Source organism: Nicotiana tabacum, chromosome 22, assembly GCF_000715075.1.
Source record: "Nicotiana tabacum cultivar K326 chromosome 22, ASM71507v2, whole genome shotgun sequence".
In the NCBI taxonomy this organism is placed as follows: domain Eukaryota; kingdom Viridiplantae; phylum Streptophyta; class Magnoliopsida; order Solanales; family Solanaceae; genus Nicotiana; species Nicotiana tabacum.
In genome coordinates this window covers 157,135,452-157,207,540 of record NC_134101.1, presented here as the reverse complement: position 1 = coordinate 157,207,540, position 72,089 = coordinate 157,135,452, and the positions used below count along the sequence as shown (strand labels likewise).

Genomic DNA, 72,089 nt, shown 5'->3' with positions numbered 1-72,089 from the left:
TGAAGCTATATCATTTGACCTCAACTTTCGAGCCTGACGACCCAAAATAGCTACTGGCTCCACATCATAAGTCAAATCATCATCCAACTGAACCGTGCTGAAATCCAAAACATGAGACGGATCCCCACTATACTTCCGGAGCATAGAAACATGAAATATCGAATGCACACTCGACAAGCTGGGTCGCAAAGCAAGCTCATAAGCCATCTCCCCAATCCTCCGAAGAACCTCAAAAGGCCCAATGAACCGAGGACTCAATTTCCCTTTTTTCCCAAATCTCATAACACCCTTCATGGGCGAAACCTTCAATAGAACCTTCTCGCCAACCATGTAGGACACATCTCGAACCTTCCTATCAGCATAACTCTTTTGCCTCGAACAAAGACTCTCCTAAATCACCTTCATCTTTTGCACCAAGTCTGTCCCCAGTAGCCTAGCCTCACCCGGATCAAACCAACCAACTGGAGATCTACACCATCTCCCATACAAAGCCTCATATGGAGCCATCTGAATACTCGACTGGTAGCTGTTGTTATAAGCAAACTCTGCAAGTGGTAGAAACCGATCCCATGACCCTCTGAAATCAATGACACAAACACGTAACATGTCCTCCAATATCTTAATAGTGTGCTCGGACTGCCCGTCTGTCTGAGAGTGAAAGGTTGTGCTCAACTCAACCTGAGTACCCAACTCTCGCTGCACCGACCTCCAAAATTGCGATATAAACTGAGTGCCCCTATCTGAAATGATAGAAACAGGGATACCATGCAAATGAACAATTTCCCGGATATAGATCTCTGCCAACCACTCTGAAAAATAGGTAGTACACATGGGAATGAAGTGCGCGGACTTGTCAGCTGATCCACAATCATCCAATAACATCGAACTTCTTCAAAGTCCGTGGAAGTCCAAATACAAAGTCCATAGTGATCCGCTCCCACTTCCACTTTAGAATATCTATCCGCTGAAGCAAGCCGCCCGGTCTTTGATGCTCATATTTCACCTGCTGACAATTGAGATACCGAGCTACAAATCCTATAATGTCTTTCTTCATTCTTCTCCACTAATAATGCTATCTCAAATCCTGATACATCTTCGCGGAACTCGGATGAATGGAATACCGCAAGCTATGGGCCTCCTCCAGAATCAACTCCCGAAGCCCATCCACATTGGGCACACATATCCGGCCCTGCATCCTCAACACCCCATCATCACCAATGGTCACATCTTTGGAATCATCATGATGAACTCTATCCTTAAGGACAAGCAAATGCGGATCATCATACTGGCGCTCTCTGATGTGATCATATAAGAAAGACCAAGAAACCACACAAGCCAATACCCGACTAGGCTCCGAAATATCTAACCTCACGAACCGATTGGCGAGGGCTTGAATATCAACCGCAAGAGCTCTCTCCCCAACTGGGATATATGCCAAACTCCCCATACTCACTGCCTTTCGGCTCAAAGCATCGGCCACCATATTGGCCTTCCTCGGATGGTACACTATAATGATATCATAATCCTTTAGCAACTCCAACCATCTCCGCTGCCTCAAATTAAGATCCTTCTGCTTGAACAAGTGCTGGAGACTATGATGATCAGTAAACACCTCACAACACACACCATACAAGTAATGCCTCCAAATCTTCAACGCGTGAACTATGGCAGCCAACTCCAAATCATGAACTAGGTAGTTCTTCTCATGGGGCTTCAACTGACGAGAAGCATAAGCAATAACTCTGCCCTCCTGCATCAATACACAACCAATATCAACTCTCAAAGTATCACAATACATGGTATATGAACTTGAAGCTGATGGCAAAACTAACACTGGAGCTGTGGTCAAAACTGTCTTGAGCTTCTGAAAGCTCTCTTCACACTCGTCCAACCATACAAATGAAGCAACCTTCTGGGTCAACTTGGTTAAGGGCGATGCGATCGATGAGAATCCCTGAACAAACCGGCGATAATAACCCGCCAAACCAAGAAAGCTGTGAATCTCTGGCAGAGGACGGTCTGGGCCAACTCTGAACTGCCTCTATCTTCTTCGGATCAACCTGAATACACTCCCTGGATACCACGTGCCCCAAGAAAGCCACTGAACTGAGCCAAAACTCACACTTGGAGAATTTTGCATAAAGCTTCTCCTCCCTCAAACTCTACAACACAACTCTCAGATGCTCCGCATGCTCCTCTTGACTACGCGAATACACCAGAATATCATCAATGAAGACTATGACAAACGAGTCGAGATAAGGCCAGAACACGCTGTTTATCAGATGCATGAACATGCTGGGGCATTGGTCAGCCCAAAAGACATCACCAAGAACTCATAATGACCATATCGGGTCCTGAAAGCTATCTTAAGAATATTCGAGTCCCTGATCTTCAACTGGTGATAACCTGAATGGAGATCAATCTTGGAGAACACTCTCGCTCCCTGAAGCTGGTCGAATAAATCATCAATGCGAGGCAAAGGATACTTGTTCTTAATTGTTACCTTGTTCAATTGCCTATAATCAATGCACATCCTCATAGTGCCATCCTTCTTCTTCACAAATAGAACTGGTGCACCCCAAGTTGACACACTAGGCCGAATGAACCCCTTATCAAGGAGTTCCTAAAGATGCTCCTTTAACTCCTTCAATTCCGCTGGTGCCACATGATACGACAGAATAGAAATGAGCTGAGTGCCCGACACCAGGTCAATACCAAAATCAATATCTCTGTCCGGTGGCATGCCCGACAGGTCTGCAGGAAACACATCGGGAAAATCCCTCACAACTGGAACAAAATCAATACTGGGAGTATCAACACCGACATCCCTCACAAAGGCTAGATACGAAAGACAACCCTTCCCAACCATAAACTGGGCTTTTAAGAATGAGATCACTCTACTGGGAACATAATCAGTCACACCTTGCCACTCAATCCATGGCACACCCGGCATAGCCAATGTGACTGTCTTAGCATGACAGTTCAGAATAGCACGACACGGAGATAGCCAATACATGCCCAAAATGACATCGAAATCCACCATACACAATAATAAAAGATCCACATGGGTGTCCAAACGCCCAATAGTCACCACACACGACCGGTACATACGGTCTACAACAACAATATCACCCACCGGGGTGGATACATAAACAGCTGAAGCAAGAAACTCACGGGGTGTACCCAAATAACGAGCAAAATATGATGACACATAAGAAAAGGTGGAACCGGGATCAAATAATACAAAGGCATCTCTGTGGCAGACTGAAACAATGCCTGTAATAACAGCATCTGAAGCAATAGCATCAGGTCTGCCTGGAAGTGCATAGAAATGGGCCTGACCGCCACCTGATTGACTTCCCCCTCTGGGGCAACCCCTAGCTGGCTGGGCGGGTGGTGGTGAAGTAACTGGCGCTGAAGCCAATGACGAACCCCTCTGCTAAGATGAACTCGCAAGATGATGAGGGTACTGCCTCCACATGTGACCTATCTCACCACACTCATAACAACTCCAGGTGCTGGAGAAGGGGACTGAAGGGAACCCCTCGCACCGGAGTGACTAGCAGATGCACCTGGCATAGAAGAGCCCTGAACTGATAGAGCACGGGATGAACTCTGAGTTGGAAGAGCACTAAGTGATGACTGGCCCTGATGAGAACTATGAGAACCATGACCCGATGACGCCCCACGATAACCTGGGCGAGCTGGCTGAGCATGCCTGAATGGACGGCCTCTGCTGTGCTGAAACTGTCCTCTCAAAGGAGTACCACTATAACTACCAGATCCTCGAGGCCTCTTGGTCTCCCTCTCCTCGCGCTCCTAGCGATGAACAGACTCAATCTTACGAGCAATGTCTACAACCTCCTCAAAAGTAGCACCAATCACCCTCTCCCTGGTCATGAGAATACGAAGCTGATAAGTGAGGCCATCAACAAACCTCCTAATCCTCTCTTTATCTATCGGAACCAACCAAATAGCATGACGAGATAACTAGGAGAAGCTCATCTCATACTGCGTCACGGTCATCTCTCCCTGACGCAACCACTCAAACTCCCTACGCAGCTCCTCTCTGCGGGACTGTGGAACATACTTCTCCAGAAAGAGAACGGAGAACTGCTTCTAGGTAAGGGGTGTTGCACCAACAGGCCTACGCCTCTCAAAAGCCTCTCACAAAGTGAAGGCAGCTCCAGAAAACTAACAAGTAGTGAAAGCGACCTCGCTGGTCTCCAGAATACCCATTGTACGAAGCATCATCTAACACTTATCCAAGAAGCCCTGGGCATCCTCGCCCCCTGCACCACTGAAGGTCGGAGGCTGAAGTCTACCAAACCTCTCCAACCTATGCTGCTCGTCCTCTGGCATGGTAGGAACTACATAGTCTTGAGCAGCTACAACTGGCTGGGCTGGATGTGCCCCCAACATTTGAAGTCCCTGCACGACCTGCTCAGGTGTGCGAGCGGCGGAAGTCTGATTGCATCCCCTGGCCTGAGAAGTAGCTGCGGCTGTAGTGGCTGAAACTGCCTGAGCTAGGCCAGTGCAAACTGATAGAATCTGAGCCAATGCCTCTTGAAAACCCGGAATCATAATGGGGACAGTTGGTGCCTGAGCTGGTGCTACTGGAGCATCCATAACTGGGACTTGACCCTGAACTAGGGCGGCTAGTAGATCTGCAGGTGCTGCCCTAGTTTCTATGCGAGCCACACCTCTGCCCCTATCGCGACCACGACTGCGTCCTCGGCCTCTAGTGGCCACAGCTAGTGGTACTAGTGGTCATCCATCCTAGCTGGTAGCGCGTGTCCTCAGCACCTATGAGAGAATAGAACAATAGAAGTTTAGTACTCAGATCAACAAAGTCCCACGACAAGAATTTCAAGAATATGAAGTTTTTCCTAAAGGTTCTACAGCCTCTCGAAGATAAATACAGACGTCTCCATACCGATCCACGAGACTCTACTAAACCTGCTCATGACTCGTGAGACCTATGTAACCTAGGCTCTGATACTAACTTGTCACGACCCCAAACCAGACCCGGTCGTGATGGCGCCTCTTGTGAAGACAAGGTCCAGCCAACACTTCCCATTTTAGTATTTAACAATTTAACATTAAGAAATAGTCTAAAGCATGATAAAATAATCCACAGTTTAAGCAGATGATAGTATAATATGCAGAATACAACCCAACACAGCCCGATACCGGGGTGTCACTAGTCATGGGCATCTAAACAATCCGGAATACTCAGAGAAAACTACAAGGTTTAATACAGAAACTAAGAACATGAATATATAAGATAGGGAAGAGCTCCGGGCTGCGAATGCCGACAGCTACCTAGAGACTCCTCGGATCCGCCTGAGCTGAAACTGATCAGCACTCGGGAGCGGGACCAGATGCGCCTGAATCTGCACTCAGGGTGCAGGAAGTAAAGATAGTACTCCAACTCAATGAGTAATAATCATAAATAAGGACTGAAAGCAGGAAATCACGTAAAGCACATTTGTAAACTATAATGAAGCAGTAAAATCAATGAAAGATAAGTGAAAGTCATTTAACTCAAATTAAACTTCACAAAAAACTTTTTCAACAATTTAAGCAGGTAAATGACAGACAATCAAGGAAAAATAAACACATAAAAGTTTGTCTCTCGAGCACAGTATCCACAAATCCGCCCCTCGGGCAATATCTCAGAACAATACCAGCCCTTCGGGCTATATCTCACATCACAATGGGTACCCGCGCTCACTAGGGGTGTGTAGATTCCTGGAGGGGCCTCTTACGGCCCAAGCACAATGTCAAGCCATCTCATGGCATCATCACTAGGCCCTCGACCTCATATCAACAAGCCACCTCATGGCGTACATATCTCAGGCCCTCGCCCTCAAAATCAATATCAAATGTTTCCTCATAAGAGAGGCCCTCGACCTTACTTAGTCAAAATCCTCACAAGCCATCGGGCAATAGTAAAAACATGATTCTCATCCCAAAATATCATTTAGAAGATCATTTAAGTGTTAAAACAGAGTAAACATGGCTGAGTACAAAAATAGTGAAATATAACATGACTGAGTTCAAGTATAAAGTCAAAACAGTGAGGAAATATCAATAAAAGTCCCCTAAGGGTTCAAATAGTTGGCATGAAGCCCAAATATGGAATTCAGCCCAAATAATGATGATAACAAATAGATTTCAGTCAAATACACGGTAAAATAGTCATTCGGGACGGACTAAGTCACAATTCGCAATAGTGCACGACCCCAAGCTCGTCATCTACCTTGTGCGTCACATCAATATAGCACAACGATGTGCAAATCCGGGGTTTCATACCCTCAAAACATCATTTACAATCATTACTCACCTCAATCCAGTCAAATCTCTAGCTCGCGACACCTTTGACCCCTCAAATTCTCATTTTAAAGTCTCTTAATCTCAAGCCCTAATTCCTTAATTTTTGGCTTAGATTCCATGATTTATTAGGTAGATTTCACAATAGAATCAAGTTTTAAGTCCAAAATTCTTACCTTCAAGTGATTTACCTTGAATCCCTCTTCAATCCCCTTCAATAAGCTCCAAAAACGACTAACAATGGAAGAAATAAACCCCAAATTCGCGGACAAGATGACTATTTAAACCTTCTGCCCAGGTCTGAAATCCTTCTTCGCGAACGCGGTCAAAGCCTCGCATTCGCGAAACACAAAAATACCTTGACAAAAATTCCTGTTTCACGATCCCGACCACCCCATCATGAACGCGATGCTTTACTTAGACAGACCTTCGCGATCACATTCTCCCTATCGCGAACGCGATGAATTAAATTCCCCTGAAGCTCAGCTGCCCATTCATTCTACGCGAACGCAACAACACCCCCGCGAACGTGATGCACAGATACCCAGCCCTTTGCGAACGCAGAGCCTTCCTCGCGAACGTGAAGGCTAAATTTCCAGCTTCCTCAACTGACCCTTCGTGAATGCGAGGACCCTCTCGCGAACGCGAAGGTCATTTTTCTGCAGCACTAACCTGCAATTTTCTGCAACTTCAAACTTCATGGAATGGTCTGATTGACCACCCGAGGCCCCAGGGACCTCAAGCAAAGGCTCTAACATATCCTAAAACCTTATTCAAACTTGTACCAATCTTCAAAACAACATCAAATCAACCAAAACACATCGGATTCAAGCCTAAGTTTCCAAAATCTTCTGAATTATGCTTTTGATAAAAAACCCAACCAAACCACGTTCGAATGACCTGAAATTTTGCACACACATCCCAAATGACACAACAGAACTAATGCAACTCTCGGAATTCCATTCTGACCCCCATATCAAAATCTCACCTACCAACCAAAAATCGCCAAAAATTCACTTTCGCCAATTCAAGCCTAAATCTACTCCGGACCTCCAAAACTCATTCTGATCACGCTCCTAAGTCCCAAATCACCTCCCGAAGCTAACTGCACCATTGGAATTCACATTCGAGCCCTCTAACATATAAGTCAATATCCAGTTGACTTTTCTAACTTAAGCTTCCTCAAAAGAGACTAAGTGTCTCAGACATTACCAAATCCTTTCCGAACCTGAGCCAACCAACCCGATCGCATCTAGAACCAATTGACAAAGCAATAAGAATCAGAAATGGGGGAAACGAAGCGGTAACTCATGAGACGACTGGCCGGGTCGTCATAGTTCCCTAATGCTTCGAAGTTAAAAAAAAAAGAGAAAAAAAAACAACAAGTCAGAAGGGAAGGTCCTATAGAGGCAAAATAAAGTCGAAAAGGTTGAGTCCCATCAATCAATAGTCATGGCAAAGCCTAGAAAAGCCAGAGTTTCTCCAGGGTCAGAAATGCGATCGGTATTCAGGAAACAACCAGTTGCAGATGAAAGGGGCTGAGATCAAGTTGTTGAAATAATCAAGGTCACAAAACCAATTACCATTTTAAACTGACAAATTGTTCTTTGTTTGAAAAATAGGAAACATGTGCAATGCACAAGCAACCTTGCAAGAAGTAGGTGCTACCAAAAAGAAACTGCATAAGAGCTAAAAACAGCTTTGCAGCAACAACTCCAAAAAGGGAAGTCTCCTCCAAAATTCTTTCCCGCATTTACTCATTCTATGAAATTGAAAAATAATAGAAAAAGAGAAAAAATGATGATGAAAATGTAAAAAAAGAGAAAGAAGAAGAATAATTCAAAATCATGGTAGTATAGGGTCTCCAATCCCTACCTGCGTCTTTCCAAACATAGGGTCCCACTCCCTAGTTGATTCCGGCATAACCCGATGACTTTTCCGGCATAACCCGATGACTCTTCCGGCATAACTCGATGACTCTTCCGGCATAACCGGATAACTTTTCCTGCATAACCCGATGACTTTTCCAGCATAACCCGACGACTCTTCTGGCATAACCCGACGACTTTTCCGACATAACCCGACGACTTTTCCGGCATAACCCGGTGACTCTTCTGGCATAATCCAATGACTCATCCGGCATAACTCGATGACTCTTTCGGCATAACCCAATAATTTTTCTGGCATAACCCGATGACTTTTTCGGCATAACTCGATGATTAGTCTGATGAACTTCCAACATAGGATGCCAGTATAACCTGGTAATCTTTTCCAGCATAGGGTCCCACTCCCTAGTTGATGCCAGCATAACCTGGTAATCTTTTCCTAACATAGGGTCTCACTCCTTAGTTGATGCCAGCATAACCTAGTAATCTTTCAAACTTAGGGCCTCCAATCTCCAGTTGATTTCATTTTAGATATATGGTATCTGCTCCCTAATCTCTTTTTCTCAAGGATACACAAACCTGATTTTATTTCTTTCAATAAAGAAGTAATTTAGAATTTGGTTACAATAACTCACAAAATTTTACTAGTGAAAACTGGGGCATAAAAATTTCATTCGTTTGTTTGTTTTGGTGCCTAAGCAGGTTTTTATCTTGAGGCACAAATGTCGAGACGACCAAAAGAAGAAGTCTCAATCCAGAATAAAAGAAAAAGAACAAAAGAAAAGAAGTGAAATCAAAGTGTAGAAGCGGAGAAAAGATGGGGACTGCTCAAGATATGATTGAAGTCATAAGCTTTGCATGCCCGCCTTGATACGAAAAGCTGAAGAAAAATGAATCAGCGGTTGCAGCTAACGAGCATCAAGATTCAGATCAGAGTCTGCATGAAGAACCAGCCAAGACTAAGGATCAAGCTTCAGAAGGTTTATAGATATGAATCTTGTAACTCGTAGTTGATAGGCTTAGTTAGCTAGTTTTTTATTTTTTATTTTGGTGTAATAAAGAGCTCAGCAAGCAGAAACAACAGTGAAATCACAGTTTCTCGGTAGTCCCAGCTACCAAAACTTCCAGAACTACACTGACATGATTCCTTTATAGCCAAGGATATGTAGGAAACCTCCGAAGCAAGATCCAGCCAGATTTTGTTTTCCAAAAAATGCTTCCCAAGGAGTATCCAGACGGGCAAAAATCGCTCGTAATTGCTCATTTTATCTTTGCCCGAAAACTCTTCGTGTTTCCGAGTAAAGAGGGGCAGCTATGAGCATGTGATTTTTGACCTATTAGAATTACTCCTACAAAATTAAAAAAATAGATTTTTTCCAAATTGGTTTTAATTTATAGGATTTTTGTAGGATTTTATTAATTGTTTGCATTTTTGTGCACGTTTAATTTTGTTAAAATCATGAAAATGCCCCAAAAATGTCAAATGTTTCATGCATTGCATATTAGGTTTTGTGTTCATATTTTAGGATTAATTAGTTAATTAATTTCTTTATTAAATAAAAATCACAAAATATTATTAATTTTTACATTTTAGCTTTTAATATTAGATAAGTGATTTCCTCTTCATTAATTTAGGATTAACTAATTTTGTAATTATTACAAATAGATAATTAGTTTGATTTTATTGGTGATATTAATTTAGGATTTAATTTAGGACTTTAATTAATTAAAGGAAAGAAAAAGGAAAAAAACAAAGAAAAGGAAAATAGGAAGAATATATTTTTTGTCTTGTTTCTTTTAAAATTGGGCCAATTCCTAAAATTGCCCAAATTAGTTGTAAAACCCAGCCCAATTCCCATAACCCCTGCTCGATGCGGTCCCAAGCCCCACCACCCAAACAATGTTGGTTTCCCCGTTTTAATCCCAGCCGTTGATCTTCCATGATCCAACGGCTGGGAACTAACGTCCCCCCATTTAAAACTGTTCGAAGAACCCCCCAACCCTAGAGATCAGATCTCACTTCAACCATCTCCCTCTCATCTCTCTCAAGCCCCAAACCCTAGCCGCCCACATACCCTAAACCACCTCTACCGGCGACCACCACCCTAAATTACACCAAATTTTCACTCCACAATCCCCACCTCCTCCTCATCCCATATCCTCTTTTAATTTCCTTCAAAACACCCTAGAATCGCCCAATTTTCAAATCTAAAAATGGTCATTAACTAGCCAAAGTCCCAAACTGGTCTTCCAGCTTTCCTTAAAATCAAACCTTCAATTCCTCATGGGTTTCTGACTTGCGAGGTGTTTGCCGGACTAATCATCTGAAAAATACTCGTTGGCCAGAAATGCTTGGCGATTTGAAGAAGAAAATTCGAGCAGCTTCTTATCTCCATTTCTTTTTTGTTGTTGGCCGTCCTCTCCTCTTTTGGCATGACTGGTTCCTGTAGGTAATTTTTCTTCTTTTCTTCTTTTCTTTTCATCTTCTTTTTTTTTTTCTCCGTGTTTTTTTTTCTTTCAGCCAAACAAACTTTCTGTTCCTTCTTGAATTCCTCTTCAATTTGTTTGCCCTAATGATTAAGAGGCTTAATTATTCATTAGTTTAAAACATATAATAGTTAGTTTATCGATTTTAGTTTACTTGGTAAATTAGGCATTGGTCTTGTTTTGTTTCTAGTTTTGCATGATTTACTTGCCATTTAATTGCATGATTGATTTTTTAGTTTAATTGCATGTTCAATTTAATTGATTCAACCTTAATTAGTTCAGTAATCTAGTTTGGGTGAATTAGTCGATTATTTTTGTTTCATTATGATCTGTGATAGCTTGGTTGTCAATTGGAATTATACGGGTTGAAAGGGTAATACTGAAAACATTAAAGGGTTAATTGGATAATAAATCGGAGAAACAAAGGCTAGAATGGCCTAGATGGTTCTAGGAGGTTCTAGAAGGGGTTAATAGGTAATCAAACAATTAGAATTTAGGTCTGATTGGTCAAAATTGCAATAAGCAGAATTTAGAAGGGTAAAATTAGGAGTTTAAAATGAGAAAATATCATAATGTTCTAGTATGGGACAACTGCCCCATTCTTAGCATGCAAATGCTGAAATTGGGTGGGAAAAAGGACATACAGCTGTCAAAAAAATATTGTACTATGTGACATTTCAGAAATTAGATTAGAATATTTCATTTTTTATGCTATCTTTGTGTATTCTATATAAAGAATAGGCATTCACTCATTCTGGGGGGAGGGATAAGCATATTCATTCTAAGAGGAAGCCCCCTAAATCCTGATTTTTAATTCTCTCCTCAGTTCTTCCTTTAGCCATATATAGAAACAGAAAACAAAAAAAAAGAGAAAAAGTTCTTAAGGCTGTTTGATTTTCTTCCATTTCTCTAGTACTCTACTCCATCATGTTGGGATTTTGTGTCTGATTCCGGATTCCTGCTTCATGCTGGTTGCTGTTGCTGTTTTTTCTGCTACTCATTACTAGAGATTTATTTTCTATTCTGGTCCATTATGCTGTAATCAGGTATTCACCTTAAATTTAAGATTCAGTTTTGTCATGAATAAGTTGATTGCTTTATTGTTTCTATGAAGTCTTGATCCTCTCACATCATGTATTGATTTCCTTACATTTGAATTAGTAAATCTTGGTTCATTTAAACTCATGAGTGTTTCTTCTGTTATTTGATATTTTGATATGAAAAGAGCAAGAATCCATTACTCTACTATGTGATTATTTGAACTGGTGTATTTATTTTGCAACTATGAGTCTATTTTTGAGTTAAAATGTCATGTTGTTAAAAAATTGATTATAAGATGGGAGCTAATCGAGTTTGTTTAACTCTAAACATTAGTTAAAGTAGCTGTTAACAATATCTGGAGCATGTAAATAGCAGTTATTAGTTTTTTTGAGTTTAAATACTGTTTCAGCCTTGCTTTAGACCATGCAGAATCAGTTCAAAGTTGTTACTATAGAGTTGGTTTATGTGGATTTTTGTCTTAAGTTTTGGAACGAAAAGAGATGTTTTTTTTTACTGGATAGATGACTCTGGTTTGCTGATCTGACCACCAGTTGGGTCATATTGGTGAATTCTAAAGCTGAAGGAATGGATTCAGAGTCATCTATGGATGGAGATTAAGTAGAAGGCTTACCATTTGATCATATTTTGTTCATATAATGAATCAGTCATGTATGTATTGAAAGTTATATTTGTTACTATTATTGAGGACTGTATTGTAAATTACCAGATCTGTAAATATTAGAATATATTTAGCTTTTTGTGTCAACTAAAAGGGACCAGTTGCCCATTTTCATTGACTTTTAGTGATTTTGAATCTGGAAGTTTGAATGGGTTACTACCGATTTTGTTTTTCCTAGCTCTCTATTGTTTTGGTCCATCGACTGGTTCAAAGAGTATGCCATTGTTAGTAAGCTTAAGAACTTAAATATTTATTGATTTCACATCTTCTATTAAGTTATCCAAATATTTATATATCGTGTCGTTACTGAGCTGGTAATTTTCAATTACGACCTTTAACTTATGGTTGATGGATCTTAATTAGCTATTTAGGATTAATATAAACGTATGAATTATTATTTGGGCCATAGGACTTTAAATCTAATACGGGCTGTGGTAGTTTGGGTTTAGCTAAAATCCTTTAGGCCGTTATTTTTATTAGCTCTTGGCTTTAATCTCAAACCTTAGAAAAAATGATCATATGAATATTGTAGTTTGCTTTAGGCGCGTAATTAAATCATCGTGACTATGGGTACGGTTCCCATAGCATAGTCATGGTACATAATCTCGAATTCGAGTGTGCATTTCATGTGACCCGATCATATCAACTTCGAATAATACTAAAATAAATATATCGCGAATCGCGGGTGCATTTCATGTAGCGTGATTTGCGGTGTGTTCCAAAACGGCAAGTGTACGACAATCGTAACTTTTTCAAGAAATAATTCCATAAGTCCTAAAAAGCGATTAAAATAATTAAAAGTGGTTACAAAGTTAAAAATGCATAATAGGTTTAAACATGTAGTAAATCAGATAATTAAGCTAATTATTAATAGTTAAGTGACCGTGCTCGAACCACGAAACCCGGGAATGCCTAATACTTTCTCCCAGGTTAACAAAATTCCTTACATAGTTTTTCTGGTTTCACAGACTTTTAAATAAAGTCAAATTTTCTCGATTTGAGATTTAAAATAAATCGGCGACTTGGGACACCATAATAAATTATTCCAAGTGGCGACTTTGAAATAAATAAAATAATCCCATTTCGATTTATGTCACTTTAATTGGAAAACTCCCTTAGATCCCTTTCGGGTAAAAAAAAGAGGTGTGACAGAGTTATTGCAAATGGCTTATAAGAGAGTTATTGTAAGGGGTTAGGGATTAAGAGTTTAATTCCTAGATTGCAATAGGTTGTGATATGAAGTTTGCTCAGTTTAGTGGAGTTGAAATTTTACCGGGGTATGTCATGATTTTTAATCCTTTGAGCATGGATTTTTCTACGTAAGTATCGCGTATTTTCTATTTACTGCTTGTTTACTGTAGGAACTGATAAAGAACATGGTCTTCTATACTGTTTGGTGGACCCTTAGTTCTATCAATTGGCATCAGAGCATGTTCTTTCTATAAAGTTAACACCTAGAACGAATCATATCATGACTGCTCCACCAAACCTCGAGGAAGGACAATCGACCAAAAGATCCCCAAGATTCAAAGGCAAGTACTATGGATGGTGGAAAATAAGGATGCATGACTACATCATGGTTGAGGACTCAGAGTTGTGGGATATGATTTGTGATGGTCCATTCGTTCCCATGAAGGCTGTTACAGAAGGTTCTAGACCTGTTCCAAAAACAAGAAAAGAGTATAATGATGCTGATAGAAAGACCATTGAAAGGAACTTTAGGGAAAAGAAAATTATAGTGTGTGGCGTTGGATCAGATGAATACAATTGAATCTCAGCATGTGAGTCTGCCAAGGAGATCTAGGAAGCCCTTAAAACTGCCCATGAGGGAACTACTCAAGTTAAGCAATCAAAAATTGATATGTTTACTACTGAGTATTAACTTTTCAAGATGAAGGAGGATGAGTCCATTCAGGATATGCAGACACATTTCACATCCATTATCAATGAGCTTCACTCCCTTGGAGAACTTATCCCAACAAACAAGTTGGTCATAAAAATACTTAGCGTTCTACCAGGTTCCTAGGAAAGTAAAGTAAATGCCATTACTGAAGCTAAGGACCTGCAGAAGCTAACCATTGATGAACTCATTGGAAATCACAAAACCTATGAGATGAAGATGATGAAAGATCTTGAAAGAAGAGAGCCCAAGAAAAAGAAGAGCCTGGTCCTAAAGGTTGTCAACATTGACTCAATTAGTGATGGGTCAGAAATGGCTTCTCTTACTCGAAGATTCCAAAAGATGGTTCGAAAAAATGGAGGAATTCCCAAGAGAGGAAGTTCTAGCAGAAACTCCAAAGAAAATGATTGTTGTCATAAGTGTGGAAAGTCAAGACATTTTATTAGGTACTGTCCTCTTCACAAGCAGGACCACTATAAAAACAATGCTGACAAGGTGGCCAAGAGGAACCGGGTCCCCTGGCCGGAGGTTCAAGAGAAGAGATACTGCTGACAAAGTTGTAAATCAAGCTTTAGCTGTCAGCGGAGATTCCTCCAATGAATCTGAAGGTGAGGATGACCAAGGAGACATATCCATGATGAGTGTTGAAAGTGGATCATCAGAGTATGACTCTATATTTGTGCTCATGGCGAAATCTATTGATAATGATGACAAGGAGAAAGATGAGATAAACTTTCTTGATGTTCAAAGAAACTTGAAAACTTACTCTCAAAGGAAACTAATTTCATTAACAAATATTTTGATTGATGCTTATCATAACCTTATTAATGAGAAAAATGCATTAGCTTAAGAAAATGGTGAGGTAGAAAAAAAGGGAGATGATATAATGGTAGTGATTGTAGATCTAAAGGAACAAGTGGAAGAAATAATAAGAGAAAACACCTTGATAAAAAATCAAATGAAAAAAATGGATAAACACCTCTAAGGGAAAAGAAGTGGCCAGTGAGGCTCAACTTGAGCTTGAAAGTGAGCTCAAGAAAATTAAAACAAGTCTTGCTGCTGAGCTTAAAAAGAATAGACTACTTCAGGAGGAAATAAAAAGGGTCAAAACTGATCTTGATAAGTTGCTTAAATGGACCTGGTCCTCTAATTTTTATAACATTTATGTACAAAAATAATGGTGGAAACATATAGAGAATCGGGTTCCAAAAGGCCAAATCCCCTTATAATCATCATAGCAAGTATGTAACTATGACTGATACTTGGCTTTGTACTCATTCTGGTCAACCTGTTCATTACAAGGATTCTTGTAAAGCTAAAATTTAGTCTCAACAGGAAAATAAAGTTTTTGTTAAAAAGAAGTCTACTGTCAGGGAACCTGGTCCTTTGAAAAAGATATATGTGTTGCTTGCATGGACAAAAAGAAGTTTAATTCACTCATTCTATCATTACAAGGGACCAAAATGGCTTAAGCTCCTAAGTCTAATCAGTGATTTTGTGTGCAGGTTGGAGTGAGAGGTAGTAATCACTCTATGGACACAAAATCTGCACACAAAATCACTGATTTAGGTTAGGTCTAATCATTACAAGGGACCAAAATGTCTTAAGTTCCTAAGTCTAAACAGTGATTCCATGGACACAAAGTTCCTAAGTCTAATCAGTGCTTCCCTTTTGCCATTTTGTGTGCAGGTCAGGTCATCGTTTAAACCAAAGAAGGAAGTAAGCACCTCAAGGCCACTGAATATTCTTCATATTGATCTTTGTGGACCTGTGAGGATAGCAAGTAGAGGGGGAAAGAAGTACATCTTCGTAATTGTGGATGATTATTCTAGATTTACATGGACATTGTTTTTGAGGAGCAAGGATAAAACCTTTCAAGTATTTGTTGCATTTGTGAAGCAGATTCAAGTGAACATGGGATATAATGTTGTGAGTATCAGATCTGATCATGACACTAAGTTTGACAATGCCAAGTTTGATGAATTTTGTGCTGAAAATTATATAAGTCACAATTTTTCTGCTCCTAGAACACCTCAACAAAATGGTATTGTGGAAAGGAAAAACAAGACTCTTAATGATATGGCTAGAACAATGTTGATCGACAGTGGTGTGCCAAAGAGTTTTTGGGTTGAAGCAGTCAACACTACCTGCTACTTGATTAACATGTGCATGATCAGGCCCCTGCTTGACAAGACTCCCTATGAACTACTCAATGGGAGAAAACCCAAGCTAACTTACCGAAAAGCATTTGGATGCAAATGTTTGTTCTCAACAATGTAAGAAAGCTTTAGGAAAATTTGATGCAAAAAGTGATGATAGTGGCTATCTTGGTTACTCATCTCAAAGCAAGGCATACAAAGTCTACAACAAAAGGACTTAATGTATAGAAGGAAGTGTGCATATGATCTTTGATGAATCCCATGAATCAAGTGGCAAAGGGTCACATAACAAAGAGGCTGAAGATGGAGATTTCTCAAAGATTTATGGAGAAACCATAGATATTGCCAATGGAAAGACTGATCTAATGAGTCAAGTCAAGCAAAGTGATGAAGAAGATGCAACAGAACCTCCAGTAAAGACAAAGGAACTTGGTCCCTCAATCACCACGACTGAAGCTAAGCATAGGGTGGTTGATGCTGTATCAAGAGTGGAAGTCATAATTCTGTTGATGTCAATTATGGTTCAAATATGGAGGAACCTGGTCCCTTGTACTCTTAAGTTCAAGTATCCAACTGGAAGTACATGAATTCACATCCTCTTCAAAATATGATCACACCCTTGGGCTCTGGTATTCAAACTAGATCTAAGGCAAGAAATATGTTTGCCTTCTCAGCCTTCTTATCTTAAATCGAGCCTAAAAATATTAAGGAAGCACTAAAAGATGTTGATTTCATCAGTACAAGAGAAACAAGGTGTGGCACCTGGTTCTCCGACCCTTAGATAGAACTAGGATGGGAACCAGCTGGGTGTTTGAAAACAATCTTGATGAGTTTGAAAATACAATAAGGAATAAAGCAAGGCTGGTGATTCAGGGATACAATCAAGAAGAATGGATTGACTATGATGAGACATTTTCTCCTATGGCTCGAATGGAAGCAATCAGAATTCTCATAGTTTTTGCATCTCATATGGAATTCAAATTGTTCCAAATGGAGGTTAAAAGTGCATTTCTGAATGGATATTTGAAGGAGGAAGTATTTATCAAGAAACCACCTAGATTTGAATGCCATGAATATACTGAACATGTCTTCAAGCTTGACAAGGCACTATATGGTTTAAAGAAGGCCCCTCGGCATGGTATAAGATATTATCTAAATTTCTTCTTGAGAATGGATTCACTAGAGGGAAAATTGACAATACTCTAATTCTGAAGAAAAGAGGGAGAAACTTGTTGATTGTGCAAGTCTATGTTAATAATATCATTTTTGGTGCACCAAATGATTCCCTTTTTGAGGAGTTTGCAAAGCTCATGGGAAGTAAATTTGAGATAAGTATGATGGGTGATCTAAACTATTTCCTTGGATTGCAAGTGAAGCAAACCTCAAAAGGGACCATAATAAGTCAACAGAAGTACATCACAATGTTGCTGAAAAGATTTGAGATGGAAAATTTCAAGACCATTGATACTCCCATTGCTACTGCTACTTGCATGGACATGGACGGACCTGGTTATCCTATCAATGAAACTATGTATATAGGTATCATTGGATATCTTCTGTACCTGACCGCTAGCAGACTACAATTGTCTTTAGTGTTGGGTTGTGTGCTAGCTTTCAATCAAGCCCAAGAGAATATCATTTGAAGGATGTCAAGAGAATCCCGAGGTATCTCAAGGGAACACAGGACCTGGTCCCCTTCTATCCCTCAGGAGATAATTTTGACCTAGTTGGATATGCTGGTGCTGATAATGTTGGCTATTTGGTGGATATGAAAAGCACATCTGGAATGTCATATTTTCTAGGGTCATGCTTGATCTCATGGGGTACAAAAAAATAAAACTTTATGGCTTTTTCTACTACTAAAACTGAATATATGGCTGATGCATCCTGTTGTGCTCAACTGCTTTTGATCAAGCAATAACTTGAAGACTTTGGTGTATTTACGAATTGTTTGTCATTATTGTGTGATAAAACAAGTGCCCTCAGCATGGCAAAGAACCTGGTGCAGCACAAGAGGACAACGCACATTGATGTACGACTCACTTCTTGAGGGACAATGTTGAAAAGGGCTTATTTGTATGAAGTTCTGCAAGACAGAGGACCAGGTAGCAGATAGCTTCACCAAAGCACTAACTAGAGAACACTTTGAGAGGAATCGTCTGGAGTTGGGGTTGATCAAGATCAACTAAGGACATGGTTCCTTGTTGATTGGCTATGTCAAGAAGGAAAGGTACAATGCTGATAATATTTTCTGGTGACATCTAACTCAACTCTATACTATTATAGGTAGACACATATGGAAGATTCAGAACAAAACAAGTGACAAATGACATTGCACATATATAGAAGTCTCACATTTTCAAAATGTTTTCAAGGAACTTGGTTCTTATGACTCAGGTCAGTAGTTTCTTTTACATTTATATGAAACTTAAACTGCTAAGGTGCCACATCATTAATTTGTCCCCCGCTTCTTTTAAATTTCTTTTAATCCCAAAAGTTACAATCATTCCAAATCGACACGTTGACCCATTTCTTTTTGTCACACCCGTTTGTAATCAGACCCCTTTTCACTTTATAAACCTAAAATTTTGTCTCTTTACTACTTCAAACACATAACACAATTTTCCCTCCCTATCAAAACATCTTCTTCTTGTCTTCTTGTTCTTAAAATCGACCATGTCTCAACAAGAAATCCCATCTCTCAAAACTTCCGAGGACAACACAGCCTCATCCCCATCTAAAGTGCTAGCTTCATCTAGATCTAAGCCAAACACTTCACCCACAAAATACATAATTTCTACTGAACCTAACCCCACTGTCACTCTTCCAAAACCATCTGGTCCTGGTCCCCAACGAAGTCGTAAAAACCAAACTCCCAAAAATTCATTTCTTCTCCCTCTCTTTTTGCTCCTATTGAGAAAGTCGACTCTACCCAAACAATATCCACTTCTCAATTTCTTCAGACAACAGAAGAAATTGTCGAAGGAAATGACGGTGTCGAAGAGTCTAGTTAGCCCGTTGAGACAGAAGAAGTGATATTGAAGAGACAATCTGGTTCCAATGCTGCTGAGGGACCACATGAGATTGAGACTTCTGAGGCTCCGGCTACTGAGGGAAATATTCTACATATTTCTTCGGTATCATGTAATCTTCCATCCTCTTATACTGTTAAAGAGGTATTATGTACGGAGGTTGAGGAAAATATGAGTGCTATAGACAAAGAGGGATCTACTCCCCTTAAAAAGGAGTTTGTTGTTGTGGAAAGTTTTGGTTGAGGGGTCTACGACTGGTGGTGTTGGTGAAGAGACTCAGGGGGAACCACTAAGTCAAGGGGAGATACAGGGAGAGGGGGAACATATGTGTCAAGGGGAACAAGTGATTGTCAGTACTACAGGAGAACCTATAGAGGGACCTTGACTCTTTTCCCAATGGGAGTCTTCTTCTCCTACTTGGGATAAATCTCCAGGTTCTACAAGACCCCCTATACAGTGCTGACACACTCCCATTTGACTTCCCTATTACTATTCTTTTGGACATTGTGTATCCAAAGATGAGGTTTTAGTCTGAGTGCAATTCTATTGGGAGAGAGGAGGTTGCCTCTAATGATCAATCAGTGGTAAATATTTTGAATGCTAGAAGTAGTGGTAAAATTAATAAGAATGCTGCCCCAAAATTCTCTACTACTAGACAAGAAAGCAAGGTTGAGTTTGATAATGCTCTGAAGGAAAGTAAGGAAAAGAAAAATAAAATAAGACCAGTGAAGAGCAGGCTAGTAGATGAGGAAGATGTTCCACCAACAGATGTGGTAGAGGTTGATGATGAGGATATTGTGAAAGATACATCTCCTCTTGTTAGGAAAAATTCAAAGAAAAACATTGCTCTTAAGGGAAAGAATCCAGTGTCTGAGAAAGAAATTGTGAGAGATGTTGCTGATGAAGTGGAGAAGGAAGAAAGAGTGCAGAAAGAAAAAGTGGAGAAAAAGAACCCTCTGAGAAAGAGGCAAAGTACTAGCAAGGAACCTTGTTCCTCCAAAAGGGTAAAGGTTGAGTTATCTGAGTTGGAAAAAAGGGCCAACCTTAAAAAAAATGTGTTGTGGGATCGTGTCTTTGACCCTGAGATCATTGAATAGCCAGGAATGAGACAACTTGTGGAAACTGTTGAATTCCATAGATAGGCTGAAAACAGTGGAGGGAACTGATTCCCCTGATTTTAAGAAGTTGATCATAAAGAAGCAAGTCATTTTGTCTGGGGAAAGAGTGTACAAGAAAGCTCTTTAGCCAGAATACCAGTTGTTGTTTGAGCCGGTGAATAAGGTGCTAATGCTTAGGGATGAGAGAATATCTATCACCTCCATCACAGACCTGGTTCTCCTAGAAGCACTGGCATCTTTCTCTTCTATTAGCGTTCTTGGCATCATGATTGAACACATGTTGAGGGTGGAAGACTTTACGGATGACAATCATGATCTTCTTTATGAGTTCCTCCTAACCAAGGTCTGGGAGTATTTCGAGGTTCCATTGGAAAAAGCTTTTATGGGGACTAGAAAGCAAATGTTTACCATGAGTACCCTGGAAGAATGTGAATGTGTAGTGAAGAAGGGAAGTGTGGGAAACAACTCAACTATATTACAACTGATTGATTCTCAGGAGTCAGCTAATGAAGAGATCAAGCGCCTTCAAGCACAAAATACTATTCTGCAGTCCAATCTTACTCAGGCCAGCAAGGAACCTGGTTCCAGCAGCTCCCGGGGGAAGAGATTTCTAGGTTGAATGCTAGAATGTCGAGTTGAGGAAATAGGTTAAGAACATGAAGGAGCAGTTGATCACTGATCAAAGAGCTGCTAATGAAAGAGTGGATTGACTCCTCAAGGCCTTCGCTACCTAATCTTTCCTATCTCCTATTCAGTGTCCCCTGCTTTTTGAACCCCTTTCCAGTCCTATCCTAATCCTATCCTTATTTTTTTGTTGTTGCTTAATGACTATGGCAATTTGGTTGTTAAATTTGTAATATTTTTGTGATTGGTACTACAATTCCTCTGTTTTTATCCTTCTTAATGAGCAATGGCTTTTATTTTGTGCAATGTTAATCTCTTATGATATGTTTTTAGTCATATTGTGTGTATACAAGTGGCATGGGTTAATATTGCTGGACTTCTTTTTGCATGTGCTTCTTATATCTGTTTTTTAATAATGTAAAAAGGGGGAACATAATTGAGGGGGCTAACAGGGTAATAAGAATATGGTTCTCAGGAGGGAAGGCGTATGATACATAAGGGGAACATGATGGGAATCTGGTTTCGAAGGGAATATCAATTATGAGTTTGTCATCATCAAAAAGGGAGAAATTGATAAGTTATCTGATTATGGTTTTGTTCATTTGTCAAATTTCATTAGGAAACTAGATAGGAACCTGATGCAATCAGTTCCTTTGCACCCGGTGGACATGCTAAGTTGCCTGGTTAAACTCTCAAGAAACCAGAAAAGGGAACATATAGGATCAGTTTCCACCACGGTTGTACAGTCAACTCTACAATTGTAAAAGATGTTTCACTATATTGATTGGCAGCAGTGCAACAACATAACTGTTGCTGCTAGAGGCATCAAAAAGCTGAATGTCCCTATCTTTTTGCACATGCTCTCTCATATAAAAGGAAAATTATAGAATGTTTGACCTAATACTTGAGAATCTAAAAACCCTATCATTCAAGTGCCAGCTGCCATTATTTCCTCCGGATGCACTCAAGAACAAAACTGCTACAAACCAAGGACCAGATCCCAACACTAAAGATGTTTTGAGTCCTTAAGTTTATTGTGTCTTTGTCTTTTGTTCTTTACTTGTATTCCTATACGTCTTTTTAGAAGTATTTCGTAGGATATTATTTAACCATTATTGTTTTAGTTATTTGACTAGAGTTACTCAAGAGCATTTCTTTGTAATAGAGTTATTGCAAAGGGCTTAATAGAGTTATTGTAAGGGGGTGAGGGATTTAAAGTTTAATTCCTAGATTGTAATAGGTTGTAATTTGAAGTTTGCTCAGTTCAGTGGAGTTAAAATCTTACACAGGGTAGGTTGTGGTTTTTAATCCCTTGAGCATGGAGTTTTCCACATAAATATCGAATATTCTTTATTTACTGCTTATTTATTGTGGGAACTGGTTCTCTATACTATTTGGTGGACCCTTAGTTTCTATCAACCATAGTTACTTAACATGTAATCATGTATTATATATTTGTCATATAGTTTAGTGTAAATATATAATATAATTCATATATTGTCTTAAAACAATGTGGAAAATAACAAATTTCAAATATCAAATAAAATGCTTGAAAACTAATACTATCAAAGACTGCAAATCTTACAACATTCAGAAGTGCATTCAAACAATATAAAAGAAAAGACGAAATACATAAACAGTCCTTTTAAGATGTCCTAAAAATGAGACAAACATCTCAACTGACCCCTTTACCATTTTAGTACTTCAAGTGGCTCTTAAGTGTATCAATTAAATACCCGAGCACAACAAACCATATGTGTGAGTTACACTTGCCGATGACGTGTCAAATGAACCAGTTAAAAAACAACACGTATAATTTGAAAAAAAATTGAACGTGTAATAAACAAAAAAGAAAGAAATTTTTTTTAAAGAAAAGGCTTTTTTCCTTAGACACGGTATCTTCTTTAGCCAAAGCCAAAAATTTGAGAGGGGCAGTAGAAAGCCTTGTCATCCTTGAAATATTCATTCTGTTGCATTAAAAAGTCTGGAGTTGCCCAAGAAATTATCACTAACGCCTTTATGATCTTTGGTAGCTCCATCACCCAATGCTGGAGCGGGGTTCTCATCGCCGGTTTCTAGTGCTTTGGTTGGAGCTTCTCTGTTCCTCTCTCTGTTTTGCTGTATTAAGGCATTAAAATTGTGAGTATGTTTGTTTAATTACTGGGATGATGAGGTTGGATTGGAATTGATTTTAACTTTTAGTGTATTTATTGTATATGAGATTGTTTAATATGGTGAAGTAATAGATACAATTCTTGATTTTTTTCTTTTTTTTTTGCTTCAAATTTTTTTTTACCAATGAATGTTCTGACCAAACTTCAGGCCAAGGTTCCCGTGGTAGCTTAAAGTGGTGGAGCTACTGAAATTTTGGGTGAAACAAGTATAATATTATTGCCGAGATATTTCTTAGTGAGAAAAAATAATATAATGTGGGACCTACTTCCAAAATTTAATTTAATCTAATTCTAAAATAATAAAGTTTGATAAAACCTCACGCTCTCAAATGCAATTAATATACACATAACTTCTCATGTCAATGTGAGGTATCTGCTAGATATACTTATGTAATGACCCGGCCGGTCGTTTTGAGTATTGTAGCCACGTTCTTCTATTTATTGCTTATTCTATGTTTGTTTGTGATTTTGTGATATGCCGGGGTAGTTGTTTTAGTTTCGCGGATGTTTTGGAATGAATTGAGACACTTAGTCCCAAGGTTGAAAGCATGAAAGAGTTGACCGAATATTGATTTATGAGTAAACGACTCTGGAATGGAGTTTAGATGGTTCCGATAGCTTCGTATGGTGATTTTGGACTTGAAAAAATGTCTGAATATTGATTTGGAGGTCCGTAGGTCGTTTTGGCTTGAATTGACGAAAGTTGAAAAGTTGAAGGTTTGGAATGTTGAAAAGTTTGACCAAGAGTTGACTTTATCGATACATGGCTTAGGTTTTAGTTTTGTGAGTTGGAATAGGTCCGTTGTGTTATTTAAGACTTGTGTGCAAAATTTGAGTTCAATCGGAGTTGGTTTGGTGTGTTTCGGTATTGGTTTTATAAGTTGGAAGTTTAGTAGTTCATTAGGCTTGAATTGGGGTGCGATTCATGTTTTTGATGTTGTGAGATATGATTTGAGGTTTCGACTAAGTTTGTAAGATATTTTAGAATATGTTGGTATGTTTGGATTGGGTGCCATGAGCCTCGGGTGAGTTTCGGATTGATTTTAGATTGACTTTGGCCTTATGGAATTACTGATTTTTCTGGTATCTGGTTTCTTCTTATGCCAATACGTGGGTTTCGCGATCGCGTAGGGTTAATTCTAGCAGGAGGATTTTTGTTCAATGCATTACTGATTTTTTTACGCAATCGAGGAGCTTTGATTAGTTGTGCACCGCGAACGCGGGTGATGGGATGTGTCCGCGAAGAAGGAAGGGGAGGTCTGGGAAGTTCACGCATTTATTCTTCGCGATCGCGTAGGTCTGAGTTGCTGAGCATCGCGTTCGCAGCTGGTTTTTCGCGTTCGCGCAGACCATTTCTTGAGGGCCGTAATCTTGGTTCTTCACGATCACGATGGTATTTTCGCAATCTTGACGGGGAACACCTAGGCAGACTATTTAGTTTCAAAAATGAGGGTTAGAGTATTATTTCATATTTGGACTTGGGGAGCTCGGCTAGGAGCAATATTTGAGAGGGATTTCACTATAAATCAAGAGGTAAGCTATTTTTGATCACTTTTGTCCAATAATATTGAATACCCATTGATTTCTACATCTAGATTATGTATTTTTAAGCTGAAATTTGGGGGATTTTAGACTAGGAATTGGAGAGTAAGATTTGGGGTTTGAGGGTCGATTTGTAGTCGAAATTGGATAATTTAGTATGGTTGGACTCGTTATTGAATGGGTATTCAGATTTTGTGAATTTTGTTGGGTTCCTAGGCATGGGACTGGGGTTGACTTTTTGAATTTGGTTAAAGAACTTAGCTTTATTATATGGAATCGATTCCTATAGTTGTATAGATTATATTAAGTTGTTTGTGACTAGATTCGAGTCATTCTGAGGCTGACTCACGAGGTAAGGGTTTATTGGAGCATTGAGTTGCGCATTTTGAGGTAAGTAATACTCCTAAACTTGGTATTGAGGGTATGAATCCCTGAAATACGTGTTATGTGGTTGATGTTGAGGTTACGCATATTCTAGGTGATGGGCGCGTGGGCATACACCATGGTAATTATAACTTGGCTGATTATGTGGTACTGTGTAGTTATCTAATCTTGTTCTATCCGTAGAATTTCTATGCGTTTGAGTAATTGAGTAGTGATTCATGTTAGAAATCATGTTTAGACTATGTGCTCATTATGTTGGGACCCACTAAGGTCATTTCTGTTGTTGAGTTATTTGCTTAAGATGCAATTATATACTCAGTCATATTCATTCATTTACATATCATAGCTCAATCTCTGTTATCATTTACTGTACACCATGTTATCATTGTTCGGGCTGAATGGTATGAGATTTGTGAGCCCGTGAGACTGGAAAGATTGATGACTGAGTTAGGGCCTGAGAGCCGAATTGTATGTGATATTTTATAGGATCTGACTGCACGCTGCATCAGTTATTTATTGGATCGGGCTGACACCATAGTAGGCCTTATTGGCTCATTTATGGGATCAGGTTGCGCACTACAATAAGCTTTATTAACTTATTATGTGATCGGGCTGCACGCCGCAGCAGGCCATATTGGTTGTATATTAGCACTTGAGCAGGATCCACCCCTTCGAAGTCTGACATACCAGCAGTGAGCATAGGGACCGTACAGTGTTGAGTGACTATATGTGATGTGTGGGAGTTGAGATAGACAAATTGAGTACCTTGAGAGCGTGAGTACCTGGGACTGTTACTGTGATGCATTACATTTGACAACATGCATATTTGACATGTTGTCATAGAGATGTAACATTTCTCATGCTAATTGTACTTGGCATATTTTATTAATGTTGAGCTTAAATTGTTGAACTCGAAAGCATGTCTACATTTGTGTACTATGTATGAACTGATTATGGAAGTTCTCTAAGTTATTATTGTCAATTCCCTATTATATCTAACTGTCATTAACTGGATTCAGACTGTATCTTTCTGAGATCGTCACTGCTTTCAGCCCAAGGTTAGTCCTATTAGTTATTGAGTACATTGGGTCGGTTGTACTCATACTACACTCTGTACTTCGTGTGTAGATCCAGGTATATTTGGGCGCGATGGTTGCTAGATTTGGTGTTGTATCTGCTCGGAGACTATTGAGGTAGTTGCTATGACGCCCACAAACCTCGACTCTCCTCCCTTTCAGTTTATTTAGTACTATTCTATTTTCTAGATAATTGTGTTAGAGTTTTACACTGTGTTGATACTTAGTAGCTCATCTACTCGATGACACCGGGATTTTGGGATTGTTGTAATTAAGTTGCAGCTGTTCTTATTAGTTATTTATGAGATTTTCATTGTTGAACTTATTAAATCATGTTTTTAATTTAAAATACATAGTTATTAAGTGATTCTTGACTTGCCTAGTAATGTGATAGGCGTCATCACGACATGTTTAGATTTGGGTCGTGATAAGTTGGTATCAGAGCACTATTTTACTTAGGTCTCACGAGTCATAAACAGGTTTAGTAGAGTCGTACGTATCAATACGGAGATGTCTGTACTTATTTTTGAGAGGATACCGATCCATTAGGAAACTTCACTTTCTTGTATTCTTGTCATGCGGATTTGTTGATTCCAGAAACTAAACTTCTTATTCTATTCTCTCACAGATGGTTAGGACACGTACGACCGGGTCGGGCGAACAACCACCAGTACCACCAGCTAGGGCCGCGAGAGACCGGAGCCGTGGTAGAGGCCGAGGTGCAGCTCGTACATCAGCTAGAGCAGCACCTGTGGAGCCACCAGTTGCTTGAGCTTAGAAGTAGATAACAAATATGGCTGAGCCGGTGGGACCAACTCAGGCACCTGCTGTGCCCATTGTGATTCAATGCCTTCATGAGGCTTTGGCTAGATATTGACTGTATGCACTAGTCTTGCTCAGGCGATTTCAGTTTAGGCCATATCAACCACTTCTCTGGTCGGGGAAATTTCTCAGACTTCTGTCGCCCGTACTCCAAAGCAGGTGGTTCAAGGACTTCAGACATTGAGAATACTACCAGCCCAGCCGGTTGCAGCTGCTCAGGCCCAGTTTGGTCCACCTATGAGTGACGGGGAGCATAAGTGGCTAGAGTGGTTTGGGAGGCTCAAGCCTTCAGAGTTTAGTTGGGGCTGAGTCAGAGGATTCTCAAGATTCCTTAGATAGGTGCCAACGGATTCTTTGCATGGCAGGTATTCTTGAGACTAGTGGAATCTCATTTATTACTATTCAGCTTTTAGGGGCAGCCTTCAGATGGTGGGAGGCCTATGAGTTGAGCAGGCTTGCCGGTGCTGCACCACTTACGTGGCATGAGTTCTCAGTTCTCTTCTTAGAGAAGTTTGTTCTACAAACCCGCAGGGAGGAGATGTGTAGGTAGTTTGAACAGCTACGCCATGAGGGTATGTTAGTGACCCAGTATGAAATAAGATTTTTAGAGTTGGCTCGTCATGTAGTTTAGTTGGTCCCCACAGAGAGGGAGAGGATTAGGAAGTTCATTGATAGCCTCAACTATCAGTTGCATTTTATTATAACTCTAGAGAATGTAGCAAGTGCTAGGTTTGATGAGGTGGTTGATATTGTTCAGTGGATAGAGTTAGTCTGCAGTCAGGAGTGTGAGTAGGGGGAAGCTAGGAGGCCTCGTAGTTCGGGTAGTTTCAGCAGTGCCTCATCTGGATGACAGTAAGGGTTACCCTTATAGGGTCGCTCAGATGGCTCATCCGGTTCATCATGGCGCATCAGCTTGCCATGGTTCATATAGTGCTCGTCTGGGTCAATCATCTCTCAGTGCCCTCCCTTCTTAGAGTTCATCCAGTGCTCCATCAGTTCAGGGTTCATGTGTACCAGGTCCTTCTAGTAGTTATTCTATTTCTTGGGGTCCGATTTAGTACCAGCTGCCATTGACGGATCGGAGTTGCTTCGAGTGTGGAGAGTTTGGGCATATGAAAAGGCATTGTCCCCGTATTTTGGGAGGTCTAGTTCAACAGGGAGGTCAGGCTATGACTTCTACACCAATAACTTCACCACCTGCTCAGCCAGCTCGGGGTGAGGCTCTAACAGCTAGAGGTCACCTTAAAGGGGGAGGCTGATCAAGTGGTGGTCAGGATCGATGCTATGCTTTTCCCGCCAGGCCAGAGGCTATTGCTTAAGACCGAGTGATCACATGTATTGTTTTAGTGTGCCGCAGGGATGCTTCCATATTATTTGACCCTGGTTCCACTTATTCATATGTATCATCATATTTTTCTCGTTATTTGGATGTGCCCTATGATTCATTAGTTACACTTGTTCATGTGTCTACACCGTTAGGTGATTCTATTATTGTAGACCACGTATATTGATCATGTGTGGTGACTATTGGGGGATTAGAGATGAGAGTTGATCTCTTATTACTTAATATGATTGATTTTGATGTGATTTTGGGCATAGATTGGTTGTCCCCATATCATGCTATTCTGGATTGTCACGATAAGACTGTGACGTTGGCGATGCCGGGATTGCCTAGGGTTGAGTGGAGAGGTTCTCTGGACAACGTTTCCAGTAGGGTGATCTCATATTTGAAGACCTAATGGGTGGTTGAGAAGGGTTGTCTGGCATATTTGACTTTTGTAAGGGATGTTGGTGTTGATACTCCTGCTATTGATTCTGTAACAGTAGTGCAAGACTTTCCAATTATGTTTCCTGCAGACCTGCCGGGCATGCCACCCGACCGGGACATTGATTTTGGTATTGACTTGGTACCGGGCACTCAGCCCATTTCTATTCCTCTGTATTGTATGGCACCGGCAGAGTTGAAGGAATTAAAGGAGCAGTTTCAGGAGCTTCTTGATAAAGGATTCATTAGTCCTAGTGTGTCGCCTTGGGGTGCACCAGTTCTGTTTGTGTAGAAGAAAAATGGTACTATACGGATGTGCATTGATTGTAGGTAGTTTAACAAAGTTACAATTAATAACAAGTATCCTTTGCCGCACATTGATGACTTATTTGACCAACTTCAAGGAGCTAGAGTGTTCTGTAAGATTGATTTGAGGTCTAGGTATCACCAGTTGAAGATTTGGGACTCTAATATTCTGAAAACGGCATTCAGGACCCGCTATGGCACTACGAGTTTCTTGTGATATCTTTAGGGCTGACCAATGCCCCAACAAGATTTATGCTTCCGATAAACAATGTATTCCAACCATATCTTGATTCGTATGTCATAGTATTTATTGATGATATCATGATGTGCACACGTAGCCAGGAGTAACATGCACAACATTTGAGGATTATACTACAGACATTGAGAAGAAGATACTTTATCCAAATTCTCTAAGTGTGAGTTTTGGCTCGGTTCTGTGGCATTCTTCGGGCACGTAGTATCTAGTGAGGGGATCAAGGTAGATCCGAAGAAGATTAAGGCAATTCAGAGTTGGCCCAGCCGTCTTCAACTACTGAGATTCAAAGTTTTCTTGGCTTGGCCGGATACTATCGCCGCTTCATGCAGGGTTTCTCGTCCATTGCTGCATCTTTGACTAGATTGATCCAGAAGAGTGTCCCATTCAGGTGGTCTGATGAGTGTGAGTAAAGCTTTCAGAAGTTCAAGAATGCCTTGACCACAACTCCAATTCTAATTCTGCCTTCAGCATCAGATTCATATACAGTGTATTGTGATGTTTCTCGAATTGGTATTGGGTGTGTCTTGATGCAGGGGGATAGAGTGATTGTTTATGCTTCATTCTAGTTGAAGCCCCATGAGAAGAACTACCCCGTTCATGATTTAGAGTTGGCAGTCATTGTCCATTCATTGAAGATTTGGAGGCATTATCTCTACGGCGTGCCTTGTGAGGTATTTATAGATCATCGAAGTCTACTACACTTGTTCAAGCAAAAAGATCTGAATTTGAGGCAGCGGAGATGGTTGGAGAAGTTAAAAGACTATGATATTACCATTTTGTATCATCTTGGGAAGGCCAATGTAGTAGTCGATGCCTTGAGTAGAAATGTAGTGAGTATGGGTAGCCTTGCATTTATTCGTATTGGTGAGAGATCATTTGCATAATATGTTCAAGCCGTGGCCAATCAATTCGTGAGGTTAGATATTTCGGAGCCTAGTCGAGTTCTAGCTTGCGTGGTTTATCGGTTTTCTTTATATGAGCGTATCAGAGATGTCAGTATGACAACCCCCATTTGCTTGTCCTTAAGGACACAGTTCAGCACGGTGATGCCAAGGAGGTTTCTATTGGAGATGATCGCACGCTACACGCTGCAACTGTTATTTATGGGATCGGGTTGCACGCCGCAGCAAGCCTTATTGGCTAATTTATGGGATCGGGATGCACGTCGAAACATGCTTTATGACTTATTATAGGATTGGGCTACACGTCGCAGCAGGCCATGCTGGCTGTATATTAACTCTTGGGCAGGATCCGCCCTTTCGGAGGCTGACATACCAATAGTGAACGCATGTACCGTACAATGCTGAGTGACTGTGTGTGATAAGTGGGAGTTGAGATAGACAGATTGAGTACTCTAAGAGCGTGATTATCTGGAAGCATCACTGTGATGCATTACATTTGACAAGCATATTAGACGTGTAGTCATAGAGATGTAACATTTCACATACTAGCAGTCACATTTTATCATTGTTGAGCTTACGTTATTGAGCTCGAAAGCATGTCTACATTTCTATACTGTGTATGAATTGATTATGGAAGTTCTCTGAGTTATTACTGTCATTCCCAGTTATATTTGTACTGTCATTATCTGGATTCAGACTATATCTTTCTGAGCTCGTCACTACTTTCAGCCCAAGGTTAGTCCTGTTACTTATTGAGTACATTGGGTCGGTTGTACTCATACTACACTCTGCACTTCGTGTGCAGATACAGGTACATCTGGATGTGACGATTGCTAGATTTGGTGCAGTATCTCCTTGGAGACTATTGAGGTAGTTTCTATGATGCCCGCAGACCTCAGCTTTCCTTCCTTTCAGTTTATTCAGTATTGTTCTATTTTCTAGAGAATTCTATTAGAGTTTTAGGCTGTGTTGGCACTTAGTAGCTTATGTACTTGGTGACACCAGGATTTGGGATTGTTATAGTTGAGTTGCAGTTGTTCTTATCAGTTATCTATGAGATTTTCACTGTTGAACTTATTAAATCATGTTTCTAATTAAAATGCGTAGTTATTATGTGATTGTCGGCTTGCCTAGTAATGTGATAGGAGGCATCACGACATGTTGAGATTTGGGTCTTAGCTTAATAGTCATTTGAAGTGTTAAATGGTAAAGGGGCCAGTTGAGATGTTTGCCTGATTTTTTAGGACAATTTAAAGGGACCGTTTATATATTTCGCCAAAAGAAATTCATCAACATGGTATATTGTCTTGTTTTAGGTTAATTTCAACTCAAGTTACTAGCAGTGGTAAAGTTGAAATTGGAACATGTGGTGTTGTAAGCCAAAACGGATGAACTAAACCCTAATCTATGTTGTCCCAAATCAAATTGCAATAGATTATCCTCCATTTAATGTCCTCCAATTATGATAGACGTCTTAATATTAACCCCACCATCCAAAAACCCTAAACACCACACGACACGTCAACACCATCTCAAAAAATCCTAACCATCGAATTTGATCCAAATATCCTCCAAAACACATCATCTCCAACCATCACAAGATCAATGGTCGGCACGGCTGGTCCCACCCTAGTCTCCATTACCTCATCTGCATTATAACAAACCTTATGGTTCCACAAGATTTGTTACTGTGAGGTTGAGCTTAATAGATTGATTTATAAATGACTCGGTGAACGCTTTATAGATGCTACCGCATAGTAAGGTGTATGGAGTTACGGTGTTCAACTTGGTCCCACCAAAACCATGTTCATCAAAGGCTAGGATCTTCCGGTTCACGTGACGCCATTGACCTTTATGGAAGTCAAATTAATGATTAGTCACTCTGAACCGGGTTCAAGAAAAGTGGGGTGTAACAGAGGGTTTTTTGAGAGGTTAATTTCGGGCAAAAGTAGTACGGTCCAGACCAACCGATAAAGCCACTCCAAAAGCCAAAGATGAACCGTATAAACATAGAGAAAAAGTCCGTGCAGACGAAAAGATGTAAAGAGGAGCTTCTTTAAAAAAAGGGATAATTTCAAAAATCTCCCCTCATATTTCACTACAATATTACGAGCAGGGGTGTAGAAAACCGAAACCAAAATCGAAAATCGAATCGAAATCGAAGCTTAATGGCTTATTGATATCGGGTTAACGGTTTAACGGACGGGGAGCAGATTGAAATTTTTTTATTAACGGCTTATCGGTTTGGGAGCGGATTATTCAATTTTCTTAACGGATAATCCGTTAAGAATATATATATATATATATATATATATATATATATATATATATATATATATATATATATATATATATATAAAATTTATTTTTATCCATATATATATATATATATATATATATATATATAATCAAAAACCCTTCTTCCTCCGGTACTCTATCAAAGTGAATTAGAATAAAAGAAAGCCAAATAAAACGAGTTATCTAACTGTGACAAAAGACAGAATTTGCTGTCTGAAACAAGATAACAACACCAGTTACACCACTGCTTCATCAACTTTGCCTGAATTTTAAGGCATCGTAGAATTCTAAGCATGACGAACATTTGTTTTAACAACGGCCAATTGAAAATCTTTCACATGGACTAAAGCCAACGTCCATTTACTATTAGTGTTAATTATAAAAGGTCAAAAATCCCCATTTGAAGTAAAAGAAAATAATAATGGGTTTGTCTTTTTCTTCATTTGTACCTATGCGTTCAGACACGGGCCTTTGGGATATTCACGAGAGACCAAAACAGTATTTGCATCTTTCTCTGTTTGGTTTTGATTCTGAGTTTTTTCATTTCCAAAACTCAAAATGCGTGTTTCGGTGTTTGGTTGGGAACTTTTAACATTTACTTTCCCACTATTGAAAATTTTATTTTATTTTGATTGAATTAGGCAGATAAACTGTCCGATAAGAGCTAAACCAATATCAATCTGCCCGATATCTTATCGGGTGGCTAGCGGATTAATATATTTAAAAGCCGATAACCAATAAGCCAAACCATTAATAGTAAATAAACACCCAATTCGCCCGATAAGCAGCCCTACATTGAAGCTTATCATCATTCACAATCCTTCTTCCTTGTACATCCAGTTGTGAAAAATATTCACATACAATAGGGCCATTATCTAGTGCATAATTGGCAAGGTGGTATGCCAACTTATTGCCTTCTCGAAATATATGTGACACCTTAGCCTCGCATGCCTCTAGTAATTTCCTTATTCCTCCACATATTTAATAATCATCCATGGAGGTTTCCAATTACCCTCAATAACATTTTTGATCAACGTAGAATCATTTTGTAGCCAAATGCGTGTGATATGATTTTGAGAATAATATCTCAAAGCTTCCAGAATCGCCAATGCCTCAGCCATTGTATTTGTATTCTCCGGAATCTCCTTACCACATGCATACACAAAATCTCCAAATTCATTCCTCATACAAAAACAAATAGAACTTCTACCTGGATTCCCCCTAGATGCCCCATTAATGTTAACCTTTAACCATCCCTCACTAGGTAGCTCGCAAAGCACCTTGTGCACGTGTAGTTTAGGAGTATAATTCTCCAGCATATGTAGTACATCCAACCACCTATGTGGAACTTTCTTTAAGTCCAGGCTTTCTAAACTTCACAAGTGCTTGAATAGTGGAAGACACTTGGTAGATGACTCTACTGATTGTAACAGTTTCCCCATGCTTATATCTATTTATCCTCTTCCACAACTCCAACACAATGATACATGGTAGTGCTTGAAAAATTGGCGTAAGTCTTGGAATAACCTGAACTGTCTAATACTTCACCGCTACTTGGTGCAAGTTTAGACCTTCCAAGGTTAATCCTACAAAGAAAAAGAAATAAGACCATACCTTTGTCTTCTCCTCTGGATTGGTACAACACCAACACCTAGATGGTACAAAGTAACCCCATCTTCGAATTGTATCATCTAAAAGAAGTTTGTCCTTCCACAACTTTCAGGTGAAGAAATATATCTTGAATGACAATCCTTTCACCCCACATATTCTTGTAGACAATGCTACGCTCCCTTCTCTTTTTCAAATATCCCAAGCTGATTTTACAGCGAAGTCTCTTTTTGGTTTTTCAACATCCAGTAGGGCTTATCTAAGTTCTCATGTAGTATAGGAGGATTGATATTTTCCAAGATATGAACTGCAAAGTCTTTAGGCAAAATTTCTCGCAGCCTATATTCATCCCATGCTCCATCTTGCACCACATCAGTATACATTATGTATTGATTCATCACAATAAAATTCTAGAGGAGTAACAAAATATAGTGCACCCAAACCTATCCAATTATCAAACCAAAACAATGAAGATCCCATCTTTGGTTGCCATAAAATTTGATGCTCCACCAAGTCCCTATATTCCAACATTCTTCTCCAAATATGTGAACCATCTCTCTAAGGCACCACCATTGTATTTAATTTTTTGCAATATTTTTGACTCATGAAAGAGCTCCATAGTGTAGGTTTTGTTCTAAAATTTCACCAAGGCTTTGGCAACATGATGTAGAGATCTAAACCCCACTCCTCCTTCTTCAACTGGCAGGCAAAAATTCTTCCATGAAGCCCAATGTCTACTTTTTTCACGAACAGAATTACTCCAAAAGATTTATGCAAACATTTAATGCAACTTCTCAATGAAATAATTGGAAGGATTCATAGCAGAAAGAAGGTGAATTGGCATGCTTTGTAATACATGAGAAATCAAAACTGCCCTACCACCAATAGACAACAACTTTCCCTTCCAAGATTGCAACTTATCAAGGACTTTTTGAATGAGTCCTTGATAGTAATCCATCTTTCTCCTAGTGTAAACAACGGGACAACCAAGATAAATAAATGGAAAATCTTGCTTGTCTATACCAGTGATCCTTTGAACCTTGTTAACCACCTCCATACTAGTCGAATGATGCATATAAAGGGCTGACCAGAAGCAGCTTCATATGCACTCAAAACCTCCATAACAAGCTGTAAAGAAGTAGAATCTGAAGAGAAAAAAATGATGGTATCATCAGCATAAGCTAGATGATTAATTTTATGGCTCCATTTGGGTAGTCAAAAGCCACAAAAATATAGGTTTATTTGAAGTACATTAAGACCCCTAGACAAAGCCTCAGCTGTTAGAATGAATAAAGTAGGAGACAAAGGATCTCCTTGCTTGACTCCTCTAGTAGATTTTGGAGAAACCAGATTGTTGACCATTAAGAAGCACTGAGCACTGATTATTAGAGATAATTCCAAAGATCAACCAATGAATCTCTCACAAAATTCCATTTTTCTCAATACTTTTGTCAAGAAAAGCCAAGAGAGTCTATCATATGCTTTTGTCATATCGAGCTTGATCACCACATTGGGGCCTACTTTAGTTCTCAGTCTTATATCAGTGATGATCTCTTGAGTCAGCAAAACATTCTCCACAATGCTTCTCCCTTTGACAAAACCAGCATGTTCATCCGAGATTAAGAGTGGAATAAGATCAATCATCCTCTTATGTATAGCCCTTGAAAATACTTTATTGATGAAGTTGCTTAAACTTGTTGGCCTCATGTCTTAAAATGTTGTAACCTTCTTCTTCTTTGGTAAAAGAACTAAGTTTGTATGAGTCATAAACTTATTAAAGAAGGCCCTAACCATGTCAAATACATCTTCCCAAATGGTATCCCAACAAGCATGAAAGAAACACCCATTGAAACTATCTGGCCCTCCTGCACTCTCCCTATTTAGCCCAAACACAACTTTCTTGACCTCTTCAATAGTTGGTTGTTTGATGAGCTCTTCATTGTGCCTCATCTCTACCATCTTAGGTACATTATACATAATACCAAAAGTAGTAGGAATACTATCTTCATGGAACTGTGCCTGGAATACTCTCACTGCTTCTTCAGCCATTTCTTCATTACTTTCAAGCCACTGCCCTCCACTGTTTTGAATTCTTCTCAATTGCAATCTCTTTCATCTTCCATTTACTTAGGCATGAAAGATTTTAGTATTTCTGTCACCGTCATTGAACCAGTTCATCCCATCTTTTTGCTTCCAAAATTCCTAATCTAGATGAAGATATCTAATGAAGTCAGCATGTACCTTCAGTAGTCTTTCTCGATTGTGTGGTGTTGGATTTAATTCAAACTGTGTTTCATGAACTATGACAAGTTCATCCAGGCTTGCAACTTTCTGAAAAATGTTACCATAGGGGGATTTACTGTCGCGCCCCTTTTTCTCGAACTTCCTCAGAGTCCGTGGGAGTCCAACAACGAAGTCCATAGTGCTACGCTCCCACTTCCATTTAGGAATATCAATCTTCTGGAACAAACTACCAGGTCTCTGATGCTCGTACTTTACCTGCTGACAATTCAAACACCGAGCCACATATGCAACAATATCCTTCTTCATCCTCCTCCACCAATAATGTTGCCGCAAGTCCTGATTCATTTTAGCAGCGCTCGGATGAATAGGAATACCGGGAACTATGGGCCTCCTCTAGAATCAACTCTCGAAGTCCATCCACATTAGGCATAAAAACTCGACTTTGCATCCTCTAAACTCCATAATCTCCTAATGTAACCTGCTTGGCACCATCGTGCCACACGGTGTCCCTAAGGACACACAAATGAGGATCATCATACTACCGATCTCTGATACGCTCAAATAATGAGGAACGAGCGACTGTGCAAGCTAACACACGGCTGGGCTCAGAAACATCCAACCTCACGAACTGGTTGGCCAAAGCCTAAACATCCAAAGCAAGCGGTCTCTCACCGACCGGAATATACGCAAGACTGTCCATGCTAACTGACTTTCTACTCAATGCATCGGCTACTACATTGGCCTTCCTCGGATGGTATAAGATAGAAATATCATAGTCTTTCAATAGCTCCAACCACTTTTTCTGCCTCAAATTAAGCTCCTTCTGCTTGAACAAGTATTGCAAACTCTTGTGATCCGTGAACACCTCACATGACACGCCATATAAATAGTGCCTCCAAATCTTTGGCGTGTGAACAATGGCTGCTAACTCCAAATCATGAACTGGATAATTCTTTTTATGAATCTTCAACTGTCGCAAAACATAAGCAATGACATTGCCATCCTGCATCAACACCGCACCAAGTCTAATATGAGATGTGTCACAATAAACTATATATGGCCCTGAACCAGTAGGCAATACCAATATCGGCACCGTAGTCAAAGCTGTCTTGAGCTTCTGAAAGCTCTCCTCACACTCGTCCGACAACCTGGGGCTGCAATAAATGAAAACCCCTCCATAAACCGAGGGTAATAGCCTGTCAAACATACGATACTCCGGATCTCTATAGCTGACGCGGGTCTAGGCCAGTTCTTGATTGCCTATATCTTCTTCGGATCCACCTGAATGCCCTCTTCTGATACAACGTGACCTAAGAATGCAACTGAACTCAACTAGAACTCACATTTTGAAAACTTAGCATATAACTGACTATCTCTTAAAGCCTGAAGAATAACTCTCAGATGCTGCTCATGCTTCTCCCGGCTGCGGAAATAGATCAAAATATCATCAATGAAGACTATCACGAATGAATCCAAGTATGGCTTGAACACTCGGTTTATCAAATCCATGAAAGCTGCTGGGGCATTTGTCAACCCGAATGACATCACCAAAAACTCATAATGCCCATACCGAGTGTGGAAAGCTGTCTTAGGGATATCGGATGCCCTAATCCTCAACTGATGGTAGCCAGATCTCAAATCAATCTTCGAAAATATCTTGGCACCCTGAAGTTGATCAAACAAATCATCAATCATCGGCAATGGATACTTATTCTTGATTGTGACCTTGTTCAACTGCCAATAATCTAAATACATCCTCATCGATCCATCCTTCTTCTTGACAAAAAAAATCGGCGCACCTCATGGCGAGATACTAGGCCTAATAAAGCCCTTATCAAGCAAGTCTTGCAACTGCTCCTTCAATTCTTTCAACTCAAGCGGGGCCATATGATATGGCAGGATAAAAATGGGCTGAGTGCCCGGAGCCAAATCAATATAGAAGTCAATATCCCTGTCGGGTGACATACCTGGCAGGTCGGAAGGAAATACCTCAGGAAACTCATGAACAACAGGCACAGAATCTAAAGAAGGAACCTCAGCACTAAAATTACGAAGATATGCCAAATAGGCTAAATACCCTTTCTCGACCATACGTCGAGCCTTCATATATGAGATAACCCTACGGGTGGAATGACCAGGAGTCCCTCTCCACACTAAACAAGGTAAACCCGGCAAAGCTAAGGTCACGGTCTTGGTATAACAGTCCACGATAGTGTGGTAAGGTGATAACCAGTCCATCCCCAATATGACATTAAAATCAACCATATCCGAAAGTAACAAATCTACTCGAGTCTCAAGACCCCCAACCACAACTATACATGAACGATGGACACAAACTACCATAATAGAATCACCCATTAGTGTAGACACATATACAGGAGCACTCAAGGAATCACTAGGCATGACCAAATATGGTGCAAAATAAGATGACACATAGGAGAATGTAGATCCTGGATCAAATACAATTGAAACATCTCTACTAAAAACCAGAACAGTACCTATGATAATCGTATTGGAGGCCTCAGCCTCAAGCCTAGCTGGAAGAGCATAACATCGAGGTTGGGCCCCACCACTCTGAACTACATCTCTGGGATGGCCTCCTGCTGGCTGATCTCCACATCTAGAGGCCTGACCTCTACCACTAATACCTGTACCTCCACCTCTAGAAATTATAGGGCAATTGATCAGAATACTGTATATGAGAACCACGGTCACCAAGCGGCACCGTGAGAAGCCTGAAGTGCTGAATGAAATGGCCTAGAAAAATGGCCCCTACCAAAAGAATCTCTACCTCCAGATGAGGCACCACTGAACCTACCTGAATGACGGTGCCTCTTGTGAGACCCCTGACCACTCCCCTATGATAGAACTATCTCAACTTTCCTGGCAACATTGGCCGCATCCTGAAAAGAAATCTCGCTCCTCGACTCCTTAGCCATCTGCAATCGAATAGGTTGAACGAGTCCCTCAATGAACCTCCTTACTCTTTCTCTGTTTCTTAGTGGGAAGTATAAGAAGAGCATAATGGGTCAAGTCAATAAATCTGGTCTTGTACTGAGTGACAATCATAGAACCTTACTGGAGACGCTCTAACTGCCTCCGATAGTTCTCTCTCTGAGTGATAGGAAGAAACTTCTCCAGAAATAGCCAAGAGAACTGATCCCAAGTTAAAGCCGGTAACCCATCTGGTCTAGCCAAACAATAATCTCTCCACCAAGTCTTGGCAGATCCAGACAGACGAAAAGTAGCAAAGTCGACCCCATTGGTCTCCACTATCCCCATGTTCCATATAACTTCATGACAGTTGTCCAAATAATCCTGGGGATCCTCAGAAGATGTACCACCAAAAGTAGTAGTGAAAAGCTTTGTGAACCTGTCCAACCTCCACAAGGCATCAGCAAACATAGCTGGCCCCTCACCGGTCTGTGCCACAACACCAGGCTAAACTACCCCAACTGGCTGAGCTGTTGGAGTATGAAACTGGGGAGCCATCTACTCCAAAGTACGAGTAGCAGGAGTCTGGGCTCCTCCTCTAGCCTGAGAGACGGCTGGTGTTACAAGAAGCAAGCTTGCCTGGGCGACACTCTCCGTAAGGCCCACTAGTCGGACCAGAGCATCCTGAAGTACTGGGGTGGCGATGAACCCCTCTAGGACCTGAGTTGGTCCTGCTAGAACTGTCTGGGCTGGAACCTCATCGTCAAACTCAACCTGAGGCTCCACCGCTAGTGCTGCTGCTTGGGCTCTAGGCTAATCCCTGCCTCTGCCTCGGGCCCTAGCACAGCCTCTGCCCCTCGCAGGAGCTGCCACTGGGGGCTCGGGCTGCTGGTCAGCTGATGAAGCTGTACGTGTCCTCACCATCTGCGAAAGATAATAATGGAAGTTCAATTAGCATTGAGAAATCAAGTCGCACGACAGGAAAGAATAGATGTGAAGTTTTTCCTAACTCTATAGCCTCTGGGGGGATAAATACAAACGTCTCCGTATTGATCCCTTAGACTCTACAAAGCTTGTTCGTGAATTGTGAGACCTAAGCAACCTAGAGCTTAGATACCAACTTGTCACGACCCGGATTTTCCACCCTCGGAAGTCGTGGTGGCGCCAACTCTTGAAAGCTAGGCAAGCCAAGTATTATAGATTCATTATCCTTTTTCCTTAATCTTTTAATAATTCAATTTAACAGGCGATCAACAGTGGAATAACCATAATAATAATAAATAGAAATGCAGAAGACGAAAACTAATAGTTTAACCAAATACTAGTACATAATCCAACATACAACTCTACCCAAAATTTGGTGTTACAATGTCACGGACCATCTACCAATACTACAAACAGCGGTCTGAATGAAAATACAAATCAGTCTCTGAAATACATAAAAATATAATGGAAAAGATAGAAGGGTACATCAAGGACTACGGACGTCTGCAGGACTACCTCGGGTCTCTGCCACTGGACTGAAGGCAGCAACCTCACTGTGTTCCAAAAGCTCCAGCTCTGGGATCTGCACACAGTGCAGAGTGTAGTATCAGCAATCATAGATAATTAAAGACCAATCAAAGGTCAGTTAAACCATAAATAAACAAGAGGTGTAAATTAAGAGCCTCAGGATCAAGGGAAACAAACAGAAATCAGTAAGTTACTTCAGTAAACAAATGTTCTTGAGATGGAATTTTGAGGTTTTGAATGGGATTTTGTTGTCGGATTTTAGTAAATTTGGTATGGTTAGACTCGTGAGTGAATGAGATTTTGGATTTATGACTTTTCTCGGATTTTGAGACGTGGGTCCGGGGCAGGGTTTGAGTCGATTTTGGATTTTTGGCTATAATTTGGTATTTTTCTTGTGGAATTGATTCCTTTAGCCTATATTGATCGTATTGTATTGCTTGTGGCTAGATTCGGGATGTTTGGAGGCTGATTTGAGAGGCAAAGGCATTACGGAGTAGGACTTTTGCTTGGTTTGAGGTAAGTAACGCTTCCAAACTTGGTTCTAAGGATTCAAAACCCTAAACCATGTGTTATGTGATTGGTATTGAGGTGGCGCACATGCCAAGTGAGGGGCGTGCATCGTGAGAATTGTGACCTAGGTGATTCCATGGCACCATTTAGTGACACTATCCTGTCAATATCCATGTTTTCATCATGTGATAAAGTAATTGAGCTATAAATCATGCTAGATATCATGTTTTGGCTTTGTGCCGGTATTGTTGGGACCCTTAGTGGTCGTTTCTTGCTGTCATCTCACTATTTTTATTGATATTCTGTATTCAATCATGTTCATGTATTTTTATGTCATATCTTAGTCTTAGTTATTTATTGATTCATCATATCATTGTTCCGGGTTTGTTTTTCATGACATTGTGAGCCCGCGGGTGAGACTGGAGAGATTGATGATCGAGTGAGGTCGAGAGCCTGAGTATGAGTGATAGTTATGTCACGACCCCAAAATCAACCCGGTCATGATGGTGCCTATCATGATACTAGGCCAGCCGACACAAACTCAAAACCAATCAATATTTTTTATTCTTAGGATAAAATCGAATCTATTTAACAATAAACCTTTATATAGTGTTTAAAACAAATAACAGTGCGGAAAGAAAGCCCGATATCGGGGTGTCACTAGTCATGAGCACCTACTATAACTGACTAACAAAATCAAGACCAACATGGTCGGGAGAATCAAAAACAAATTACACTAAGGAAGAATAAAGGAGGGAGAAAAGGCAGGGCTGCTATCGCCAGGCAGCTACCTTGCTAACTCCGATGAACCCGCCACTGAGTAATCAACACCCGCCATCGGGTTCAGAAATATCAGAATCTGCACATAAGGTGCAAGGAGTAATGTGAGTATGCCAACTCAGTAAGTAATAAAAGTAAATAAATACTGAGCAGTAAGAAATCACATAAACCACGTCATAGCACCACAGTGGATACGGTATGTTTCCAAAACAGGATACAATTCAAATCATCTCGTTAAACTCCAATTTCAGTAAAATCCTTTGAAAAATATCTTTCTAACAATTTCAGTAGAGATTCAATGTAATTTATAGTGAAAGTGATGAAAATCATGATCGGCCCCTCGAGCAAAACATAGTTCGTATATAGTTCCTCGGGCAAACAGGAATTCATAAACATCTCATAACTTAAAAATCTCAGTGGAAATAACAAAGCCAAATCAGTAATTAAATTTCTAACATCTTGTAAAAACTCAAATTTAAATGAAAGTTGTTTAAAATATTTGTTTAACATTTTCAATAGAGGCTCGGTATAAAGATGAGTGAAATTAGTAATTTATTCAACATGTTCAATAGAGACTCACTTTAAGGAGGAGTGAAAACAGTAATTTCATAAACAAGCCCCTCAGGCAAAGCATCACTCGTATATGTGTATATATAGCCCCTCGGGCAAGCCTCTCGGTCACTCATGACTCAACTCTCATCAATCAGCACTCACACTCAGCACTCATGCTCAATAGGTACCTTACAATAACCATTGTGGCGTGCAGCTCGATCCATATATCGATGCGGCATGCAGCCCGATCCCTATATAAGTAGTCGACTGTGCTCACTGGAGGTGTGCAGACTCCGGAGGGGCTCCTACAACCCAAGCGCTATATTGCTGTGGCGTGCAGCCCGATCCATATAAGTATCGATGCGGCGTGCAGCCCGATCCATATACATATATATATATATACATTGTTGCGTATATATTGTTGCGGCGTGCAGCCCGATCCATAAATATATAATCCTCACAACCAGGCCCTCAGCCTCTCTTAGTCATTAACCTCACTATCAGACCCTCGGTCTACCTCAGCCATCAATCTCACCGTTAGGCCTTTGGCCTCTCTCAGCCATCAACCTCACAAGTCCACTCGGACTATCAATAAAATAGGGCGTTCATCCCAAAATATCATTTATTGTATCAAACTGAGTAAATAGGTTGAGTTATGAAATCAGTAGAACAAAGCATGACTGAGTACAAATATTAAGTCAAAACAGTAAGGAATAGTAGTATAAAAAGCCCCTAAGGGTCCAAACAATTGGCACGAGGCCCAAATATGGCATTCAGCTCAAAACATAATAATACTTTCCAAAACACAATGGTATCAAATAGTTTTCAATCAAATACGCAACATAATAGTTGTACGGGACAGACCAAGTCACACTCCCCAACGGTGCACGACCCCACACTCATCATCTAACGTGTGTGTCACCTCAAAGTAGCACAACGATGTGAAATTTGGGGTTTCATACCCTCAGGACAACATTTACAATCATTACTTACCTCAAACCGACTGAAATCCTACTCCGCGATGCCTTTGCCTCTCGAATCGGTCTCAACTCGCCTCGAATCTATCCAAAATCAGAATCATAACATCAATATATGTTAAGGAACAAAGCCTACGCGAAAATAATTAATTTAACTCAAAATATACAGCAAATAATAACGATAGAAACTAACAGTTAAAGATGGGAAGGGGAAAACATGCTCGGGCAATACCATGTGTAAACAGTAATTCAGTAAAGAAGCATAGGGAACACCAAAATTCAACTATAAGCAAGAATAAGGAGAATAATAACAAGTGCACGGCATCACCCTTCGTGCTTTTACTCTCGTCCTCACCATAATAATCAATACATTCGGCACGACATCACCCTTCGTGCTTTTACCTCACATAATCATGGCACGGCATTATCCTTCGTGAATTATCACTCATATCATGGCACGACATCACCCTTCGTGCTTTTACATTTACAATATCGGCACGGCATCACCCTTCATGCTTTTACACTCATCCTTACCCAAGCAATAATCACAAAGCAATTCGAGCAAGGGAATCAATAAAGTCACAATAGAAACCCGGCAAGGGAACAATAGTGTTACAATAATATCCCGACAAGGGAAGTAATATCATAGGCAATAACATCCCGGCAAGGAAAATAATATCATAAGCAATAATATCCCGGCAAGGGAAATAATATCATAAACCTCTTCTTCCAAAATTACTTTACAACTCAATTCTCAACTTGAGCCAACGCTCTACAATGTTCAATTACCAATAATACTTCCATAAGCCTTGTTCAACATTAGAAATCATCATATTAATCATGGACAATACAAAATGGAGTCACATTAATCATAGTATAAGACTCACGGGCATGATTGACACCGACGTATAGATACTCATCACCACACCTATATGTTGTACTCAACAATTAACACATAGTAAATAAGACCAAGACTCTTATTCCCTCAAGCTAAGGTTAGAACAAACACTTACATCAATGCTACGAACACAATTGAAGTCTCAACTACCGCTTTACCTCTTGATTCCACCACCAATTCGCTTCTATCTAGCCACAATTTACTTAACGATATCAATAAATGCTAAATGAATCAATTTAATGTATGAAAGTAGGTTTTCTAATGATTTCCCCAAAAAGTCAAAAATTGCCCCCGGACCCACATGGTCAAAACCCGAGGTTCAAACTAAAACCCGATCACCCATTCACCCAAGAACTCAAATATCTAATTTGTTTTGAAATCGGACCTCAAATCGAAATTTAAATCCCCAAAAATTGAAAATTCTAAGTTCTACCCAAAAACACCCAATTCCCCCATGAAAACCCTTGATTTTGAATTGAAATCATGTAAAAAGATGTTATACATTGAAGAAAATGAGTTAAAAATAACTTACAATTGATTCGGAGAAGAACTTTTCTTTGGAAAATCGCCCAAGAGAGCTTAGGGTATGAGAGAGTTTGAAAAATGAAGAAATTTCGTCTAAGTTATAATTTGCACAGGTGCAGATATCGCATTTGCGAAGTCAGGTTCGCAAATGCGAACTCACAAATGCGGTCCAGACTTCACAAATGCGAAGGTAGGCCTGTCCCTGCTTTCTTCGCAAATGCGAACAACCGTTCGCAATTGCGGTACCAGCTAAGGTCCCATTTGCGACATTGAACCTCGCAAATGCGAAGGTCTCCCTGCCCAGCCCATCTTCGCAATTGCAATTGCGAGCTCGCATTTGCGAGCCAGGCTTCGTAATTGCGAAGCCTGCAGACCTGCAATACACCAGCATTTTTCCTAAGTCCAATTTCACTCCACGGCCTATCCAAAACTCACACGAGCTCTCGGGGCTCTAAACCAAACATGCATGTAACTCCAAAAATATCATACAAACTTGCTCGTGTGATCAAATCATCAAAATAACATCAAAAACTATGAATTAAACCTCAAATTCATGAAATCACTCAAGAACATCAAAATTTCCATTTTCTCAAATAAAGGTCAGATATACTAAACGAACTCTGATTCTTACCAAACTTCACAGATTCAACTTAATTATAATATAAGACCTGTATCGGGCTCCGGAACCAAAATACAGGCCCGATAACATCAATTTCAAATATCTTTACATTTCCAAAAACTCTTATAATTTCAATTAAATAATTTCTTTCAAAAATTGATTTCTTGGGCTTGGGACCTCGGAATTCGATTCCGGGCATATGCCTAAGTCCCAAATTTTACTACGGACCTTTCGAGACCGTCGGATCACAGGTCTAGGTCCATTTATCAAGAATGTTGACAAAAGTCAACTTTAATCAATTTTAAAGGCCATTTTCCTTATTTTACTTAATTTTCACATAAAAGCTTTCCGAAAACGCGTCCGGATTGTGCACGCAAATCGAGGTGACAAAAAGGAGATTTTTTTTAAGGCCTCGGGACACAAAATTTAATTCAAAACGAGTGATGACCTTTTGGGTCATCACATGAGTATATCTACTTAATCTACTAACAACATAAGGAATATCAGGCCAAGTATAATTCATGAGAAACATTACACTACTAATTATCTTAGCATATTCAGTTTGAGAAATACTAGATTCTTTATTCTTTCTCAAGTGTATGCTAGGATCATAAGGAGTTCTCACAGGAGCTACATCAAAACAATCTAACCTTTTCAATATTTTCTCAATATAATGAGATTGAGATAATGAAAAACCATTAGCAGTTTTTTTGATTTTAATCCCTAAAATTACAACTGCTTCTCCAAGATCTTTCATTTCAAATTTAGAAGACAACAAATTCTTCGTCTCATTTACAATATCCACATTAGGACCAAAGATTAACATGTCATCCACATACAGACATATAATCACACAATCTGATCCTAGCATCTTGGAAAAAACACAAGTATCATATGCATTAACAACAAACCCATTATCTACTAGTGTGCTATTAAACTTTTAATATCATTGCTTAGGTGCTTGTTTAAGACCATATAGAGACTTTCTCAATTTGCATACTTTATTCTCTTGTCCTTGGATCACAAAACCCTCAGGTTAAGTCATATAGATCTCTTCCGCTAAATCACCATTTAGAAAAGCCGTTTTAACATCCATTTGATGTATCACTAAATTATGGATATTGACTAAGGCAACAAGAGTTCTAATAGTTGCTATTTTAGTTACGGGAGAATAAGTATCAAATTGGCCGATGTCTTTCTTTTGGATAAAACCCCTAATAACAAATCTAGCCTTATATTTCTCAATTGTACCATCAGGTCTCAATTTCTTCTTAAATATCCACTTGCTACTTATGGGTTTACAACCATGCAAATCAGATAAGTCCCAAGTATGATTAGAAACTATAGAGTCTAATTCATTTTCAACGGCCTCTTTCCAAAAATTAGCATCTATTGACTCCATTGCTTCATCATAAGTTTTAGGGTCTTCTTCTATTAAATAGGTAGACATTAATTCATAATTCAAAAGATCAAGCTCACTATTTTTAGTTAAGAAAGTAGTGATAAAGTCAGGACCAAAGCTAGCTTCAATTCTACGTCTCTTACTCTTTCTAAGTTAATTGTTGTGATCATTAGCAGTAATACTAGAAGAAGACACAATGTAAGAATTAACAGATATAGATGTAGAAGCATTATTAGGCACATTAGTGGGAACATTATATTTCAATGGAAAAACATGCTCAAAAAATTTGCATCTCTAGATTCGTAAATAGAATGATCATTCAAAGATAGAAATCTATATGATGCATTATTTTGAGCATAACAAATAAAAGCGGCATCAAAAGTCTTAGGTCCTACAGTTACTTGTTTATATTCATGTAGACCAAGCTTAGTCAAATACCCCCACACTTTTAGAAATTTCAAGTTGGGGCAAATCCTTTCCATAACTCATAAGGAGTTTTATCTAACTTCTTATGAGGAACTCTATTAAGAACATAACATGCAGATAAGATAGCTTCCCCACACATCTTGTCAGATAAACCTGAACTCAAAAGCATATAATTCATTATTTCTTTAAGGGTTCGAGCTTTTCGTTCAGCTACACCATTTTATTGGGGAGTATAGGGAGCACTAACCTCATGTATAATATCATTTTTCTTACAAAAAGCTTCTAGAGTATTAGTACTATATTCACCACCCCTATCAGACCTAAGTCTCTAGATTTTCCTGTCTAATTGGTTTTCTACTTCTGCTTTGTATTTTAAAAATATACTTTCAGCCTCATCCTTAAACTTAAGAAGATATACCTTAGTGTATCTTGAAAAGTCATCTACAAAAGTGATGTAGTATTTCTTCCTACCCTTACTAACAGTATTCTTAAAATCAGCTAAGTCTGAATGCACTAGTTCAAGCAATTCTGTCTTTCTACTAGTTATATTTTTAAAAGGCTTTTTAGTATATTTTGCTTCTATACAAATAGGATACTTATAAAAATTATCAAAATTAATCACAGGAATTACTTTCATTTTTCTAAGTTTTTTATAGAAGCAATATTAATATGACCTAGCCTACCATGCCACAAATTAATAGACTCAGTAATATAAGCAGAATTAGAAGTACTTGCATTACTAGTAATCTCTTGAACAATGTTCAGTACAAATAAACCTCCATTGAGGTAACCATTCCCAACAAAGTCTCCTCAACGAGAAATAACAATTTTATTTGATTCAAAAATAAGTTTAAGGCCTGCTTTGTTGAGAAGTACACTAGAAACTAAGTTTCTACGAATGGAGGGAACGTACAGAACATTGTTTAAGGCTAAAGTTTTTCCAAAATCTAACTTAAGAAGAACTTTTCCTTTACCCATAACTCCTGTGGTAGTGGAGTTACCCATGTAAACACACTCGCCATTAATAGACTCCTCAGAGTCATGGAACAATTCCTTGTTGGTGCAGAGGTGCCTTGAAGAGCGTGTGACAAGTATCCAATCAGTTTTGTTAGCCACCATATTTGCCTCAATGACCACAACAGCGATCACATCACCACTTTCAGTAAGGTTAGCTTGGGCGGAAGTTTTCCCTCCTTACTTTGAGCTTTGTCCTTGTCTTTGGTTGCACTGGAAATCCTTGTGACCAATGTTTTCACAAACATCGCAAGGTCCTTTCGACTTTTAGATTTGACCCTCCGGTTTATTGAAGTAATTCTGCTTCTTTACATATCCTTTCTTCTGGCCTTTCTTCTGTTTACCTTTAAACCTGTTTTTCACAAATTACTAGCAGATTCCATAAAGTTAGCTTTAGAAGAATTAAGAGAGAGAAATTTCATCTTATCCTTAAGTCGTTCTGCCTCCTCATCTTTGAGACGGTTTGCTTCCTCAGTCCTTATGTGACTGATCAATCCTTGAAGAGTTAAGTTTTTCTTCTTGTGTTTCAGTTGATTCCTGTAATCACTCCAGGAAGGTGGAAATTTTTCAAGCAGGACATTAGCTTGAAGAATCTCACACATCTCCATGCCTTCGTTTAGAACATCAGCAGTCAAATTCTCATACTCGTGAACTTGTTCCATGATTGAATTATCATCAACCATCTGAAACTTGATCCACTTTCCAAGTACATACTTTTTTTCCGCATCATACGCACCATATTTCTTCTCCAAAATGTCCCATATGACTTTAGAAGATTTATAATTTATAAACAAATCAAAGAGAGCATTAGTCATATGGTTAAGCAGATGCCCTCGAACAGTTTTATTATCCTTTTCAAATTTCATTTTAGCAAATCATTAGCAACAACAGTAGCAGGTATATTAGAACTATCAGCAACATTAGTAGTATTGGAAACAATTAGCAGGAGGTTCGTTAAATAAAACGTAATCAACTTCTAATTGTTCAAAGAAAATCAGAAGTTTCTGGGACCAACACTTATAATTGTTTCCATCGAAAGACTCAAGCTTTGACAGATTAGGAAGTATTTTGTTCAAAGTGGTAGACATTAGTCAATATTATATGCGAATTCGCTTTCAAATTGTAAGAAAAATAGCAAATAATATTGACCAAGAATAGAAATAACTTATCGAATAAATATTGTGTCGTGGCAAGCCACTACCTTGAAAGTAATTTCAGTCTGACTGAGTGAAAATCGTTAAGATCGGTCACTCCCCAAGGTTCCACAGTACTTCCAAATACGTGCACTCATGGCTAGAAGTTTGGAGTTTGCAAAAAAGAATTGCCTAGGAAAAATAGGAAGAAGAATAGTCTTTTGAGAGGATGAGAGAATAATGTTTTTGGTTGGTTTTTTAGCTTACAAATGATGATGTTTATATAGGCAAATCATTTACATTTTCTTCCATCAGAAAATCGTAAGGGGCCAAATGTGAGTTAATGTTATGAAACATTTATTTTGGTTTAATGACAAAATCATCATAAAGACAGCAACTTCAAACCTTCTGAAAAGTTGTATCTTTTCACAAATGAAGTCACAAATATTAAGAAACTGTCATATGAATGAATGTGAATCATATATGAAGTAGTAACTTCATTCTCCCACTCTACATATACATAAAATCTAGAAATGTTACAACAAATTAATGGTGGAGAGGTATGACAATTAACCACGGATTAATTATAGATTAGAAGTGTTCTTTGTTCTTTGCATTATCAAATTAGAGTAAAGCCTAAAGAGGAATTGTTTAACTAGAAAATAAGAATTTCGGTCAAAGCTTAATTTTAGAATAACTCAAGTTACTGATAATCAAATATGGAACAAATAAGAAGAATTGAATTGAAAAATAGCTGAGTAAGTAAAAGAAAGCAAAGTAAATCAGTGTATTCCAATAATAATCTGTGTCCCTTTACAAATGTTATTTCTCTCCTTTTATAGCTATTTCTAAGTATTACGTTTCTTTCCTCTCATAATAGAGCCATATTGAGCATTTAATGGCATTAATGTAACATTATAATTGGTAATCGTAACTGTTTCATGAAGATTTTGTAACGTTTTTCATCATTGATGCTCATTAATTATGGATAATATGTATTTGTACTTTTTTCTATCTAGGTTCATTCCTCTGATATCTCTTAAAATTACCAAGAGATCCGAGTAACCGTTCCTTCCTGTTTTCTTGAATCTCCGCTCGTACCTATTAAGACTCGTGTCTCTTTGAATATTCTTTGCTAGCTGTTATTCTTTCATTGATCCACGTATCTTGACATGTCAGCACATAATTAATTTCAAATGTTAAATTGATTTTTCCCAATACAGATAGTCCCCCCCCCACTTGCCATTTATTCATCAATTAAATATTTGGGAAGTGGACCTCATTAAAGCGAGAATTTTTGCCAATACTCTACATATCATTATACCTTCTCCAGAACTGACGCTTCGCATGTCATTTCTATTTTATGCATGTGACACGTGGTGAATTTTGATTGGTTCTGCAATCGTTCAACGCCTTTTAAGGCTTTTTTACGACTTACATCAATTACGAAGTGATAGTTTTCATCATGACGTTCCCATCATTACCTTTTTGTTTGACAGTTGCTTCTGAGTATAAATATAATCTTTGTCTTTTCTTTCTCATAAAAGTTCTCCATCTTCGAATATTCAATCTTCTTTTTTTCCTCATACAGCTATGTCTTCTTCGAACCTTAACCCCCAAAAAGTTCTTATTGTTGATGAACACCCTCTTGCTCCAACTAGGAGCAGGAGAGGAGGTAGGTTACGTAGTTTAGGATCAACATCCATTCGAGGTGCTTCTTCGTCTCTACCTAGTTCTACTCCTCCTCCTTCTTCTAGAACTAGGGGTTCTCTTCCACATAGATCTTTTGCCAGAAGTAGGGACTTTAATGAACCAGTCCGTGAACACATAATAGATGAAATTATCCCCTCTGAACTTTCTTTTTATACAGATAGAGAATCGATTAGGAATCAGGTTTCTTCTATGTCCTCTCTTGATCGTGATGATGTTTACCCTTCTCAGATTACTAAAGGTTTGATCTCTGTTATCCGTAGAGATTGCCATTGGAAATTTTACTTCCCAATTATAATTCCTAATGCATATCAAAGGATCACGTCCTTCAAGACTGGCTTTTCTTTCGTGTATACGTATCCCTTTACACTAAATTTTAGACCCCTCCCCCCCCCATTGATCCTGTTATTATCGAGTTCTGTCATTTTTCCAATGTTTGTTTAGGACAAATTGGCTCTATTGTATGGAGTTATGTCGCATGTTTAAGATACTTGGCTAATTTGGCTCAACTGCCCTTCACTTTTTTTCATCTAATCCACCTTTACTTCCCCAAGCTATTCCGTCATAGAATTTTTACTTTGGTGGTGATGAGTAAGAGGATTTTAGTTAGACTTGATGATGGTAAAGATCATGGTTGGTACGCCCGATTTGTTGTTGCCCCCACGATAGGGCTAGTAGGTGAGGAAAATATGTCATTCCCTAAAAAGTGGAATTTTGCACGTAAGTTTTCTTTACAACTTTCTCTATTTTTTATCAAAAAGAGTTTGTACTTCCTGTGATTGTTTAACTTTTCTTATTTCAGCAACCATGGGAACTGTTGAAGAGATTTCCAATTTCTGTGGTTGGGTAGAAAAGTCATTGATCATTGCTCCAATGGAAGTTAGATCTTGGAAGTACCTCTCAAATAGGTTTGGTTGGAAGGTTAAGACCCACAGTAAGAATTTTTCCTTCTATTTTCATCTATTCTTTCATTATAATGTTTTTAACCCTTCTTTTTATCAGGTTTTCCTATTCACGGTGTAAGTGTTGAATCGATTGCAGCTTCTAGACTTTATTTGGAAAAAGCTCAGGAGATCATCTTGAGTTCTTCATCGAAAAGGAAAGCTGACAAACCCCAGGATTCTGAGGAGGAAGAGGAACGAGATGGAAGTTCTTTGGTTAGAAGGTCGCGGGCAAGAAGACGCGTCATTTCGGATGACGAAGCTACTCCTCCCCATTTTGTTCCCATGACCGAGCCTGCTGAAGCCACTTTAGTGAGTTCTGACAAAGATATTCCTATGGCAGCTCGTGACTCTGATGATCAACTTTTTTCACGTGGGTTTGATAGTGAAGGTTTTGATTTGGTGTCTGATGAAGTACCTCTTGACTCTTTCCCCGTATCTGTCCCAATGGAATGCTCTTTGCCTATTTTTACTACTACTGTTTTTGCTCTACCTCAAGCCATTATGACTTCATCTACAGCCCCCACTACTAATGTTCCTCGAACTGAAGTTGGTTCTTCAAGTGGAAGTAGGGTAATAAAGAAAATTACCATTAAGGTTCCTGCCGATGGTAATCTTCTGAAGAAGTCTGGCCAAGCTGACGTATGGTTGAAACCCTTGATTGGTCAAGTTGAAAAGTCCAAGCTAGAAAGTTATAGTTCTTTGACTTGGATGAATGACATAGTGCAATCATCATTGAAGGTATTGATGTCTTTTCATGTTCTATTCCATTTTCTTTTTGCTGAAATTCTCACATTTTTATATAGATCAATCTCATCGGTACGAAGATGATGAAAAGGGTTTCCCATACAGAGCAATTGATGCATGATTACTAGATTGAGGCAGATAATTGGAAAGAGCAGTATGAAAGTCTCCAGCTTGAGATGAAAGTTTTAGAAGAAAACAAGTGTACCTTAAAGCAGTAGCTAAGGGTCATGGCATTGCAGTTAGCAGTTAAGAAAGCTTCTTCTAACCAGGCAGGCAAGGATAAAAACCTCCTTGAGTCATCTTTTGCTGAACAACTCTCCAAAGCCACCGAAGATATCAGAGGCCTGAAGGCCTTGTTGAATGAGAAAGAGGTTTATGCAGGTGAGCTTGTTCAAACACTCACCTAGAACCAAGAAGATCTCTGTGTGTCTTCTGATAAGGTCATGTTTTTAGAGTGTTCCCTTGCCCCTTTACAATCTTCTTACGATGCTGCTTTGACTGAGAGGGAGGAACTCAAGAGTGAAATTGATCATTGGGAAAGAGACTACGTGGCTCTTGAGGACAAAGCTGCTATCGAAGTAAGTTGGGCCATATTGAACACGCGCCAAGATACCCTTATGGAGGTTAGCCAAGAAGGTTTTAACTTGAATGTTAAGTTAGCAAAGATTAAAGAGACCATTGAAAAAACTCAGCAAGGCCAAAGTTTCTCTTCTCCCATGGCTGATACTCCCGAGAACGTTGAAGCCGATCCTGGTGCAGTGTATGTCCCAGCTCCTTCAGACCAAATCGAGCCTTCTGTTGTTGATGATGTCGTCTTGAACTCTTCTTCTGAACCTGCTCCGCAGCAAAAATCTCTCTCTCTCTCTCTATATATATATATATATATATATATATATATATATATATATATATATATATATATATATATATATATATATAAGTAAAACTCGATCCTATGCTATACCAAGAGGGGTCATCGACACCTGTAAAGTTCAGCAAAAATTATATGTATACATGTATGTTCTCTTAGAAAATAGTAATATATTAGTAGTGGACACCCTATATACAAAGTAGATTTTGGTTGAATCTAAAAGTGCACCCGCGACCTTCAAATCCTGGATTCGCCGCTGAAAAACTTAGTATTAATCATGGTCTGTCAAAGGAGGGAGTTTGATTCAGTTTTGCAAAATCTTCCAATTTCCACCAAGAGATTCACTTCCATTTTTAATTTTTCTTCTCTTTTTTACCCGTTTATATTACTAGTACTATCACAAGCTCTTCTTGAATATTTTGTGCAAAACATAATTGGCAGGTTGTCGCATATATTTTTCTATTCTAAGCTAGAACTAGAAAATGGTTCCCGAATTAACAATAATTAAGCCAAAACCACTAGAGAAGTTGAAGTCATGATATAATTCAACATTGGATGAGGATCACATTAAGCTACATATCCCAAGAAACATTGTACAGAAGAAAGGAAAAAACTGAAACTTTGAACTAATTTCTGTATCAAATGCTTTTATCAGACAACTACATATTATAATATCCCAAGAAAAAAAGCACCAAAACTTGAAAAGAAAAAACTATAAAAATCCAGAAAAAGAAGATGAAACACACCTGGGAAGTGGGAAGCTCACCAAACTGCTGGTTCTGCTAGAAATTTAAGTAAAAAAGAAATTATGTTTGAGCAGCTATCCAATTCTGTAAAGTGGTGTAGTAGTACTCCTCAAAAATTTAATTCAAGAAAAAAAAGAGATATTTGTAATTGAAGAGAAATGGGAAAGAGATGTTGAGGAGTCACTTTCTAGCATAAGAAAGATTTATTTTTATAGGGATTGATTATTTGATTGTGGATGATAATTCAATGTATTAATGAATCTCAAAAGTTTTATAGAACACGAAATAATCATGCACTATCTTCATATGAACATTCAATAACTTCATTGTTCTGCCAAGTACTTACTCATCAACAACAACACCTATTTGGACCCCACCGACGACTTTTACTATATAAACCCTTGATTTATTCAGACATTAATAATTTCCGACAAAATAACAACCGTTTATTGTTAAGGCTATTAATCGTAGTATTACGGAAAAGGAAGAATATTAATTGTATTGACTTCTCAATAATAAATTTAAAATGTTATTATTTTCTAAAATTAGAAAGTAATTAATCACACTCAACTCTAGTCGTAAAAAGGATAAGCAGTCACTGCAAATATAATACGGTCTAAAAGTCCGGAGTTGAATCCCACGAGAACTAAGGCTTAGCTATATCTGTTTAATATCACTAAAAAGACAAGTTTGAACAATTTTCTAAATTATAAAGATTGAGATTTATATTTCTAACTAATTAACTGGCAAATACTAGAAAGCTGTAAAATTATCAACTGACGAGACAAAGGGTTGGAGACTAATTAAGGAGGTCTAAAGTTATGATTTTCCCAATTGTCGGAATCCTTCTAGCTATATTCCATACAATTTTACAAATGTATTCTCTACTGATCGTGAGCACTTTAGGTATCGTAATTCTCTCTCGAGCAACTACAATAATTTACTAGACATATTCTCTTGAACTACGCTAGTTGGCTTTATCTAACCGCTCACTATGACCACGTCAAGGCTTTGTTATTTCTAAACCTACCTTTAAACCCGCTGTATTAATTTCTCACATACGTTAGGAGTGATGTTTTTCAACAACCACCTAAATATGTATCCTTTCTCAAGCAATACATAATAAATAGGCACAGTCAATCGATGGTCATTCAATCAACAACAATAAACACGTAGTTGAACAAGTAAAGAAATCCAATGGCTCAATTATATAAAAACATAACAAGAATTTATCCTACAAAAGGTTCTATCAAAACCGTAGATAACAAATTAGCTATTCATAATAGTATGTAAAACTACAATACCAAAAGTCATAACCAACAATGAAAAATAGGAAGAGGAAGGAAAAACTCGTAGAAGAATTCCCCACCTTGCCCCTATTGCGTCTTTGTGACGACCCGACCAGTCTTCTTAAGAATTTACGCCTCGATTCCCTATTAACTGTTTTCCCCAAGTTTATTTCGGCTATTTCGATTTGCCGGGATGTTCGGTTTTGAGTTTCGGAGAGATTTGGGACACTTAGTCCCTAAATGAGAGCTTAAGTGTTGGAAAGTTGACCGTAGTCTGAACAGTGTAAAGACGGCCTCGGAATGGAAATCTAATGGTTCTGTTAGATCCGTTGGGTAATTTTGGGGTTAGGAGCGTGTTTGGATTGTGTTTTGGAGGTCCGTAGCTAATTTAGGCTTGAAATGCCGAAAGTTGAATTTTGGAAGTTTCCGGTTTGATAGTGAGATTTTGATCTGAGGGTCGGAATGGAATTCTGAGAGTTGTAGTAGTTTCATTATGTCATTTGGGATGTGTGTGCAAAATTTTAGGTCATTCGGACGTGTTTTGGTTGGGTTTTTGATCGAAAGCAGAATTCGGAAGATTTTAGAAACTTAGGCTTGAATCCGATGTGTTTTGGTTGTTTTGATGTTGTTTGAAGTATTTTGAAGATTTGTACAAGCTTGAATAAGGTTTTAGGATATGTTGATTCCTTTGGTTGAGGTCCCGGGGGCCTCCGGATGAATTCGGATGGTTAACGGAGGAAATTTTGAAGTTGAAGTTGTTGTCGCAGCTGTTCTTCTAGTATTTTCGCATCTGCGGTTTGGGGACTGCAGATGCGGAGCTGCAGAAGTGGCAAAGAGGACCGCAGAAGCGAAATTTGGGACTTCCCTTAGGAATCGCAGATGCGGTGAGATGTCCGCAGAAGCGGAACCGCTCCGGTGGTTAGAGTTCCGCAGATGCAAAAGTTGGGTCCTTAAGTGAAAGTCGCAGATGCAACACTTGTTCCGCAGAAGCAGGACTGCAGATGTCGTCCCAGGGACGCAAATGCAGAAAATCACTAGGCAGAACATATAAATAGTTGCCTTCACGAATTTGAGGGATCCATTCACCATTTTCATCTGGGTTTGAAGATTTTAAGAGATATTTTTGAGGAAAACAAAGGGGAATCACTTGAAGGTAATATCCTTGACTTCATAACTCGTTTTATGTGATTAAAGACCTAACTAGTGGTGAGAAATTTGGAAAAAATGGGTAATTAGGGCTTGAGTTTAAGAGGCCTTAAATTAAGGATTTGAGGGGTCATTTGGACTCCGATTACAGTGTTCTTGTTATGTATAGACTCGAGAGAGTAAGAGGTTTCTAAAAATGTAAATTTCACCCGATTCCGGGATGTGGGCCCGAGGGGTTTTGGTTATTTTACATAATTTCGCGTATTAGCTTAGAATTTAATTGTAGAATCGGTTACTTGAAGTGTTATTTACATTATGCGATTGAACTGAATAGATTTGAGCCATTTGGAGTCGAGTACTCATGGCAAAGACGTGGTTTTGGGTTGATTTTGAGCTGGTTCGAGGTAAGTGGCTTATCTAACCTTGTGTGAGGGACCTTACCCTTAGGATTGGTAGATTTGGTAATTGAAATGCCTTGTACGTGAGGTGACGAGTGCGTACTTGTGCTAATTGTTGGAAATCCGATTTTCTTTAAGTACTTACTAGTATGTTTCCTTGCCTGTTTCTATTACTTGCACTATTAAGCTGTTGTTAGCTTAGGAAAGCATGTCTAAGTGACTTAATTGTTTCATTTGATTTAACCACCTTACTTGAATTCTGTGCCACATGCTAGGCTAGAATCACTTATTGCCTTAATATGAATTTTGCTATTTCTGTTTATCTTCCTTTTGCTGCTGTGTATTTATTTTGGGACTACGGATGTGGGATTCCGGTAGCTCCCCCTTGCCTGTTTACTTTGGGACTACGGGTTAGATTCCCGATAGATCCCCCTGCACATTTACTTTGGGACTACGGGTTAGATTCCCGATAGATCCCCCTGACAGTTATATAGAACTACGGGAATGCACCCGATAGATTCCCCCAGTACTAGGTATTTACTTTTGGGACTACGGAATGGGATTCTGGTAGATCCCCACGCACTATGAGTTGGACTATGGGACGGGATCCCGGGAGATCCTTCGGACATATATATGATGGACTATGGGACGGTATCCCGGGAGATTCACTGGATATGTAAAGATGGGACTATAGGACGGTATCCTGGGAGATCCCCGATTGTTACTATTGGTAATGAGCTATATTTTCTTTCCATGTTTACCTTGTTCTGTATAATTGTTGCTCTTCTGTATATCCTGTGTTATTTTACTGTCGTACTTATTTATATTGTTCTGTCCTATACTGTTGACCTTTATATTTGTTTAACCTCAATAGGGCCCTGGCCTTCCTCATCACTACCCAATCGAGGTTAGGCTTGGCACTTACTGAGTACCGTTGTGGTGTACTCATGCCCCTTCTGCGCATGTTTTTCATGTGCAGATCCAGGTACCGCTGATCAGGCCTACTATCCTTGAGAGAGGCGATTGCTCTAGAGACTTCGAGGTACATATGTCGCATCCGCAGACTGAGAAGTCCCTTTCTATTTCTGCTTTTAGTATTTAGCCCTTCTGTACTTTCTGTTCTTATTAGACAAATTCTGGAGTTAGAGCTATGTAGTATTTCCTTTTCTTAGCTTATGATTCGTGGGTTTCCGGGTCTTGGATTTAGATATTGGTTTTGAGATCTATATAAATATGGTGTATGACGAGCGGCACATTTAACACTGTTATTGCCTTATTTCTGTTTTTAAATTGTTTTACTTCCGCAATTTTTGGTTATCTTCCGCAAGTTTAGGATTACCTAGTCATAGAGACTAGGTGGCGTCACGATGGTTCACGGAGGGCGAATCGGGGTCGTGACAAGTTGGTATCAGAGCTCTAGGTTCATAGGAGTCACGGATCACAAGATGGTTTATTAGAGTCTCGTTGATCGGCATGGAGATGTCTGTACTTATCTACGAGAGGCTATGTAACTGTTAGGAAAATTTCCACTTCATTTGATTTCCTTGTCATGCGGTATTTTGACTGCACAATTCTAAACTTCTGTGTTCTATTCTCTCACAAATGGTGAGGACATGTGCTACCCGAGATGATCAGGCACTTGCGCCCCCTACTGCAGCCGTCAGAGGCTGGGGCCGGGGTAGAGGCCGAGGACGCACATGTGGTGTAGCCAGAGCACCTGCACGAGCTGCCGCCAAGGTACCACCAGCGGATCCAGCTAGAGTCCAGGCACCTGACACGCCTACTGCTACTACCACTCCAGCTCTTCAGGAGACTTTGGCACAGTTCATGAGCATGTACACCACCTTGGCTCAGGCAGGGTTGCTTCCCCTTGCTGCAACTACATCTCAGGCCGGGGGAGTTTCATACCTCCTTTTCCTACACCCCCAGGGGTATAAGGAAGTTTTTTCCAATTTAAAGTGACAATCGAAACGGGATTATTTATTTATTAAATTCAAAGTTTCCACTTGGGATAATTTTATGGTGTCCCATATCACCGGTTCAAAGCCCGAATCGAGAGAAATATTGACTCTGTATTACAGTCCGCGAACATAGAATTCCGGGTAAGAAATTCTCTTAACCCGGGAGAAGGTATTAGGCATTTCCGAGTTCTGTGGTTCTAGCACGGTCGCTCAACTATTATAATTGGCCTATTTACTTGATTTTAGTACATGTTTTAACCTATGGTGCAATTTTAACTTTATAACCGCTTTTATTTAATTATTTTTAGGAAGGTTTCAACGTTATCTAAAATACGTCTTGAACCACGTCACATAAATGCACCCGTGGTCCACGACACATTTTATCTAACGTTGTTGAGATTTTGATTTGGGTTACATAAATGCACACCCGAGTTTAGGAAAGTAATTTTTAAATAGCGCGCCTAAATCAACTACGCTCTTTCACATTAATAACAAGGTTTGCGAGGGCCATGGAAAATTCAACTACTGGCACACCTCGATTTCTGAAGAGTTAAAATTAATTAATTGACTCTCTCTCTCTCTCTCTCTCTCTCTCTCTCTCTCTCTCTCTCTCTCTCTCTCTCTCTCTCTCTCTCTATATATATATATATATATATATATATATATATATATATATATATATATATATATATATATATATATAGTGGAGAAACGATCAATGGAAAGAAATGTTTGCTTGAAGTTTATGACTGAATCAATGCTAAACAAGAAATGACAATATGTCATTGTCCTCTAGCTAGACAACTTGCAATTCATATTTCACGCCTACAGAATGATATTCCACTCACTTTTAGCTATCAAAATTTATCCAAAACAGATTTAAACTAAAACAAATGATATGTCAGCAAACCCATTTTTGATACACCAAATACTATTATGACAATCCATAGCAAAGAAATAAAACATTAAACTTAGATTTATCATTAAATTGAAGCAGATAAACTAGCTAATCCAAACAAGAATATTAACCAAGTGATTCATCAAATATGAAGAACAGTATTTCTGAACATGACACAAAGGCACAAAGACTGACCAAAGGCACATACCAGCCTGGCGACAGAGCCAGCAATGGAGACTTCGACACGACAAACCTCGAACGGGCTTCGACCAAAAACCAGTAGAAATGATCGTCGATACTCAATCGGAAAACTCGGGACTCGCCGGAAACTTTGATGACAACAACTTACAGAGCTTAAAAAAGAGGGGTCAAAATCTTGTGAAGCTTTAAAGAAGAAGAAAAAGTTCAGGCGGGTTTTCTGGGATGGAGAAACAGAGGCGACGACCTGGTGTTTGTAGGGTGGTCGTTTGCGATATGAAGCTTCGCTGGGGATGGCAGCTTCGCAGTGAACGGAAGTCCAGCGACGGTGACTTTTTGTTTGATGTCTCTAATGGCTGAAGAGGAAGATGATACCTGATGAGGGATTCTCGTGTTGGCTGTTCAACCTCTGGTTTTCTTCAGCTCTTAGGTCCGTATGTTAGCCATCCATCAGATCTTGTATTATGGGAATAAAGAAGAAGGTCAAATTTTTTTAGAGGGGTCTATTTTTAAGTTATACGGCTAAAGCCCCTTTTCATGGTTTTGTTGATTTTTGTTTATATCAGGAAGAAAATGAGAGTTGGATGGGTCGTGAATTGCTGCTTCTCCCTAGGTTCTAGAGCATAATGCCATTTTTATATTTTTCTTTTGATTTTTGAAGCAAAAACGGCGAATCTAATTTTTAGGGTCTCGCTCTCTATTTAGGCACTAGGTACTATTATATAGGGTAGGGATTAGGTTAGGAGTATGGCCCTAGGAATTATAGGCTTGGGAATTATGGGCTAGGTCCAAAATTAAGCCTAAAAATGGGTTGCTCAAACCCAAGTTTTATTCTTTCTCCGTGAACGAGATTAAAATACGATCTCATTTATTAATTAGTCTTACTTAAGTAAAATAACTATTAAAATAAGACCTACCGTTAAAACAAAACTATTTTTAGTATTTTTTTTAAGATTAAAAATGACTACAAAACATTAATGAAACTATTTTTTTTAATTTTCCTTTTCTTGTAATAAAATAAAGTAAAAGAGTAAAAATTAGTTGAAATAAAATATTTACGTGCTCAAATATGAAGAAACTTGGGGAGGGTCAAAAATCACATGTCTACAGCTGCCCCTCTTTGATTGGAAACGCGAAGAGTTTTCAGACAAAGAACAACTAGACAGGTTTTTTGACCCGACCCTTATTTAAGGAGACCAAAACTAAGAGAAAAGGGAATGTGACCGAGCCCTGGTATCTGAGCTGCCTACATATCCTTGGCTATAAAGGAATCAGGCCATGTGTAGTGTGAGATGAGTGAGATGATGGAGTATACCGAGGTGGAGAGCCGGTCGAGGTGTCGTTCCGCCGAGGTTCCGGTCTTCGGTCCAGTTATTACGTCAAAAATCAAAACATGAAAAAGACTAGTTCAGCCTGTTAACTACGAGTTACAAGATTCCTATCTATAAGTCTTCTGAAACTTGATCTTGGGTCTTGAGTAGTTCTTCATGCAGACTTTAGATTTGAACCTTGACGCTTGCTAGTTGCAGGTGCTAGTTCATCCTTCTTCAGCTTTTCGGACCAGGACCAGGCATGCAGTGCTTGTGACCTCGGCCATATCTTGAGCAGCCCACATCTTTCATCAACTTCTGCATTTGGATTAACTTCTTGCCTTTCTCTTTTGTTTTTTTCTTTATTGTGACTAACTTATGTTGATCACCTTGGACTGTTAACTCGCATTCTTGCCGTGAGCTTCTTTTGTTGCTGACTTGAATTGCATTCTCAAGTGAATTCCCTTATCCTCCAGGTAGGCGCCTGACTGCCAATACTCGAACTGTCTTCCTTCGAAACTTTGACTGCCTTGTCATGTGATCTCCAGGTGGGATCCTGATTACCAACACTTGCGTTATTTTTCCTTGAAACTTGAACTGCTTCCCTTTGTTCTTCAGGTGGACTCCTGATTGCTGAACTCCTTTGAACCTTGCTCCTTTCCCTTTGTTTCTCCAGGTGGGCACCTGATTTCCAACGATTGCACTGCTTGTCCTTGAAACTTGAACTGTTTTCCCTTTGTTCTCCAGGTGAGCTCCTGATTGCTGAACTTGAACTACTTCCTCTAGAGATTGCTTTTCCTTTGAACTGTCTTCCTTTGCTCTCCAGGGGGGTTGCCTGATTGCCGAACTTGATCCGTTTTTGTTTGAACTTGTGTCGTCCTCCTTTTGTTCTCCAGGTGGGTGCCTGATTTCATCAAAACAAACAAAATTTTCTGCCCCAGTTTGCATTAGGAAGATTTGTGAGTTGTTAGCAATATTATAAACCACTTATACTATTGATGCAATGATGAGAGTAAACTAATGACTAGATCAGGATGTGTGCCTCCTATGAGTAAAACCAAAACTTTGACTAGCAAATGCGGCTGCTAAAAATAAAACCTGAATGAACCAAACTAGGAAGTGTGTCTCCTACGGGTAAAACTTGTATGAACCAAAACCAAGAAGTGCGTCTCCTAGGGGTGAAATCTCAATTTAGGAAGTGTGTCTCCTAAAACAAAATATAACTCGAAAGGCCTTGACTAGGAAATGCGTCTCCCAACGGGTAGAACTTAACTGACTCAAACTAGGAAGTGTGTCTCCTACGAATGAACTCTCAAGTTAGGAAGTGCATCTCCTATGGGTGAAAATCAATTTAAGAAATGCGTCTCCTAGTGGTAAAATATCAATTTAGGAAGTGCGTCTCCTGAAAGTGTATCTTGAAAGACCCAGACTAGGAAGTGCATCTCCTAGAGGTGAAACTCAATTTAGGAAATGCGTCTCCCAAAACAAAATATAGTCTGAAAGACCTAGACTAGGAAGTGCGTCTCCCATGGGTGAAACTTCAATGACTCAAACTAGGAAGTGTGTTTCCTATGAATGAACTCTCAATTTAGGAAGTGCGTCTCCTATAGGTGAAATCTCAATTTAGAAAGAGTGTCTCCTAAAACAAAATATAACTTGACAGGCCCAGACTAGGAAGTGCGTCTCCTAGGGGTGAAATCTCAATTTAGGAAGTGCGTCTCTTAAAGCAAAATATAACTCGAAAGACCCTGGCTAGGAAGTGCGTCTCCTAGGGGTGAAACATCAATGACTCAAACTAGGAAGTGCGCCTCCTATGAATAAACTTAAATGAACCAAACTAGGAAGTGTGTCTCCTAAAGGAAGAATATCAACTTAGGAAGTGCGTCTCCTGAAAGTGTATCCTGAAAAACCCAGACTAGGAAGTGCGTCTCCTAAGGGTATAACTTTAATGTTTAGAACCAGGAATTGCGTCTCCTAGTGGTAAAATATCAATTTAGGAAGTGCGTCTCCTGAAAGTGTATCTTGAAAGACACAGACTAGGAAGTGCATCTCCGTGAAACTCAATTTAGGAAATGTGTCTCCTAAAACAAAATATAGTTTGAAAGACCTAGACTAGGAAGTGCATCTCCCATGGGTGAAACTTCAATGACTCAAACTAGGAAGTGTGTTTCCTATGAGTGAACTCTCAATTTAGGAAGTGCATCTCCTATATGTGAAATCTCAATTTAGGAAGTGTGTCTCCTAAAACAAAATATAACTCGAAAGACCTTGACTAGGAAGTGCGTTTCCTAGGGGTGAAACATCAATGACTCAAACTAGGAAGTGTGTCTCCTATGAATGAACTCTCAATTTAGGAAGTGTGTCTCCTATAGGTGAAATCTCAATTTAGGAAGTGCATCTCCTACAACAAAATATAACTTGAAAACCCAGACTAGGAAATGCTTTTCCTAGTGGTGATGTGTGATCTTCTCAATAGCCTTTGCGTAAGCAAAATTGGGGCATTACACCTGAAAAATTCAACCTTCCAAGCTTTGATATGAACATAGCTTCCGTCCTTGTTTCAAACAAAGAAAACTTGTGAGTTTAAACATGGTGGTTGGTTTGTGGCCTTGACTTTGCGGCGATTGCTCCTTCACTTGCCATGATAACTTTGATTTCACCTTGAAAGACATTGCTTGCTTATTGACTAACCAATTTCTCTGTCACCCTTATCACAGAAAATACCTCTTCTCCGTTCAGACCCAATACCCTCTATCTGTTGCATTGCTCATGAACTGACATTTACCAAACCTTTGTGTTTCACATGAATCCCAAAGCACGTCAATTGCCACCCCTCAGTGCGTATGTTGTTCTTTCTTGACTTAAACCACTGGATGTGCTAGCCAGACTTTGCTTTATGCAAATGGAAAGTTGGTGGCAAATTTTGAAGTCATTTCTCACTTGTTCTGACCAAACAGACTCAGGAAGAAGAAGTAAACAAGACAAAATGAACAAAGTAAAGGATAATGGAAAGATATGATTCCTCACAAGAAAACTACCAAGTAGAAACTTATCAGATGTGGATACCAACTCTAATGATCATGACATGCACCTTTGGATTAAGTGGCCTAGTCTGTCAAGTAAATCTAATGCTCAACTCTTGTTGTACCTTTTTGCCATGAAACTGGGCTTCAATGCTCTGATTATCCTATCTGATTCACGATCCTTATTCGACTTGTAGTGCCTGAAGGGTTTTCACCATCAAGCCTCTCTCATTTTGTTCTTTCTCTCAACTTACCGTCGCCTTATGGTATCTGTGAAGGTTTTCAATGATAAGACTCTCTCATCTTTGTTTTCCTTGTGTAGAACGGAGTGTTGCCCCTGATGTGAATCATACCTCTAACTCGCTTGCCTTGGCACTACTCAAAGATTGATCCGAAGGTCTTTCTTTGGACTGTAATGTGGGCTTTTGGATGAGGTTAGAAAGAAGGGATATCAAAAGGCTCAAAACAACTTGAATGGGTTCAAAATTACAACTCTTGGAATCAGATTTCTTACAACAATCACAACTTTCTGCCCCAGTTTCTTTGCTTGGGGACTTTTGAATTTTTATTTTGATGGGACCTAACCGTGAGGCTGCCTATGTATCCTTCAAAAGAATTAGGTCGAACGTAGTTCATGACATAGGAATTGCTTCGTTTTTGTATTTTTCTCTCTCTTTTTTTCTTTTTCTCTTTTTCCTTTTCTTTTATTTTCTTTACTCTTTTTCCATTTTTCTTTCTCTTTTTCTCTTCTTCTTTTTTCTCTCCCTTTTTTCTGTATCATATTTCTAAACTCTACTTCTGATTCCAAAAGAGGGATATGAAAGAAAATAAATAAGGCTCAAAGGGGTGACAAAGGATAAAGTATTTAGATAGCAGAATAAAATGCCTTCATCATTCCAATCTTCAAAGCATGCCAAATACAAACAACACAATTAAACAAACCAAAGAAATCATACGTAATATCTTTTGACTGTATCAGAACCGATATCCATATCCACACATTTGCCTTCTATATTTGTTAAATACAAAGCACCATTGGAAAACACTCTCGTTACCACGAACGACCCCTGCCAATTTGGGGCAAACTTGCCTTTAGCTTCAACCCGATACGGCATGATGCATTTCAATAAGGTTTCTTTATGTTCTATCTGCCCCAATTTCACACGATTCGGGCTTGAAGTGATCTCAAAATTCCTTTACTTATTTCCCTCAAATGTCCCTATCATCTTCAAAATTATTTCATTGCTTCATGATTAAACTAACTTTAAGACCAAGCTTAGAATTATGCGTGCATGTCATATCACTAGAGCCAGTCATAAAGGAACTATAAAAAGAAAAGAGAATTAAACAAAAAATGACTAGAAATAACAGAAAACAGAAAATTACATTAGACAGATGGTGAAAGAGTTTGAATAACAAAACAAGTAAAATAAACTGGGGTTACAACCCTGGAACAAACCTAGACAAACGAGTTACTACGAAAAAAACAAACTAGGCAAAATAAAAGGATAGAAGGGTTTGAATCACAAGACAACATCCGGATTACAACCCTAAAAATAACCCGGACAACAGAAATGACAACAAAATAAACCACCAAGACTCCTCTCCAGCTAGCCAAGAGATGGAGCGTCTTTTCAATTACCAAGCACGGCATCTTAGCCACTGGGTTCCACATCAACATTTCCAAAACCATTAACAACTTCAATATCATTAACTTCAGTCAGCAAGTTCCCCAAGAGGATTCGCATGCTCCCTGTCATTGTTATTGATCACAATTACCCCTTCTTGAATCATTCTTTCTATTTACCTTTTCAAAGAACGACAATCTTCAATGCTATGTCCTTGGACATTAGAGTGGTACATGCATCGTACAGTAGGATCAAAGCCTTTTGCATATGGGTCTGGAGTATAGCAGGAGTGGCTCAATTAGGCCAGAATGCTTTAACTTTTCAAACAAGCTTGTGTAGGACTCCCCAATTGGCATGAAACTATTTCTTTGCCTTTGTTCTCTTCCCTGCCCCTGTTTCCTAGGTTTGTTGGGTACTCGAAAATGTTGTGAAGGCAAGAATACATTATGCGGTGCTTGTGCTCGCCATAGGGAGCGACCTGGTGGTTGGACAGATGACCGGATATTGTTTGGAGGATAATACTGAGGTGGATTATATGGAGCTCGGGGATAGGTTTGGGGTTGGAGTTGAAGATGGGTATATTGGTGAGGCGGGCCCTTTGGTCCATGTCGTGACTCTAAAACAACCAAGGCAACATCATCATGTTTCTTCTGACCCAGCAAGCTTCCTGTGTCGTTCTGAATTGCTTGTGTTGTTGCTTTTAAAGCAAAATAGCTCATGATCTTGCTCGACTTCAACCCATCTTCTACCATTTCTCCCATTTTACCACATCATTAAAAGGCCTACCCACAGCTATGATCAAATGCCCAAAGTAAGTAGGCTCTTGAGCTTGGAAAAAGTACTCGGCCATCTCTTTTTCTTCCATCGGAGGATTGACTCTGGCAGCTTGCTCTCTCCATCTGAGCCCGTATTCCCTAAAGTTTTCATTATTCTTCTTTTCCATCTTGGTGAGGGACATGCGATCCAGGACAATTTCTATATTGTACTGAAAGTTCCTGGCAAAGGCCTGAGCCATATCATCCCACGTGTACCACCTGCTAGAATCTTGGCGGGTGTACCACTCCAGAGCTGCCCCACTCAGACTTTGACTGAAATACGCCATCAATAATTTGTCTTTCCCATCGGCGCCTCTCATCTTACTGCAGTAGCCTCTCAAATGGGCCACGGGATCTCCATGTCCGTCATATAAATCAAACTTTGGCATCTTAATCCTATCAGGCAGTTGGACGTCAGGAAACAAGCACAAGTCATTGTAAGCCATGCTCATCTGGCTCCCTATCCCTTGCATGTTTCTTAAAGACTGCTCTAAGATTTTCACCTTCCTGGATATCTCATCTTGCTCCAACGTCTTAGCAGGCTTTTCTGTTTCACCGGGAGGCTCAAAATAAGGAATGTGAGAATATGGATCCGAGACTTTGAAAGTTGGTTCTGGAGCACAGTGTTGGGCATCGAGGACTTTGAACACAGTCTCGTTAGAGGATCGAGGAAAAATAGCTGGTGGAGGAACTGTAAGAGCATGAGTGGCCAAAGGAGCGGGATATAAGGTGGTTTTGGCGGGTAGAGTGTGAAAAGGTTGTGGGAAGATATCAGCAGCAGTAGGAATCTGGATTTGTGATAGTGGTGGGATAGTTATAGGGTTTTCAGTGTAGTTAGTGGGGAATGAAGGTGGAGGATGCCCCCTGATCCAAGACTGATACATTCTTGCCATCTGTTGTTTCACCTTTTGGACCTCCTCTTTCAATTCAGACTCCGACTCCACAAACTCCCTTGACGGGTCAACAACTCTTGTGCTCAAGTTTTTGCTAGTCATGGCTACCTTGCCCTTTGACCTTGTGTTGTATGGACGAGTTACCTTAAGAACCACAAACCAACCACCCTTCTGCTATAATCGGGAGAACAAAGAGGAACAAAATAAAGTCATCATATTAGCGTTAGGGCATTTAACAGCTAAAAATATCACATTTCGTGCAATGCACCTAGCAACAATTAACGGTTCAATAATGACTTCGAGGGTCACAAGGTCACTTGGCATCATCCCAATTTGTCCATTTGAATCTTCTCTTTTCTTTGCTTTTCTAGCACTTGTTTGCTCATTTTCCCTCCTCTTTTTTTTCTAATTATCACTCTTTTCTTTCCTCTCATTTCTCACGCCCCATTTTTTCACCTCTTTTTTTCTTCTTTTTTTCCTTATTTTTTTCCTTTTTTCCTTTTTTTCTTTTATAATAAAAAAATGATTCGATCGAACCCTATGTAGGTTGCCTACGTATCATGACGCCGCGTGAATCAGATCTTTGCGTAGTTCTGGAAGATCGGGAATAAAGTAAACAAACTAACTTTCTCATTTTTTCCTTAACGACTACTATGACGAGATAAGGGAAGTAAAAGAAACAAATCTCTCTCTTTTTTTTTTTGGAATTTTCTAGACTCAATGATCTATAACCCATTCTAAACTCAAGCTTAACGGATTTTTTTTTTTTCTTTTTGATACAAATTCTCTATTATGGAAAAATCCTAGAAGAGAAAAATATTTTTTGACTTTTTTTTAAGAAGGAAATTATGTTGTTTTCTTTTTCTTCAATGTACAATGTCCTAAAGTTCTAATGAAAATAAAAGGATTCTTTTTCTCATTTTTCATTAGTTTCCCAAAGAAGAACCTCAAAAGAAAATCTTTTTGGATTTTTGAAATTAATACCTTAAAGAAAACTCTTTAAAGAGGTACTAAAGAAAGTTCTCTCTTTTTTTGAATTTTTAGTCCTAATATACTAAAGGAAATATGAAAGCAAAAATTTTCCATTCGGTGTTCTAGATATTGACTTCCTAAGGAGAAACACCTCAAAAAAAATTTAATTCTAGAATTGATTTTCTAAATAAAACTTCCAAAGGAAATAAAACGCAAAATCTCTTTTTTGGGATTTTTGATTAATAACACAAAATAAGAAATACAATAACAAAAGACTAGGCAAACTTAACCTGACTATTACAAACTCTAACATCACCTAAAAGACTGAATACTACTATATAGGACTAGAAAGTAAAACATGACCAATTGACTCAAAAACATAAAATGGCTCCTCGAGCAGCTCCTGAATGCAATGATCCTGGGGTATCTGTCATGCTCAAACTCCGGTAAGTAGATCCACAACTGTATGAGAAAACTTAAACCAACAGTATGTGAGACAATAACATTCCCTACCAGACACGTGCAAGATATGGTTGTGACCATTTTTCTAAAATTAACCTATGTGGTTAAAAGTGGCTAAAAATGCAAGATTTGGCTAAGACCCCGTGAAGCCAAGAACCTAAGATTTACTAGGAAGACCGGACCCTATGTGGGTTGCCTACATATCACGGCCCGAAAGACGAGAATCAGGTATGCATAGTTCGGGCAGATTAGATACGGGCGAGAATTAAAAAAAACTAATTTAGAGAAAATATGTTTTGTCTCTTTTTTTTCCGAAAAATGATGAAACATGTAAAATCTTTTTGGATTTTCTTTTCCTCTTTTTTTCGATTTTTGATTTTCGGAAAATGATGAAAAAGTGCAAAATCTTTTTGAATTTTTTCATTTTCTTTTTTTTTTGGTTTTTTTTCTTAAAAAAAATGCGACAGAAAACATAACTAGGCCATGCTTGCTTTATTTCACACTTCACCCTCTCTTTTTTCTTTTTTTTTAATTTGCCCTCAACTATTATTGGTCCGCCAAATGACCCTTCTACCCTTGAAGATTGCAACATGTAGCACATAGGATGCATCCGGATGGTCTTTTATTTTTGGGTACACCTGTCCTAGACGGACCCAAACCCCTGTGTTGAGTCCACAAAGTCAATGCACATGATGCAATCAAGCGTTCCTACTAGGGATCCGGCATGAGGATGAGTTATTCTAGGTTCAAAACCTAGGTATGTTATTCTAGACTGTGTACCCGAGCGGACAACTCGAGCCGGGGGGCAACGTACCGGGAACCAAAAGGTCATCCGGCTTTGTAACTTGTCCGAGCCTCTTCCTAATTTAAGGTATGACACTAACAGAAGAGGAATCACGCCAGCGTGCACATCCCCGGAGGTGAGAAGAGAAAGGTTTCGTAGCAGTTTATATACAGTTCAGATAATATCAAAGCGGTAAAAAAAGCAACATTTAGCACATTAGGCTCAAACATGTAATAAAACCAGATAATAAATAAAGCCAAATATAACAATTATCTTAAGCTCGAATTCTTGAACCCTGAACCAGAAGTTCTGGGTTCTTTTCCCCAGCAGAGTCGCCAGAGCTGTCACACCTCCTTTTCCTACACCCCTGAGGGGTATAAGGGAGTTTTTTCTAATTTAAAGTAACAATCGAAACGGGATTATTTATTTATTAAATTCAGAGTCGCCACTTAGGATAATTTTATGGTGTCCCAAGTCACCGGTTCAAATCCCAAAACGAGGAAAAGATTGACTCTGTATTATAGTTCACGAACACAGAAATCCGGGTAAGGAATTCTGTTAACCCGGGAGAAGGTATTAGGCATTCCCGAGTTTCGTATTTCTAGCACGGTCGCTCAATTATTATAATTGGCCTATTTACTTTATTTTAGTACATATTTTAGCCTATGGTGCAATTTTAACTTTATAACCGCTTTTATTTAATTATTTTTAGGAAGGTTTTAACGTTATCTAAAACATGTCTTGAACCACGTCACATAAATGCACCCGCGGTCCATGACACATTTTATCTAACGTTGTTGAGATTTGGATTTGGGTCACATAAATGCAAACCCGAGTTTAGGAAAGTAATTTTTAAATAGCGTGCCAAAAGCAACTATGCTCTTTCACACTAATAACAAGGTTTGCGAGGGCCATGGAAAATTCAACTACTGGCACACCTCAATTTCTGAAGAGTTAAAATTAACTAATTGAGGGTCATATTCACACTATACTTACTACTTCCTTACTATATATATATATATGGAGAAACGATCAATGGAAAGAAATGTTTGCTTGAAGTTTATGACTGAATCAATGCTAAACAAGAAATGACAATATGTCACTGTCCTCTAGCTAGACAACTTGCAATTTATATTTCACGCCTACAGAATGATATTCCACTCACTTTTAACTATCAAAATTTATCCAAAACAGATTTAAACTAAAACAAACGATATGTCAGCAAACCCATTTTTGATACACCAAATACTATTAGGACAATCCATAGCAAAGAAATAAAACATTAAACTTAGATTATCATTAAATTGAAGCAGATAAACTAGCTAATCCAAACAAGAATATTAACCAAGCGATTCATCAAATATGATGAACAGTAT

The 72,089-nt window shown here is 39.2% G+C and overlaps 1 protein-coding gene and 2 long non-coding RNA genes across 5 annotated transcripts in view; all 3 read right to left on the bottom strand.

Annotated features, from left to right (window-relative positions):
• Window positions 1-36,105: 36,105 nt before the first annotated feature.
• On the bottom strand, window positions 36,106-36,444 carry LOC142176126 (uncharacterized). The gene has a single exon (XM_075243198.1). It carries the CDS (start codon window positions 36,442-36,444, stop codon window positions 36,106-36,108), a length of 339 nt encoding a protein of 112 aa, XP_075099299.1.
• Window positions 36,445-42,206: 5,762 nt separating this feature from the next.
• Window positions 42,207-61,661, bottom strand: LOC142176578 (uncharacterized). 2 transcript variants are annotated; one of them, XR_012705254.1, is made up of 5 exons: window positions 60,837-61,661; window positions 54,937-54,969; window positions 53,525-54,153; window positions 43,921-43,988; window positions 42,207-42,454 (listed from the first exon to the last, which is right to left on the bottom strand). It is a non-coding gene; the product is annotated as an uncharacterized LOC142176578 (long non-coding RNA). The 2 variants fall into 2 exon arrangements; XR_012705255.1 differs by lacking the exons at window positions 42,207-42,454; window positions 43,921-43,988 and adding an exon at window positions 48,497-49,554 and having other exon boundaries at window positions 60,837-61,656.
• Window positions 61,662-69,673: 8,012 nt separating this feature from the next.
• The window catches only part of LOC107772398 (uncharacterized), a 3,179-nt gene continuing 763 nt past the window's right edge, over window positions 69,674-72,089 (bottom strand). Inside the window, exon 2 of one of the 2 annotated variants that reach the window (XR_012705576.1) lies at window positions 69,674-69,942. This is a non-coding gene — a long non-coding RNA (uncharacterized LOC107772398). The remainder of the gene's footprint in view (window positions 69,943-72,089) is intronic. The other variant, XR_001645058.2, reaches the window with a different exon arrangement.

Bases quoted from the DNA above. Each gene is read 5' to 3' on its own strand.
- LOC142176126 (XM_075243198.1), bottom strand. From the start codon at position 36,444: ATGGCTGAAGAAGCAGTGAGAGTATTCCAGGCACAGTTCCATGAAGAT.